General features: G+C 41.3%; 1 protein-coding gene across 1 annotated transcript; it reads left to right on the top strand.

Annotated features, from left to right (window-relative positions):
• Positions 1–38319: 38319 nt before the first annotated feature.
• On the top strand, positions 38320–45814 carry LOC112256390 (glycine receptor subunit alpha-4). Its single transcript, XM_024429617.2, has 2 exons — positions 38320–38443; positions 44903–45814. Exons 1-2 carry the CDS (start codon positions 38324–38326, stop codon positions 45188–45190), a joined length of 408 nt encoding a protein of 135 aa, XP_024285385.1. The 5' UTR covers positions 38320–38323; the 3' UTR covers positions 45191–45814.
• The last annotated feature ends 26275 nt before the right edge of the window (positions 45815–72089 follow it).

The following is a 72089-nucleotide window of genomic DNA, read 5'->3' as shown; positions in this document are numbered from 1 at the left end:
GTTCGCGCCCGGGTATGGGCGAGGGGACGGTCTAAAGTTATACTGTTACATGGGCATGCGGTTTGCTGATGTCAATGTTGTGAACCGAGTGCCCCCATGGTAGTGGTGAGATTATGGTATGGGCAGGCATAAGCTACGGACATCGAACACAATTGCATTCTATCGATGGCAATTATAATGGACAGAAATACCGTGACGATATCCTGAGATCCATTTCTTTTAAGGTGTCTGTGACCAATTCTCAGACATGTGAAATCTATTGATTAGGGCCGAATAACTGTATTATAATTGACTGATATGAACTGTAAATCAGTGAAATCTTAGAAATTGTTGCATCTTGCGTTTGTATTTTACAGTATAGATTGATGTAACATCCTGTTAGTCAAGTTAAGTCCACGTATTTAAGTTGAAGTATTACCCTAATTTCAATGTTTGAAACATTGGTTGAAGTGAGATGACAACAGTACTGGTTGATTTATTTTTTCAAATCCAATGTATTTTCCATGTTGATTCGACATCGCAATATGTTGATAAATTACGTTGAAACAACCAGTGTGTTCCCAGTGGGTAGGTTCTATTAAACACAATATGTCCCGAACATCATGAGAAATTAGATGGGTTTTCGGGGGTGGCTGTGCAAAAGTCATTTAAATCCTTGTTGTTCTCTCCCTATGTATTCCACTGATACCGGTCAAAGTTTCTTGTTTCCTAACTATTGCTTCTTCCTCCCTCGCTTTCTCTCCTCTCTTTCTTTGTCTTTGTTTTTGTCTTTCTTCAGACTGGGCTCCTGTAAAGAGGAGATAAAGTCCCCCAGTAGGACAGTCCCCTCCTCGCAGTCGCCGTCTGACTTCCTGGACAAGCTCATGGGGAAAAGGTCTGGCTATGACGCTCGCATCAGACCCAACTTCAAAGGTACGTCAAGAAGTATGTTCAGAAGTAGGCCACAGCTCCCATAAAAAATACTGAAACTTCACTAAATTAATGCAAGCAGACAGCCACCGGTAAAAAAAAAGTAAGACAGGACTTACCTGTAGAAATGGATAGGAAGCTTGGAACTGCACATTCCATGTGGTTGCCTAACTTAGAATTCCATATACCAATGTGATGCATTTTTTGTTAGCCTAGTTCTCTGTTGAAAAGTTAAACAAAGTGATTCATGCCTAGTTTTTCAACTTGTAAAGCGACAGGAGAGACACAGTATTCCGTACTAGAGAGCCACTGGAATCAGTACACACTACTACAGCAGTCGTTCCCCACCATAACCCATCTACAATAGTGTCGTACACATTTCATACTTGCTCAACATCATAGAGGTGACAACAAGACACTCTCCACTTCTTGCACATACAAAAACCAGTGTCAGTCAAATATTTAAAAAATAATCTTTCTGAAACCTTTTTACAGCAGGTCAAAACAGTGAAAGGATTTTATTTTGGTTCTTTTTCAGGTCCGCCTGTGAATGTCACCTGCAATATCTTCATCAACAGCTTTGGGTCCATCACAGAAACGACTATGGTGAGAAAACACGTCTGAGAAAAGTCAAATGAGTTCATTGAATTTCCGTAGTCAATTAACGTCCTGGAATTGGAATCCATACATTTTCAAGCTTAATAATTTAATATGTTGCCGACTACTGCTGTCCGGAACAGGTCTCTCTTGCAAAAGAGATTCATCTCAGACACAAACCTATAAAAAAGGAAGGTGAAATGAAATGTTGAAATGAATATGCACATTAAACAAAATACCATAATTATCCAGGAATCATGATAACCCTAAGCCAGTCTCGTTTTTCAGTATAATCATGAATTACCTCGATAAGGATCATATTTGAGCAGGTTTACACTAGCTAAATCCCAGAATTTACAAAAGAGAAATCTGAACGCTCTCCTCCAGTTAATATAATACCCGTTCATTCCTAACCTTTGGCCTGCTCAGCATTGGAGCAATTCCCTCACCTCTCTCCCTTTATTTCCTCGAGCCTATCAGAGCAATCTTCAGAGAACAGTGGGTCAGTGATGTTCTGATAATGAACAGTCCACTCTGCAATTAAAATGAAGAATTGGGGAAAGTGCTTGGTCAGTAGATTGTAGCAGTGAGCTGTTAAAATATATTTGGGCCCTGAGGACTTGACCCCAGGTTAGTTCAGCGTGGACAGAGAGGACACTATAATGATGTCACTGGATGCTGTGGCCCAGTGTTTGTTGTGCTGTCCTTAGTGTATTTGTGATACCTCATGGGAACGGAGACATACAGTTGAAAACTGCCAGGGAAGAACACAGCCAAAGAGTCTCTCATTACCATGAGCATTTACTAGAATTATTTACTTGAATATCTACAGTGACTAAATGAGGACATGTACTTTTTGTCGACCCAATTTCAAAATAGCTGTTAATTTAGCTTCCCACAAAGCTGATATTTGTCATTTCAACAGGCACTGAACAATACTTGGATTAAGCCAGAATCTGGTACCTCAGCCTGCACTACAGATAACTGCTAAAATAAAGGAAGCACTTGAGTAAATGAGGGGTACAACGTATATTGAAAGCAGGTGCTTCCACACAGGTGTGGTTTCTGAGATAATTAAGCAATTAACATCCCATGCTAACAAGTCTGCTACAGTACACACGTTGCCACCAGCAATGTGTCAATGTGACGTTTTACCTGCTACACCAAAAACCTATTGAAATCTACATTTTTTTCCCTCATTATTTTCATTCACAAGGTAGAATGAACACGCGAATCAGCCTTCAAGAATTGAACCTCGGCGATTCTTGAGTTTGCATGCTGCCATTGGAAGTGATGCAATGCGGGCAGTGTAGAGACTCTAATGTACTTGTCCTCTTGCTCAGTTCAAATCCAATCAAACGTATTTATATAGCCCTTTGTACATCAGCTGATATCTCAAAGTGCTGTACAGAAACCCAGCCTAAAACCCCAAACAGCAAGCAATGCAGGTGTAGAAGCACGGTGGCTAGGAAAAACGTCCTAGAAAGGCCAAAACCTAGAAAGAAACCTAGAGAGGAACCAGGCTATGTGGGGTGGCCAGTCCTCTTCTGGCTGTGCCGGGTGGAGATTATAACAGAACATGGCCAAGATGTTCAAAAGTTCATAAATGACCAGCATGGTCGTATAATAATAAGGCAGAACAGTTGAAACTGGAGCAGCAGCACGGTCAGATGGACTAGGGACAGCAAGGAGTCATCATGTCAGGTAGTCCTGGGGCATGGTCCTAGGGCTCAGGTCCTCCGAGAGAAAGAAAGAGAGAATTAGAGAGAGCATATGTGGGGTGGCCAGTCCTCTTCTGGCTGTGCCGGGTGGAGATTTTAACAGAACATGGCCAAGATGTTCAAATGTTCATAAATGACCAGCACAGTCGAATAATAATAAGGCAGAACAGTTGAAACTGGAGCAGCAGCACGGCCAGGTGTACTGGGGACAGCAAGGAGTCATCATGTCAGGTAGTCCTGGGGCATGGTCCTAGGGCTCAGGTCCTCCGAGAGAGAGAAAGAAAGAGAGAAGGAGAGAATTAGAGAACGCACACTTAGATTCACACAGGACACCGAATAGGACAGGAGAAGTACTCCAGATATAACAAACTGACCCTAGCCCCCCGACACATAAACTACTGCAGCATAAATACTGGAGGCTGAGACAGGAGGGGTCAGGAGACACTGTGGCCCCATCCGAGGACACCCCCGGACAGGGCCAAACAGGAAGGATATTAACCCCACCCACTTTGCCAAAGCACAGCCCCCACACCACTAACCCCCACACCACTAGAGGGATATCTTCAACCACCAAGGCCTCTCTCTCCTCTTTCTATTCTGGTTAGAGTCAGTTTGTGCTGTTCTGTGAAGCGAGTAGTACACAGCAGTGTACGAGAGCTTCAGTTTCTTGGCAATATCTCACATGGAATAGCCTTCATTTCTCAGAACAAGAATAGACTGACGAGTTTCAGAAGCAAGGTCTTTGTTTCTGGCCATTTTAAGCCTGTAATCGAACCCACAAATGCTGATGCTCCAACTAGTCTAAAGGCCAGTTTTATTGCTTCTTTAATCAGAACAACAGTTTTCAGCTGTGCTAACATAATTGCAAAAGGATTTTCTAATGATCAATTAGCCTTTCAAAATGATCAACTTGGATTAGCTAACACAACGTGTCATTGGAACGCAGGAGTGATGGTTGCTGATAATGGGCCTCTGCTATGTAGATATTCCATAAACAATCAGCTGTTTCCAGCTACAATAGTAATTTACAACATTAACAATGTCTACACTGTATTTCAAATCAAATCAAATTTGATTCACATGGTTAGCAGATGTTAATGCGAGCGTAGCGAAATGCTTGTGCATCTAGTTCTGTCCATGCAGTAATATCTAACAAGTAATCTAACAATTTCACAACAACTACCTTATACACACAAGTGTAAAGGAATGAATAAGAATATGTACATGTAAATATATGGATGAGCGATGGCCGAATGGCATAGGCAAGATGCAGTAGATGGTATAGTACAATATATACATATGAGATGAGTAATGTAGGGTATGTAAACATTATAAAAAGTGGCATTGTTTAAAGTGACTAGTGATATTCATTTATTACATCCAATTTTGAATTATTAAAGTGGCTAGAGATTTGAGTCAGTATGTTGGCAGCAGCCACTCAATGTTATTGATGATGGCCTTGAGATAGAAGCTGTTTTTCAGTCTCTCGGTTCCCACTTTGATGCACCTGTACTGACCTTGCCTTCTGGATGATAGCGGGGTGAACAGGCAGTGGCTCGGGTGGTTGTTGTCCTTGATGATCTTTTTGGCCTTCCTGTGACATCGGGTGGTGTAGGTGTCCTGGAAGGCAGGTAGTTTGCCCCCGGTGATGTGTTGTGCAGACTTCACTACCCTCTGGAGAGCCTTGCGGTTGTGGGCGGAGCAGTTGCCATACCAGGCGGTTATACAGCCCGACAGGATGCTCTCGATTGTGCATCTGTAAAAGTTTACGGGTGTTTTTGGTGACAAGCCAAATTTCTTCAGTCTCCTGAGGTTGAAGAGGAGCTGTTGCGGCTTCTTCACCACGCTGTCTGTGTGGGTGAAACATTTCAGTTTGTCCGTGATGTGTAAGCCGAGGAACTTAAAAATATTTCTGATCAATTTGATGTTGTTTTAATGGACAAAAAAGTTGCTTTTCTTTCAAAAACAAGGACATTTCTAAGTGACCCCAAACTTTTGAACGGTTAAGACCTTTTTTGAAAGAGCACAGTTTGAAAGATATGGCAAATAGAAATCAAACAGAATGGACATCAGAAATAGATGGGAGAGGTTGAGGGTAGAGGAAGGACAGGAGTAAAAACAAACAAAATGGAACTATTGTAAAATAGACTGTGACCATAAAATGTATATAGTATGAATAAGCTGGAAATAAAGGCCTAAGGTTTGTTGTTCACTAGTTTGCTCCAATTGGGGGAGGGGTTTTAGGGTTGGAGGGTAATAAAGGAAATATATATTTTTGAAGATATTTATTTATAAGTATTTATATGTGTACGTGTAGGTATGTATATGTATATGTATGTTTATATATACATATATATATATATATATGGCCTATATTTGCAAAGAATATATGAGGGACTGGATGTGATGCAGACAATTTCATTGACAATCTATCTGCAATATTAAAGATAACCTACCCCTAAAGGAAATACTAAAAATAAATAATTCAAATCAGTCTGATCAAGATACACATTATTTTCGAAGTATAAATACACCCTACATTTCAAAGAACTAATTGAAAATAAGCTTCCCTTTGTCGCATTGGCTTTTGTATAATTAACAACAGTAAAGGTTTTCATTTAATCAGACTTTGCACTTCTTAGACAGACTATCATGAACAAAACATGATATTTAAATAATTGAAACCTGGCAACAGTATCATGGCTCAACCTCGATGTATCTTCTGCAATTCCTCACATCCCATCACCTCGCCTACTTCTCAACGGCATTCAAGGAGAAGGCCCAAAGTTCATCCCTTCTGACATCTTCTCCTATGCGTTTTGAGGAGGAGGCGAGGAAAGAGGATGCGATGCAAAGAATCGAGAAAAGATTAATTGAGAAAGAGCCAATGAGTCAATTTCTTGGTCAATCCACAGGACTACAGGCTCAATGTGTTCCTACGGCAAAAATGGAACGATCCCCGATTGGCTTACCAGGAGTACCCGGACAACTCCTTGGACCTGGATCCCTCCATGTTGGACTCCATCTGGAAGCCTGACCTGTTCTTCGCTAACGAGAAGGGGGCTAACTTTCATGAGGTCACCACTGACAACAAACTGCTGCGGATATTCCAAGATGGGAGCGTACTATATAGCATCAGGTGAGCAGAGGCAGTTCGGTCTGTGATCCCAGAGGGAGCTAATTGAGTTATTCAATTCAATTCTGCCTATGGTCAAAGAGGGCGGCAGTGATTTATTCATTACGATAACTTTGATACAAATATACTGTATTAGCCCCTCAACCCATACACCGCTGTGAGTTGATATATCTCTCCTCCATCAACATTCATGACCCCATGAAGGGAATTGAAAAATATGCAGTTAAGCATGCCATATTGATTACAATGGCAGATGTATCCGCTAACAGTCATCACACACTAGTCCAAATAAATTTTCGTAGCTACCTCTCTGAGCTAAGGATAAATTACACACGCAGAGAAGCTTTGAAGGCTCATTCGTCATTGTATTTTTGGGCCTAGTATTGCACGTTATCGCAGCACAATAGCAATGGAGGCTCCTGCGAGTAGCATAGAGCTGGTGGCTCTCGTCGCTCCTCTGGGCAATGCATTATAGCAGGTAATTACAAAGCTTCTCTTCAAACCCAAACTCCCTAATAGCTCTGTCTCTTCCTCACAGCTCCTTGAAGACTCAATGCGTCAGCGCTGCAATAAATAAAGGGAAGGACGTGTCTACCAATTAGTTTGCTATTACAGCAAAGCCCTGTAACCAAATGGCACCGTAACTCATGGCATCCTTTGCAATTTGCCTTTTTTGATAATTGGAGAAAACGCACACAAATCATGCCATAATGTATAGTAGAGTTTATCTAGGGGGTAGGCCATAACTATTGGTACCAACATAGCATTAGTTATGTTTTCAATCAGATTTCAAAGTCCCTTTGCATCTGTATTTGTATTTATTGAGGACCCCATTAGCTGCTGCCATGGCAGTCACTTGCTAAATGTCCACATTATTTATTACATGATTCAGTTGAGGCTTAGGGTTTAGTGAATGATAAGTGAATAAAATGCTCTTAGTTTTTGAAATATTTAGGACAAATGTATTCCTTGCCACCCATTCTGAAACTAATTGCAGCTCTTTGTTAAGTGTTGCAGTGATTTCACTCGCTGTAATAGTTGACATGTAGAGTGTTAAGTCATCCACATACATAGCCAAACTGGCTTGCATGTCATTAGTAAAGATTGAAAAAAGTAAGGGGCCTAGAAAGTTGCCTTGGCGAATTTCTGATTCTACCTGTATTCCTTTGCCTCTTTGTCTTAATTTGTCCCTGTATGTTGTAATTCTCTTCTTTCACGCTCTCCTTTGCTCTTTACCTTCACCTAAAACTTCCCTTCTCTCTTTTCTCTCTCTCTTTCTATCTCAGGCTGACTCTCATCCTGTCCTGCCCTATGGACTTGAAGAATTTCCCCATGGATATTCAGACCTGTACCATGCAGCTTGAAAGCTGTGAGTCTCCTTCTTCCTAATTTTCCTTTTAATTCCCTCCCCAGCCATTTTCACACTGGCTTTTAGTTTATGAATGGAGCGTTTGTTTTTAAGTTGTGAAATTTCTTAAGAGATACAATGCATTACCAAAATGAAATAAGACACCTGTTCATCGAACATCTCATGCCAAAATCATGGGCATCAACTTGGAGTTGGTCCCCCCTTTGCTGCTATAACAGCCTTAACACTCTTCTGGGAAGACTTTCCACTAGATGTTGGAACATTGCCCACGGGGACTTGCTTCCATTCAGCCACAAGAGTATTAGTAAGGTCGGGCACTGATGTTGGGCGATTAGGCCAACAAACCATTTGACAAACCATTTCTGTATGGCCCTTCGCTTTTTACACGGGGGCATTATCATGCTGGAACAGGAAAGGGCCTTCGCTAAACTACACATAATTGTCTAGAATGTAATTTTATGCTGTAGCATTAAGATTTCCCTTCACTGGAATTAAGGTGCCTGGCCTGAACCATGAAAAACAGCCTCAGCAAATTATTCCTCCTTCACCAAACTTTACAGTTTACACTATGCATTGGGGCAGGTAGCGTTCTCTTGGCATCCACCAAATCCAGATTCATCCATCGGATTGACAAATAGTGAAGCGTGATTCATCACTCCAGAGAACGCGTTTCCACTGCTCCAGGGTCCAATGGCGGCAAGCTTTACACCACTCCAGCCGACGCCTGGCATTGCGCATGGTGATCTTAGACTTGTGTGCGGCTGCTCGGCCATGGAAACCCATTTCATGAAGCTCCCAACGAATAGTTATTGTGATGACGTTGCTTGCAGAGGCAGTTTGGAACTCGGCAGTGAGTTTTGCAACCAAGGACGGACAATTTTTATGCACTACACGCTTCAGCACTTGGCAGTCCCATTCTGTGAGCTTGTGTGGCCTACCGCGGTGCGGCTGAGCCGTTGTTGCTTCTAGACGTTTCCACTTCACAATAACAGTACTTACAGTTGACTAGGGCAGCTATAGCAGGGCAGAAATTTGACAAACTGACTTGTTGGAAAGGTGGCATCCTATGACGGTGCAACATTGAAAGTCACTAAGCTTTTCAATACGGGCAATTCTATTGCCAATTTTTGAGATTGCATGGCTGTGTGCTCGATTTTATACATCTGTCAGCAACGGGTGTGGCTGAAATAGCCAAATCCACTAATTTGAAGGGTTGTCCACATACTTTTGTAATATCACCACACATGAGTGACATTGATTGAGATTAACTTCATTGCCTAAATGTGACAGGCTAGGTTTTGAGTTGCTGCTTTTACCAAACATCCTCAGATGACGGACTTGTGCATACATAAAATGAAAGACGGACTTTCTGACACCGACTTGTGTGATTTAGCGACCCAGCAATACAAAATTACTGGTTAGCTTTGTCAGTGATGTTGTGTAAGTGTAATGCAATTCCTGTGCTGTGTATCAAATGTAGGAATCTATTCATGAAAAATATCAACAGAACAATGTCTAGTCTATAAAGTCTGTGCATAGCATGTCATTCCTTGTTAGATAAATAAAATGTAAATGTGAAAAAAAGTATATTTGCTACCCCTTGCCCCAAGCACTGATAGCATCCACAAATCCAATTTTGAAGATATCAATAATGAAACTTTCATTTTGTGTCCCCTTTTATTATATGACCCACCTCTCGTCCCCGTAGGTGGCTTAATTCCACCTCTGCCAGGCCAGACAAAATAACTAGCAAGGGGAGAACCAAATGGGAGCAAACCTGGCTCGGAAAACAAAATATTTCTTGCTGGGAGATCCAGCAGCAGGCATTTGAAATGAATTATATGTCAAGTAGTGTGGTATACTCATATTTCAATGCCATATATGGTAAAAGATTGATAAATATATTTGTTGTTTGCAATTAAACCTACCCTCCTAAAGTGTGGAGAGCAGCTGAGGAGAGAAATCTTGGCCAACATAGGAAAGCATGCCAGCCAGCAAGTTTACTACCTGACAGGACCATTACAGGAGTCCTAATAATTTTTGATTAAAAGAAGCCCTCCTCTTCGTGTCTCTGAAGGGAACAGCCAGCTCTGTTTTGACAAGTGTTAGTACACCGCCCAGGGGGTGATCACCTTGGCTGCATGGGGAGGACATGTCAGGTTTAACAGGTATAACAGGAAGGTTTAACTATCACACGCTATGCCAACTGCCAATGCTGCACATTGAGGGCGAGAGCAAGGAGGGAAAAGAGAGAGGGATATCTTCGGGGTCTGCTAATTCTGAGAATGGAAGTCCAGACCAATGCTGTTTGACAGCCTTAGTCTTGATGCCTTGAGCTCTAGTATATATAAATAGTATGTACTGTAGCAATATCCTACATCAAACGATCTTTAAAACCATCATGTGTTCTCGTGACCCAATTTGGTATCCTTAAGTCAGTACGTAGATGTACAGTATAAAGTGTAAATCCACAGGATAGAGTTAGGCAGTAAAGCTGAAGCTTGACCAATTCAGACCTCCATCTAAATGTGTTTTTTTTACAGGGACAAGACCCATAAAAACTTTGGTACCCTCAGCTAGGTCATCTCGTCAAATAAATCCAGACAGTGCATCTCATAAATTACACTTTGACCACACACTTTGAATATATTAATTTGATGTTTGACTCCTATTAGTGTGTAACTGGGAAGGAAAAGATAACATTTCGTCACTTTTGTGAAGACATTAATTAATATTCTCCTTGCTTGTTAGGGAAGGATATGTGAATGACACTGAAATCTTCTGGAGCAAGATAATTGTATTTTAGTGGTCATGTTGTTTTCAGGCTGCTGGTAAGGATCAGGGGATAATATCTTGAATAATTTCTGTCTTTGTTACACAGGCCCCAAGGGCCCAGAAAGACATCAGTAGTTTTATTCCAAAATATTAATGCATGCTACGTGCATTTTTAATGGTCTGGTAATCAGACCCCTGTGTGGGGAAATAGAGCCTTCAAAGGTGTGGGAGGATAGACAGGGTTGAGGTGTGTGTGTGCTCGTGTACGCATGCATATTATGTGTATGCATATTTGTGTATGCGCATATGTAGGGCCTTATAAAAATCTGTTTAGTTTTTTCCCAAATCCCATTTCCTCCATTTTGTTTTTCAAATTTTATTCAGGTTTTCACTCTCAAAATCAGACTGTTTTAAATAGAAAAACAACAAAATTGGCTGTTCCAAGTCCACAACAATATTTGAACCACATCAGGAGACCATTTTTTAGGTCTTGGAAAAATTACAGTTTTGGGGTGTAGTTTCCCTTTAATGTTTCAAGTTTTAATGTCACATGCACAAGTACAGTGAAATGCCTTTCTTGCTATCTCTAACCCCAACAATGCAGTAATCAATAACAATGTTATATTAAAAATAATAAGGTAGAACAAAAACACACAAGATATAAAAAATTGTAAATAAGAAAAACATGATAAAGTAAGTAAGCATACTATATACAGGGTCAGTTCCAGTACCATATTTACAATGTGCATGGACACTGGATCGATAAAGGTAGATATGTATAAGGGTAAGGTGACTAGTCATCAGGATATATGATAAACAGAGAAGCAGCAGCTTATTTGATGATTGTATGTGAGTGGGTGTGTGGAGAGTCAGCATAAATGTATGTGCATATTATGTGTACGAGAGCAAATGATTTAGTGAGTGTTTGTATGTGTGTTTGTCAGTGTGCGTAGCTTGTAGGGCCATGTGAGTGTGCATAGAAACAGTGCAAAAATAAGAATAAAATACAAAAGCTCATCTCCATGTAGCCATTTTGTTAGCTATTTAGTTAGCTATTTAGCAGTCTTTATTTGTAAATCGGGATGTGCCGGAACAAAAAGTGAGATTGAGAGGGGGGTCACCTAGGGAATTTTGAGGTACAAAAAAAACCACATTTATTATAAAGCATTGCATGTATATCATTGTGTTTGCGTCGTGACATAGAGCAGTAGAGTAGAGGCACTTAAAGAAGTTGCACACATGAGGAACATGTTTAGTAGCCTATGGTCCGGAAAAATGTGGCCTTTTATTAACACATTTCATGCAATTCTACGTCATTTTAGCTGACTAGAGACTTCAGCAGAATATTTTTTAATACTGCACAAATGATCGAAATGGCAGGCTACTTTGACACTGACAAACTGAGAATCTGAGATCAATAAAAACGACCTTGTCTTGAATCCATCAATAGTGTGTTAACACATATTGTAGTCTACAATATGAAGAGGAAATGATAGTCCTAAAAATGCTTTCCAGTTTCACGGACTCCCCCAATGATTAGCAGCTCACTTGCTGGTGATGGCCAACAGGCTCGCGTCATAAGCCTCTCTCTCTCTTGCTTAACTTTGTAAAACAATATTTGGAAGTTGGTAGCCTACAGAATACAGTCTTCTCTTTTCAGCAGGATACATTTGCTTTCCAACCTGTTTTCCCTCAAATATTTTTTAAATGTTGCGAAAGGCATATTTTGTCTGCATGCTGTTTTTTCACTGACAGATTTGTAGTGCGTTCCCGACTGTAGGCTATTCCCTGGTTATTGGGCTACAATCCACAGCTAGGCAATTTGTTTTAAGTAGCTATTGATCCTCTGTGGCTAAATTATAGGCCTTCTCATGGTGTAGTAGGCTATTCTGAATGATTTAATTTATTTCTGAACAGACAGCAGTAATTCTATAACTTTAGCTAATTTATTTCAATTTATCACGGGGTGCTGCATTTCCTTCAGAACCATTCACGCAATTCTGTAAGGAAATAAATGATGAAGTGCAACGCTGGAGAGATGAGAGTTGCAGAATCATGTTTATCAGAGCAGAGAGGGAGAGAGATCGTGGCCCCGTGAAAGGTTCAACAAATTGTGTGAGGAGTAGGATTGAGCAGATTTATCCATCCCCTTCTCCGGCCGTTGTATTGGGCAGTTCAATGGTGAAAAATGTCTCAGTCCCTGGAGCAAAAACTTTGTGCTACCCAGGAGCATGAGTACAGGACATCAAACATTTTAAACCTGCATCAGGAAATTGAGTATATCAAAGTTAATGTGGGATTCAATGACATTATGAAGGGCAGCTCAGAACAGCTGAAGATGGATTTCAAAGAACTGATTGGGTATCTGCTTGACACCAACAAATGCACCATAATATCTAGCCTTGTGCCCTCCCCCCAGTAGACTTTTAACTCCATAAACGGCTACGAGACTATTGCAGCTCTGTGGGTGTAACATTTGATGGAAATTTTGATACCTTCTGGAAACAAATCTTGTTTTATAATGAGGAGGGGATACATGAAAATCATTTGGGTTCCTGGATCCTTTCACAGCCTTATAAGGCAGTGTTGAGATAAGTACTTATCAATGACCCAAGCCCAGCCTCAATTAATCCCTACCGTTGTGTCGCTGAGTTGCCATAATGCTTCAGCAAATGTACATTATCCCAGTGGCTTTGGAAGCCACCATGTAAGTAACCTCAAGTATGTCCCTCTAACTGCCCTAAATACAGTGCCTTGCGAAAGTATTCGGCCCCCTTGAACTTTGCGACCTTTTGCCACATTTCAGGCTTCAAACATAAAGATATAAAACTGTATTTTTTGTGAAGATTCAACCACAAGTGGGACACAATCATGAAGTGGAACGACATTTATTGGATATTTCAAACTTTTTTAACAATTCAAAAACTGAAAAATTGGGCGTGCAAAATTATTCAGCCCCTTTACTTTCAGTGCAGCAAACTCTCTCCAGAAGTTCAGTGAGGATCTCTGAATGATCCAATGTTGACCTAAATGACTAATGATGATAAATACAATCCACCTGTGTGTAATCAAGTCTCCGTATAAATGCACCTGCACTGTGATAGTCTCAGAGGTCCGTTAAAAGCGCAGAGAGCATCATGAAGAACAAGGAACACACCAGGCAGGTCCGAGATACTGTTGTGAAGAAGTTTAAAGCCGGATTTGGATACAAAAAGATTTCCCAAGCTTTAAACATCCCAAGGAGCACTGTGCAAGCGATAATATTGAAATGGAAGGAGTATCAGACCACTGCAAATCTACCAAGACCTGGCCGTCCCTCTAAACTTTCAGCTCATACAAGGAGAAAACTGATCAGAGATGCAGCCAAGAGGCCCATGATCACTCTGGATGAACTGCAGAGATCTACAGCTGAGGTGGGAGACTCTGTCCATAGGACAACAATCAGTCGTATATTGCACAAATCTGGCCTTTATGGAAGAGTGGCAAGAAGAAAGCCATTTCTTAAAGATATCCATAAAAAGTGTCGTTTAAAGTTTGCCACAAGCCACCTGGGAGACACACCAAACATGTGGAAGAAGGTGCTCTGGTCAGATGAAACCAAAATTGAACTTTTTGGCAACAATGCAAAACGTTATGTTTGGCGTAAAAGCAACACAGCTCATCACCCTGAACACACCATCCCCACTGTCAAACATGGTGGTGGCAGCATCATGGTTTGGGCCTGCTTTTCTTCAGCAGGGACAGGGAAGATGGTTAAAATTGATGGGAAGATGGATGGAGCCAAATACAGGACCATTCTGGAAGAAAACCTGATGGAGTCTGCAAAAGACCTGAGACTGGGACGGAGATTTGTCTTCCAACAAGACAATGATCCAAAACATAAAGCAAAATCTACAATGGAATGGTTCAAAAATAAACATATCCAGGTGTTAGAATGGCCAAGTCAAAGTCCAGACCTGAATCCAATCGAGAATCTGTGGAAAGAACTGAAAACTGCTGTTCACAAATGCTCTCCATCCAACCTCACTGAGCTCGAGCTGTTTTGCAAGGAGGAATGGGACAAAATTTCAGTCTATCGATGTGCAAAACTGATAGAGACATACCCCAAGCGACTTACAGCTGTAATCGCAGCAAAAGGTGGCGCTACAAAGTATTAACTTAAGGGGGCTGAATAATTTTGCACGCCCAATTTTTCAGTTTTGATTTGTTAAAAAAGTTTGAAATATCCAATAAATGTCGTTCCACTTCATGATTGTGTCCCACTTGTTGTTGATTCTTCACAAAAAAATACAGTTTTATATCTTTATGTTTGAAGCCTGAAATGTGGCAAAAGGTCGCAAAGTTCAAGGGGGCCGAATACTTTCGCAAGGCACTGTACCTCTGCTGATCCTACTGTTGTAACTTGAATGTGTTACAGAGTTAATGTTTAAGTTAATTCATTGAGAGGTATCTAAAGATATTGCTTTACAGTTATTTACATATGTAATTGTATTGGTTAGTATTGAATTGCGCTTTTGACTGCAAGTTCCAGAATGCCTTGCGACAGGAATGAGAGAGATACCGCGCCAGTTATGTGCAGGTGCAAGGTGATTAACTGATTAAGCTGATTTTCCGCTAGCATCTTACCTGCATTGCTCTGTATAATCTAAAGTTGTTAAATGTAATGTGAACAAGTATTATTACTAAAAGAAGCTTTAATATCAACCCGACGTCCCGAGTCATTACTTTGAAGACAGTTAATCTAAAACCTACAGCTATTGTATGCAGTAATCATGTGCCTGATATCTCAAAGTGCTGTACAGAAACCCAGCCTAAAACCCCAAACAGCAAGCAATGCAGGTGTAGAAGCACGGTGGCTAGGAAAAACTCCCTAGAAAGGCCAAAACCTAGGAAGAAACTTAGAGAGGAACCAGGCTATGAGGGGTGGCCAGTCCTCTTCTGGCTGTGCCGGGTGGAGATTATAACGTAACATGGCCAAGATGTTCAAATGTTCATAAATGACCAGCATGGTCAAATAATAATAAACACAGTAGTTGTCGAGGGTGCAACAGGTCAGCACCTCAGAAGTAAATGTCAGTTGGCTTTTCATAGCCAATCATTGAGAGTATCTCTACCGCTCCTGCTGCCTCTGGAGAGTTGAAAACAGCAGGTCTGGGACAGGTAGCACGTCTGGTGAACAGGTCAGGGTTCCATAGCCGCTGGCAGAACAGTTGAAACTAGAGCAGCAGCATGGCCAGGTGGACTGGGGACAGCAAGGAGTCATCATGCCAGGTAGTCCTGAGGCATGATCCTAGGGCTCTGGTCCTCCGAGAGAGAGAAAGAAAGAGAGAATTAGAGAGAACATACTTAAATTCACACGGGACACTGGATAAGACAGGAGAAATACTCCAGATATAACAGACAGACCCTAGCCCCCCGACACATAAACTACTGCAGCATAAATACTAGAGGCTGAGTCAGGAGGGGTCAGGAGACACTGTGGCCCCATCCGATGACACCCCCAGAAAGGGCAAAACAGGCAGGATATAACCCCACATAGCCCCCACACCACTAGAGGGATATCTTCAACCACCAATTTACCATCCTGAGACAAGGCAGAGTATAGCCCACAAAGATCTCCGCCACGGCACAACCCAAGGGGGGGGCGCCAACCCAGACATGAAGACCACATCAGTGACTCAACCCACTCAAGTGACGCACCCCTCCTTGGGACGGCATGGAAGAACACCAGTAAGCAGTGACTCCCAGTGGAGAGAGGGGAACCGGTCAGGCAGAGACAGCAAGTGCGGTACGCTGCTCCAGTGCCTTTCCGTTCACCTTCACACTCCTGGGCCAGACTACACTCAATCATAGGACCTACCGAAGAGATGAATCTTCAATAGAGACTTAAAGGTTGAGACTCTCAAATGGGTAGGCAGACCATTCCATGGTTTTGGGGCTTCACCATGTTTCATCAATGTACAGCTGTGTGTCATCCGCATAGCAGTGAAAGTTAACATTATGTTCTCGAATGACATCCCCAAGAGGTCAAATATATATATAGTGAAAACAATAGTGGTCCTAAAATGGAACCTTGAGGAACAACAACATTTACAGTTGATTTGTCTGAGGACAAACCATCCACAGAGACAAACTGATATCTTTCTGACAGATAAGCTCTAAACCAGGCCAGAACTTGTCCGTGTAGACCAATTTGGGTTTCCAATCTCTCCAAAAGAATGTGGTGATCGATGGTATCAAAAGCAGCACTAAGGTCTAGGAGCACGAGGACAGATGCAGAGCCTCGGTCTGATGCCATTAAAAGGTCATTTCCCACCTTCACAAGTGCAGTTTCAGCGCTATGATGGGGTCTAAAACCAGACTGAAGCATTTCATATACATTGTTCGTCTTCAGGAAGGCAGTGAGTTGTTTTTCTAAACATTTTGAGAGGAATGGGAAATTCGATATAGGCCAATAGTTTTTTATATTTTCTGGGTCAACGTTTGGCTTTTTCAAGAGAGACATTATTACTGCCTCTTTTAGTGAGTTTGGTACACATCCGGTGGATAGAGAGCCGTTTATTACGTTCAACATAGGAGGGCGAAGTGCAGGAAGCAGCACTTTCAGTAGGTAGTTGGAATTAGGGTACAGTATGCAGCTTGACGGTTTAGCGGCCATGATTATTTTCATCATTGTGTCAAGAGATATAGTACTAAAACACTTGAGTGTCACCCTTGACCCTTGGTCTTGGCAGAGTTGTGCAGATTCAGGACAACTGAGCGTTGGAGGAATATGCAGATTTAAAGAGGAGCCCGTAATTTGCTTTCTAATGATCATGATCTTTTCCTCAAAGAAGTTCATGATTTTATCATTGCTGAAGTGAAAACCATCCTCTCTTGGGGAATGCTGCTTTTTAGTCAGCTTTGCGACAGTATCAAAAAGATATTTTGGGTTGTTCTTATTTTCCTCAATTAAGTTGGAAAAATAGGATGATCGAGTAGCAGTGAGGGCTCTTCGATGCTGCACGGTACTGTGTTTCCAAGCTAGTCGGAAGACTTCCAGTTTGATGTGGCGTCATTTCCATTCCAATATTCTGGAAGCTTTCTTCAGAGCTCGGGTATTCCAGGGAGCTAGTTTCTTATGACAAATGTTTTTAGTTCTCTAGGGTATTGCACAAGGTTAAATTAAGTTCCTCAGTTAGGTGGTTAGCTGATTTTTGTCCTCTGACATCCTTGGGTAGGCAGAGGGAGTCTGGAAGGGCATCAAGGAATCTTTGGGTTGTCTGAGAATTTATAGCACAACTTTTGATGATCCTTGGTTGGGGTCTGAGCAGATTATTTGTTGCAACTGCAAACGTAATAAAATGGTGGTCCGATATTCCAGGATTATGAGGGAAAACATTAAGATCTACAACATTTATTCAATGGGACAAAACTAGGTCCAGAGTGTGACTGTGGCGGTGAGTAGGTCCGGAGACATGTTGGACAAACCCCACTGAGTCAATGATGGCCCCGAAAGCCTTTTGGAGTGGGTCTGTGGACTTTTCATGTGAATATTAAAGTCACAAAAAAAATGAATATTATCTGCTATGACGACAAGGTCTGATAGCAATTCAGGGAACTCAGTGAGGAACTCTGTATATGGCCCAGGAGGCCTGTAAAAACAGTAGCTATAAAAAGTGAGTAGGCTGCAAAGATTTCATGACTAGAAGCTCAAAAGACGAAAACATATATTTTTTTGTTGTAAATTTAAATTTGCTATCGTAAATGTTAGCAACACCTCCGCCTTTGCGGGATGAGCGAGGGATTTGGTCACTAGTGTAACCAGGAGGTTAGGCCTCGTTAAACACAGTAAATTCATCAGGCTTAATTAAGCCATGTTTCAGTCAAGCCAATCACATCAAGATTATGATCAGTGATTAGTTCATTGACTATAACTGCCTTGGAAGTGAGGGATCTAACATTAAAACCTGTTACGGATGTGGTTCCTGCACAGGAACCAAATCAGCGGAAGTTTCAGAGCGCCACCTATAGTACTCGATAAAACTCAAACTTTCATTAAAACACACACGCAAGATACTCAATTAAAAGCTACACTTGTTGTGAATCTAGCCAACATGTCAGATTTGTAAAATGCTTTTCGGCGAAAGCATGAGAAGCTATTATCCGATAGCATGCACCCCCCAAAATACCTGAACGAGACCTAAACAAAAGATTTTGCGGTAGCCGGCGCTACACAAAACGCAGAAATAAAATATAAAACATTCATTACCTTTGACGAGATTCTTTGTTGGCACTCCTATATGTCCCATAAACATCACAATTGGGTCTTTTTCCCGATTAAATCCGTCATTGTATCCCCAAAATGTCATTTTATGAAGACCGGTCTGATCCAGGAAAATGCACCTTTACAAGACGCAACGTCACTTTTTAAAATTAAAAAAGTTGCCTATAAACTTTTACAAATCACTTCAAACTACTTTTGTAAACCAACTTTAGGTATTAATAAACGTTAATAATCGATCAAATTGATTACGGGGCGATCTGTATTCGATAGCAGCAAGTCTTGAAATCATCGTCCATTTTTCCACTTTCATAACTTCCTCCGGTGCGCCCCAAGACAGGAAGTGCCTATACGTCATCTCACCAAGGATAAACCAGCCATGAAATGCCAGTACTGGCGACATCGTGTGGAAGCTGTAGGCATTGTAATCGGAACCTCATCGCGTCATCCCTAACAGGTTTTAAGTAGCCCTATTTTGAGATGTGACGTATCACAATCTCTTTCAATAATGGCAGGAATGGAGGAGGTTTTATTCCAGTGAGATTGCTAAGGGAAACACCGCCATGTTTAGTTTTGCCCAACCTAGGTCGAGGCACAGGGATAGCTGAGCTGACTACACTGACTGTGCTTGTGTCAGGCTCCACTAAGCTGGCAGGCTGGCTAACCCTGCTGCCTGGCCTGCACCCTATCTCATTGTGGAGCTAGGGGAGTTAGATCCCTATCTATATTCATAGATAAGATGAGAGCACCCCTCCAGCTAGGATGTAATCCGTCACTCCTCAACACTCCTTTGTCCCGTTTGTGGGTGAGTTCCAAAAAGAGGGCCAATTATCTACAAATTCCATCTTTTGGGAGGGGCAGAAAACAGTTTTCAACCAGCGATTGAGTTGTGAGACTCTGCTGTAGAGCTCATCACTCCCCCTAACTGGGAGGCGGTCAGAGACAATTACTTGATGCCGACACATCTTTCTAGCTGATTTACACTCTGAAGCTATGTTCGAGTGCCCGGAGACCTCTGACTGTTTCATCCTAACATTGTTGGTGCCGACGTGGATAACAATATCGGTAGCCCTGCCCCCTGGTAAACAGTGTATGATGGCACAGACGCTGTTTCATCCTTTCCTACACTGAAATTACCCTTGCCTAATGATTGCATCTGAAGCTGGGCTTGTAGCACAGCTATCCTCGCCGTAAGGCAATTGTTCTCCTGTATATTATGAGTACAGCGACTGCAATTAGAAGGCATCATGTTAATGTTACTACTTAGCTTCGGATGATGGAGGTCTTGACGAACCACGTTCAGATAAAGTGAGTGAAAAAGTTGAATGAAAAAAAAGTTGAGTGAGGGAAAAACTAAAAATATTAACGGTAATTAAAAAGTAAAACCGTAAAGTTGTCAGGTAGCAAAGTAAGGTTAGCAACAAAACACACAGCAGCACGTAAACAAGTCTGCAAGTTGTGATCTTCCCCATTATCTCCAGTGTATTTATACATGTTTGTCTGTTGCCAGTTCATTTTGTCCTTCAAGCCTACCAGTGTTTTCCCCCTTGCTCCTGTCTTTTTATATAGTTCCTGTTTTCTAGTTTTTCCGGTTTTGACCATTCTACCTTCCCTGACCTTGTGCCTACCTGCCTTGTCACACCACCCTGGATTATTGACCTCTGCCTGCCCTGAACCTGAAACTGCCTGCCGTTCTGTACATTTTGACTCTGATCTGGATTACTGACCTCTACCTGCTCTTGACCTATCGTTTTGCCTGCCGCTGTTCTAATAATAAACCTTTGTTACTTTGACACGGTCTGCATCTCGGTCTTCCTTAAAATGTGAGAGTACAAACTGGCCATGACTGACCCAGCAGACTCGGACCAGCTCCGCGACACCATCTCCTCCCAGGGAGCCACCATCGGAAGGCACAAGGAGTTGCTACATGGTCTTATGGAAGAGTTCCAGACCTTGGCAGAACGCCCTGACCGAGTGCTGAACACATTGCTGGAGCAAATTCCGCAGGCTGTTAGGCAGCCTACCATGATGGTAACCTCCCAGCTCCTCAGTAACCTGGCTGGTAGCAGCGTGTTCTCCCCAGCCACCCCGGTTTCCTGGGAACCCCGCTTACCTCCCCTGGAATGCTTCGATGGAGAGTCCTCTCCCCTTACTCGCACCCCTTTTCATGTCATTTTGCTATGGGGGAACCAGTCAATCTCTCCAGGTGCTCATCGATTCTGGGGCCGATAAGAGCTTTATGGACGCTACCCTAGCGTCCAAGCTAGGCATCCCCACTCAGCCCCCCTCCGTGTTAGGGGACTCTCGCCCTTTGAGTGTTCCCTGGGCTATAAGCCCCCGCTCTTCCCTGAGCAAGAGGAAGAGGTCGGCATAACTTCTGTCCAGATGTTTGTCCACCCCTGTCATCATACCTGAAAGAGAGCCCGGTCGGCCCTTTTCAAGACCACCTCCAGGTATCAACGACAAGCGGACCCTGGCACCCCGGTATCGTCTCGGGCAGAAGGTATGGCTGTCCACCCAGGATCTGCCACTCTTGGTTGGGTCCCGCAAACTTTCCCCATGGTTTATTGGCCCTTTCCCCATCTCCAAGGTCATTAGCCCCTCTGCTGTTCGTCTTCTGTTGCCCCATACCCTTTGTTTACATCCCACTGTCATGTGTCTAAAATCCAACCCATGTCTCACAGACCTTTGTCTCCTGTTTCCAGATCTGGTTTATTGACCTCTGCCTGCCCTTAACCTGTCATTGTGCCTGCCCCTGTTCTTGTAATAAACGTTTGTTACTTCGACACTGTCTGCATCTGTGTCTTCCCTAAAACGTGAGAGTTAGCACTGAGGCGTTGTGCCCTAGTAGGAAGTCCACTGTGTGCAGCTCACTCTGCACTAACATAAATAACATGAGCATGTCTACTTCTGCTACGCTTCCCAGTAGAGCAATGAAAGCATCCCAGAAAAGTGTTAAAATAACCCACGTTAACATATGTAGTTTAAGAGACAAGGTTCATGAAACAATCATTTGCTCGTAACAGATGACATTCTCACAATCTCTGAAACTCACTTAGGTAATACCTTTGATGATACAGTGGTAACAATACATGGTTATAACATCTACAGAATTGACGGAAATGCTAGAGGTGGGGGTGTTTCCGTTTATATTCAGAACCACATACAGTACCTGTAAAGCTTAGAGAGGATCTCATGTTAAATACTGTTGAAGTAATAAGGCTAAAGGTACAGCTACCTCACCTAAAGCCTATTCTGGTGGAAAGCTGCTATAGACCACCGAGCGCTAACAGTCAGTATCTGGATAACGTGTGAAATGCTTGATAATGAATGTGATATCGACAGAGGTATATTTTCTGGGTGATTTAAATGTTGACAAGCTTCCATCAAGCTGCCTACGCAAGAAAAAGCTTCAAACTGTAACTAGTGCCTACAACCTGTTCAGATTATCAGCTTACCTACCAGATTTGTTACAAACAGCACAGGAATGAAAGCATCAACATGTATTGATCACATCTTTTACTAATGCTGCAGAAATTTGCTTTAAAGCAGTATCCAAATCCATCAGATGTAGTGATCACAATATACAAGCCATATCTAGGAACACCAACGTTCCAAAGGCTGGGCCTAATATAGTGTATAAGAGGTCATAGAATAAGTTTTGTAGTGATTTATATGTTCTTGATGTAAATAATATTTGTTGCTATGTGCTGTGTAATGAGTAGCAACAAAACACTGCACTTGATACATTTAGGAAATTGCTTATTCCAGTTCCTAATAAGCATGTACCCATTAAGAAAATTACTGTAAAAACTATTACATCCCTGTGGATTGATGAAGGACAAGAGGGAAGAGACAAAAGGAATAGCAAATAAGTCTGGCTGCACAACCAAACTGAGTTAAAAGACGAATAAATTATACTGTGAAACAAAGATAAATGACATAATGAATGACAGTAAAAAGCTTTGGAGCACCTTAAATTAAATTTCTGGCATTCATTGAATCAGATGGCTCACTCATCACAAAACCCACCGATATTGCCAATTTACTTTAATGATTTTTTTCATTGGCAAGATTAGGAAATTTAGGCATGAAATGCCAGTAACAAACACTGACACTGCACATCCAAATATAACTGATCAAAATATGAAAGACAAGCATTGTAATTTTGAATTATGTAAAGTGAATGTGGAACAGTGGTGCAAAGTACTTAAGTAAAAAATACTTTAAAGTACTACTTAAGTAGTTTTTGCGGGTATCTGTACATTACTTTATATTTTATATTTTTGACTAATTTTACATTTACTTCACTACATTCCTTAAGACTAGATTGTACTTTTTACTCCATACATTTTCCTTCACACCCAAAAGTACAAGAAAATAGTCAAATTCACGGACTTATCAATCGAACATCCCTGGTCATCCCTACCGCCACTGATATGGCGGACTCACTAAACACGCATGCTTTGTTTGTAAATTATATCTGAATGTTGGAGTATGCCCCTTGCTTTCTGAAAAAAAAGAGAAAAAAAATAATATGGTATCAGCTGGTTTGCTTAATATACGGAATTTGTAATGATTTATGCTTTTACTTATGATACGTATGTTTTAGCAATTACATTTACTTTTGATACTTAAGTATATTTTAAACAAAATACTTTTAGAATTTTACTCAAGTAGGGTTTTACTGGGTGACTTTTACTCAAGTATGACAGTTGGGTACTTTTTCCACCACTGGTGTGGAAGAAGTAAAAAATGATTGTTCTCTATTAACCATAACAAGCCACCAAGGTCTGACAACTTGGATGGAAAATTACTGAGGATAAGAGCAGACGATATTGCCACTCATATAAGCCATATCTTCAATCTAAGCCTACTAGAAAGTATGTGCCTTCAGGCCTGGAATGAAGCAAAAGTAATTCCGCTACCCAAGAATTAGTAGCCTTTACTGGCTAAAATAGCCGACCAATCAGCCTGTTACCAACCCTTAGTAAACTTTTGGAAAAAATTATGTTTGACCATTTACAATGCCGTAGGGAAGGACAACAATCACAGCACTTACACAAATGACTGATGATAGGCTGAGAGAAATTGATGATAAAAAGATTGTGGGAGCTGTTTTGTTAGACTTCAGTGTGGCTTTTAACAATATCGATCATAGTCTGCTGATGGAAAAAGTTGTGTTACACCCCCTGTTATATTATGGATAAAGAGTTACCTGTCTAACAGAACACAGAGGGTGTTATTTAATGGAAGCCTCTCCAACGTAATCCAGTTACAATCAGAAATTCTCCAGGGCATCTGGCTCCAGGCCCCTTACGTTTTAAAAATCTTTACTAATGACATGCCACTGGCCTTGACTAAAGCCAGTGTGTCTTTGGATACTCTACATGTCATCTATTACAGTGAGTGAAATCACTGCAATACTTAACAAAGAGCTGCAGTTATTTTCAGAATGGGTGGCAAGTAATAAGTTAGTCCTAAATATTTCAAAAGCTTAAAGCATTGTATTTGGGACAAATCATTCACTAAACAATAAACCTCAACTAAATCTTTTAATAAATAATATGTAAATTGAGAAGGTTGAGGTGACTAAACTGCTTGGAGTAACCCTGGATTGTAAAACTGTCATGGTCAAAACATGTTGATTCAACAGTAGTTAAGATGGGGAGAAGTCTGTCCATAATAAAGCGCTTCTCAGCCTTTTTAACAACACTATCAACAGGGCAGGTCCTACAGGCTCTAACTTTGTTGAACCTGGACTACTATTGAAACTTGTTTTTCAACCACTCCACAAATTTCTTGTTAACTATAGTTTTGGAAAGATGGTTAGGACATCTACTTTGTGCATGACACAAGTAATTTTTCGAACAATTGTTTACAGACAGATTATTTCACTTATAATTCACAGTATCACAATTCCAGTGGGTCAGAAGTTGATATACTCTAAGTTGACTGTGCTGTTAAAGAGCTTGGAAAATTCCAGAAAATGATGTCATGGCTTTAGAAGCTTCTGATATGCTAATTGACATAACTTGAGTCAATTAGAAGAGTACCTGTGGATTTATTTCAAGGCCTACCTTCAAACTCAGTGCCTCTTTGCTTAACATCATGGGAAAATCAAACGAAATCAGACCTCAGCAAAAAATTGTAGACCTCCACAAGTCTGGCTCATCATTTCCAAACGCCTGAAGGTAACCCGTTCATCTGTACAAACAATAGTACGCAAGTATAAACACAATGGGACCACGCAGCCGTCATACCGCTCAGGAAGGAGATTCTGTCTCCTAGAGATGAACGTACTTTGGTGTGAAAAGTGTGAATCAATCCCAGAACAACAGCAAAGGACCTTGTGAAGATGCTGGAGGAAACAGGTACAAAAGTATCTATATCCACAGTAGAAAGAGTCCTATATCGGCACAACCTGAAAGGCCGCTCAGCAAGGAAGAAGCCACTGCTCCAAAACTGCCATAAAAAATGCCAGACTACGGTTTGCAGCGGCACATGGGGACAAAGATCATACTTTTTGGAGAAATGACCTCTGGTCGGATGAAACAAAAATTTAACTGTTTGGCCATAATGACCATCATTATGTTTGGAGGAAAAAGGGGAGGCTTGCAAGCCGAAGAACACCATCCCAACCATGAAGCACGGGGGTGGCAGCATCATGTTGTGGGGGGTGCTTTGCTGCAGGAGGGACTGGAGCACTACACAAAATAGATGGCATCATGAGGGAGGGAAATTATGTGGATATATTGAAGCAACATCTCAAGACACCAGAGGAAGTTAAAGCTTGGTCACAAATGTGTCTTGTGTCAAATGTGTCAAAATGGACAATGACCCCAAGCATGCTTCCAAATTTGAGGCAAAATGGCTTAAGGACAAAAAGTCAAGCTATTGGAGTGGCCATCACAAAGCCCTGACCTCAATCCTATAGAACATTTGTGGGCAGAACTGAAAAAGCATGTGCGAGCAAGGGGGCCTACAAACCTGACTCAGTTACACCAGCTCTGTCAGGAGGAATGGGCCAAAATTCACCCAACTTATTGTGGGAAGCTTGTGGAAGACTGACTACACAAAACAATTGACCCAAGTTAAGCAATTTAAAGGTAAACTACCAAATACTAATTGAGTGTATGTACACTTCTGACCCACTGAGCATGTAATGAAAGAAATAAAACCTGAAATAAATCATTCTCTCTACTATTATTCTGACATTTCACATTCTTAAAATAAAGAGGATCACCAAACTGACCTAAGACAGGACATATTTGCTAGGATTAAATGTCAGGAATTGTGAAACTGAGTTTAAATGTATTTGGCTAAGGTGTATGTAAACTCCCAACTTCAACTGTATCTCACAAGACATGCCACCAAAGTTCTCTTCACGATCCCCAAGTCAAAAACAGACTATGGGAGGTGCAGAGTACTACATAGAGCCATGGCTACATGACACTCTATTCCACGTCAGGTAACTGATGCAAGCAGTAGAATCAGATTTTAAAAACAGATAAAATATACACCTTATGGAACAGCTGGAGACTGAAGAGACACTCACATAGGAAAAGTCACATACACATGATAAGACATGAACTCTACAGATGTACACATGAATGTTGTATTGTAAATATGTAATAATGGAGTAATGGCCTGAGTGAACATACTAAATGTATTGGGTAAAGTTTTATGAACTATAATATCATGTAATATTTTAAATTGTATATTCAGTGCATTCGGAAAACATTCAGACCCCTTGACTTTTTCCACATTTGTGACCCATTTCAGGAAGCTAGGTGTGGGTCACTACTTCACAGGCGAGCCGTTTGAACGTGAACTTATTTTTAATCAAAATGTGTTTTTTGGGGGGCAGAAATAAAATAGAATAACATTTTATTGGTCACATACACGTGTTTAGCAGATGTTACTGCAGGTGTAATGAAATGCTTGTTGCAAAGTTTCCTAAGAACTAGAAACAAGGCAGCCCTCTCTGTTGGCGCTATCTTTGTGATAAATGGCTTCTCGAACATGTGAACTATCATAATAATAACAAACTTGTATGCCATCTGTAAACAAGAATACAGTTGTTAAATTACGAGCCTGTTGGTTTAGCCTCTGAAAAAGCCAGCAGCCTTCCCGCTAGCCATGATTGTCTGAGATAATGAGTGTGCTGGACATGCCGAGATAAGTTTTGATTGGTCTGCCATATAGCAACCTTCTGTCTATTTCAGCTGGTCAGTATGTCTAGGTAATCCTGTCTAACATGATTTTTTTAATGTATCGTGTAGTAAAACTGCATAAGTGTTGAAAATCAGTGGAATTCAAGTATGATAGCTAAGGAGATGGAGAAAACACCTGCCTCCGGATTACTTCTTCAAACTAAGGTCAACCCTGGCATCCGACAGGAGACGCACCCATCCATGAATGATGGTACATTTTCAGATATTTTACATTTCTAATTTTGAAGTGGTTTCATTTCAATATAAATTGTACTGTTAGTTAGCTAATGTTAGCTGGCTGGCTTGCTAGCTAATGTATGATCTTATTTGTATCTCAGAGTCATTTGCATGGCTAGATACAGCCTAATGTTAGCTAGCACCATTGTTCCTGTTCCCAAGAAAGCTAAGGTAACTGAGCTAAACGACTACCGCCCCGTAGCACTCACATCCGTCATCATGAAGTGCTTTGAGAGACTAGTCAAGGACCATATCACCTCCACCCTACCTGACACCCTTGACCCACTCCAATTTGCTTACCGCCCAAATAGGTCCACAGACGATGCAATCTCAACCACACTGCACACTGCCCTAACCCATCTGGACAAGAGGAATACCTATGTGAGAATGCTGTTCATCGACTACAGCTCGGCATTCAACACCATAGTACCCTCCAAGCTCGTCATCAAGCTCGAGACCCTGGGTCTCGACCCCGCCCTGTGCAACTGGGTACTGGACTTCCTGACGGGCCGCCCCCAGGTGGTGAGGGTAGGCAACAACATCTCCTCCCCGCTGATCCTCAACACTGGGGCCCCACAAGGGTGCGTTCTGAGCCCCCTCCTGTACTCCCTGTTCACCCACGAAGTACTCAATCATCAAGTTTGCGGACGACACAACAGTGGTAGGCTTGATTACCAACAACGACGAGACGGCCTACAGGGAGGAGGTGAGGGCCCTCGGAGTGTGGTGTCAGGAAAATAACCTCACACTCAACGTCAACAAAACTAAGGAGATGATTGTGGACTTCAGGAAACAGCAGAGGGAACACCCCCCCATCCACATCGATGGAACAGTAGTGGAGAGGGTAGCAAGTTTTAAGTTCCTCGGCATACACATCACAGACAAACTGAATTGGTCCACTCACACAGACAGCATCGTGAGGAAGGCGCAGCAGCGCCTCTTCAACCTCAGGAGGCTGAAGAAATTCGGCTTGTCACCAAAAGCACTCACAAACTTCTACAGATGCACAATCGAGAGCATCCTGGCGGGCTGTATCACCGCCTGGTATGGCAACTGCACCGCCCTCAACCGTAAGGCTCTCCAGAGGGTAGTGAGGTCTGCACAACGCATCACCGGGGGCAAACTACCTGCCCTCCAGGACACCTACACCACCCGATGCTACAGGAAGGCCATAAAGATCATCAAGGACATCAACCACCCGAGCCACTGCCTGTTCACCCCGCTGTCATCCAGAAGGCGAGGTCAGTACAGGTGCATCAAAGCTGGGACCGAGAGACTGAAAAACAGCTTCTATCTCAAGGCCATCAGACTGTTAAACAGCCACCACTAACATTGAGTGGCTACTGCCAACACACTGTCAATGACACTGACTCTACTCCAGCCACTTTAATCATGGGAATTGATGGGAAATTATGTAAATATATCACTAGCCACTTTAAACAATGCTACCTTATATAATGTTACTTACCCTACATTGTTCATCTCATATGCATACGTTGATACTGTACTCTATATCATCGACTGCATCCTTATGTAATACATGTATCACTAGCCACTTTAACTATGCCACTTGGTTTACATACTTATCTCATATGTATATACTGTACTCGATATCATCTACTGTATCTTGCCTATGCTGCTCTGTACCATCACTCATTCATATATCCTTATGTACATATTCTTTATCCCCTTACACTGTGTATAAGACAGTAGTTTTTTTTTTTTTAGAATTGTTAGTTAGATTACTTGCTCGTTATTACTGCATTGTCGGAACTAGAAGCACAAGCATTTCGCTACACTCGCATTAACATCTGCTAACCATGTGTATGTGACAAATAAAATTTGATTTGATTTGATTTGATTTGAACCTGGTTGGTTAGCTACCTGCAGATTCATGCAAGGCAGTAACATCATGAGTTGGGATTATGGGTCATTGTTTACCTAGCCAGCTAGCTAACGTTAGCTGGCTTGCTATCTAGCTAATGTTACGTGTATGATCTTATTATTTATATCTCAGTCATTAGCTTGGCTAGCTGTAGCCTAATGTTAGCTAGCTAACATTGAACCTGGTTGGTTAGCTACCTGCAGAATCATGCAGGGTAGTAACGTCATGAGTTGGGACTTTGCTTCATTGTTTACCTAGCTAGCTGGCTACATTTCTTAGCAAAAGACTCCACTTTGCAAGTAACCTTTTCGGGTGCGTTCGTAAATTCAGGCTGGCTATCTACTCCGATTTCAGAGCACTCTCGTCTGATTGTACCAGAGAGTGCAGAATAACTGATGAATTTACGAACGCTCAACACCCATTGAATATGTCCGGTGTCAGTAAACGTCGGCAAAAAAAACATAATTCTATTGTTATAGTTACAGTCACCAACATTCTTATAGAAAAAAAGACAATACAATTACATAAGTACATAAGTTTCTATCTCACATAGCTCATTAGTACACCCATGTGGTTGACTATATATGTACATATTATAGGTCCCAGGATGCAACAAAAATGTTGAACTAACAAATACCATCAAGGGATACGTTACAATTTACAGCAATGAACACCTTGTGAAACAGATGGCAATATTTGCGATTTAAATATACACACTTATCTTTTTGTGTTACAGGCGTCATTAATTTATTTTCAGACTCTTTTGAATACTCACATGGAAATCAGACTGAAATACTTAATTGGAATAGAGGTGGGTGCTGTGTTGTTGGGAGGTTCTGCCTGCCACTTGTTCTCAATAGGAAGGGGAACTTGAAGAGGGAGACAGCGAAGTCCATGCACTGCTGCTCTCTTTGTTCTGTGTGTTTGTAGTGTTAGTGTTTTAGTTAATCTGTGTATCTCACATATTATGATATGGCTAGCAAACGTTATTAGAAGATAATGACAACATTAACAGTAGGTTTAAATTATGTGATAAGATGGAGGAGGGGATGAATGGGCAGATTGTTGGGCTGACGTCACCAGATGCAGAATTTCGTCTGGAGGGTGAGGAGAGAAAGAGTTAAAGGATGAAGAGAGAGGGAAGAGGGAGAATCAAGAGACAGGCGCTGCGTGCGGTTAGTTCTTCCTATCACTTGTCCTCGACAGGCAGCCAGTCTCAGTCAGGGGTGATGGAATGGAAAAGCAAACAAAGGATACTTAATTTTCAATAACATGGGCCTGGTTAAGTTGGAAGCCCTACAGGCTGAGAAGTTTTTTATTTTTTTTTATTTTTCTACCCAGGTTAATTAAGGCCTTTAACCCATACTCTATCTTTGTAGTGTTTGACCTGATGGGGCTTGAATAGGTCTAGCAATATGGTGATGACTCAACCCTGCTGTGTAATGGGCTCTGGGACACTTCTGCTGTATTACATACACAAATCTAGAACCTCCAGATATGCAAACACTAACTAGAAATCAATGTCCAATTCCATACCAACGCTGGCCCAAACTTTGATTTTGAATTGGGCACAAAATATTACTGGCTCGGGAAGGACCAGTAGTAAGGAACTGGGCAACTGAACAGTCAATTTCAGTCAGTTGTAAATGGAACTTGCAATGAATACATTTAGTATGCAAATGTCTACACTTACAGCCAATTTGAGCAGGTTTCAAATATTTACCAGCAAACAAATGGAAGAATATACAAATATTTACATGCCTGTGAACATTATTGTAAGTAAGATACAGTTGAAGTCGGAAGTTTACATACACTTAGGTTGGATTCATTAAAACTCGTTTTTCAACCACTCCACAAATTTCTTGTTAACAAACTATAGCCTTGGCAAGTAAGTTAGGACATCAAAAATTTGTAATTTTTCCAACAATTGTTTACAGACGGATTATTTCACTTATAATTCACTGTATCACAATTCCAGTGGGTCAGAAGTTGGCTGTGCCTTTAAACAGCTTGGAAAATTCCAGAAAATTATATAATGGCTTTAGAAGCTTCTGATAGGCTTATTGATATCATTTGAGTTAATTAGACGTGTACCTGTGGATATATTTCAAGGCCTACCGTCAAACCTGACTCAGTTACACCAGCTCTGTCAGGAGGAATGGGTCAAAATTCACCCAACTTATTGTGGGAAGCTTGTGGAAGGCTACCCAAAACATTTTACCCAAGTTAAACAATTTAAAGACAATGCTACCAAATACTAATTGTATGTAAACTTCTGACCAAACGGAATGTGATGAAAGAAAAAAAAGCTGAAATAAATCGTTCTCTCTACTATTATTCTCACATTTCACATTCTTAAAGTACAGTAACATTTTTACTAGAGTTAAATCAGGAATTGTGAAACTGAGTATAAATGTATTTGGCTAAGGTGTATGTCAACTTTCGACTTCAACTGTATATGTGCAATATACTTACAGTACCAACCAACTTACCATCTTCACAGCCAATGTCTGCAAGTAAACATATCCTTCTACTAATTAAAAACAATATTACAACATGATAAAGGTTATTTACAATAACATACAATTTACAACAAGATAATGTAATAAAATACCAACTGTCTTAAGGTGGAGAACCGGCCAAGCAGTGAAAACAAGGGTGGGGAAAACATGAGACAAAACATGATGGAGGATGTCGATGGACAGACAAATTCATGCACATTGACGACATGAAACAAACAAGACACATGAAAATGCTTCCTACACCAGGCCACCACCTTACCTTCTCCCACGTATTTCCAGCAGAAGCAGTGGACGCTGACCTCTGTTGTGTAGGGCGTGGACACCTTGGGAGTCCTGGACCCAGGACAGGGTCTGGAATCGGGACTGGGAAATGGTTCCAGGCACCCAGCCTGAAAACAAGAGAATATATGATTTGTAATGGATTTCTCATGGGATCGTGCCATGGAACGATCTCTGCAGAGAGTAAGACTGTTTGCAATAGCAAACAGCCCACAATCTGTGCCCCCTTTCTGCTGCTGGACTGCCGGCCACTCCACAGTCACAGAAGTCCCTGGAAAAGATAATAGAGGTGAGTTGTGAGAGAAAGTCTGGGGTAGTGTCATGACCACTAGAGTCATACACCTTAACAGTACCTACCTGGCAGCGGAGGTTACGTACCGTGACCCAGTGGTTAGCCTTGAGATGGACTATCTGGACAAACCCCTGGGCCAGTGTTGGTACTGCTGACAGCATGGCAATGTTTTTTTTTCTCCCAATTTCATGGTATCCAATTGGAGGTAGTTAGTAGTTAGTCTTGTCTCATCGCTGCAACTCCCGTACTCAGGAGAGGCAAAGGTCAAGAGCCATGCGTCCTCCAAAACACAACCCAACCTAGCCGCACTGCTTCTTGATACAACGCACATCCAACCCGGAAGCCAGCCGCACCAATGTGTCGGAGGAAACACCGTACACCTGGCGACTTGGTCAGCGTCCACTGCACCCGGCCTGCCACAGGAGTCGCTAGTGCGCAATGAGACAAGGATATCCCTGCCGGCCAAACCATCCCTAACCCGGACGATGCTGGGCCAATTGTGCGTCGCCCCATGGACCTCCCGGTTGCGGCCGGCTGCGACAGAGCCTGGGCTCAAACCCAGAATCTCTGGTGGCACAGCTAGCACTGCGATGTGCCACCCAGGAGGTCCTAGCATGGCAATGTCGCCCACCACGAGTAGGCCTCCTACTTCTGGATGTTGCACCTGCAAAAGAGCTTGAGCATGATCAATTGGAAAATTGTCTAACCAGGAGTATGACGGAAGAATGACCCCCCCGAAGGTCCTCCATCTGGCCACAGAGAGCAGCTGGCCTTACCTGCCCCTGTTAGACACTAGTGATGAGAACCTCACTAGTGTCTTCTAGTCCAGTGACTGGACTTACCTGCCCCTGTTCCTCCAGTCCGACGCAAGCCACAAGTGAGAAAATGTGATGGATTAGTGCGAAGGGGAGAAATTAACTTTTCAACAGTTTTTTAAAGTATAGCCTACCTCAAGCCTTACGACTCAGAGCACAGAGAATCAGACTGATCCGAACTCACTGGCTCTGGTGGATGGGATAATTCCTGGGTGGCTCGGACAGTCGATGATCGAGTTAATGAAATACTAAAGTCTAAGTAAATTTGCACTGCTGTGTTTCTGTTGCTCTGTCTCCCCATCTCTCTCTGTCTTTCACTCTCTTCCTCTCTCTCTCTCTCTGTCTTGTGAAGACACCTAGTTAAGGGCAGTTTGAGTTACCATAATTGCTTACACCTATCCATTTGATTGACCAGGGTTAACTTATAGCTAGATACCTCAATATGACAGACATATAACTAAATGTATAGCTAGCGACATGTAGATGACCAACTAGATAGATGGGAAAGGGTTATAAATGGTTGGTTGTACATAAATCCTTCCATTTATCTAATAGCCTTCCAGTTATCTAATAGCAATTAACCTTACACTGAATTGTGAATTTCTCTGCCCCCATACGAGTGTTGCGCCTGTTGAGATTAGGGTTGCCTTCATAGGACTTCGCCTGGTTGGAAAGATAAAAGAAAATCTCCTCGAGGGATGCATTAAAGTGCAAGCTACATACAAACAGAAAGCTACAACAACAGTTAACGTAAACTCACTCACTCACTTTTGTACATTGCCTTGGTCCGTACAATTGCCCTTATTTTAGCGCCCAGATCAACTTTAATACTTCCAGATCAACTGTAATGTCGATACCATTGTAAAGCACAATTTCTCCACTTTCCAACAGAATCAATTACATGACCTAAACGCTACCCGTTTCTGCATGTTTCAAGAAGGCAATGAGCCCCGTCGGGTCATTTTAAAAATGGCGGGTGGGGAAGCGAAACTAATGCGTGATAGTGAGAAGGAGAGATGTTGTGTGGGAAAATTGCTTTTTTCTCTCGATCTGTCCAACTTATCACCTTATCGCCTCTAAAATGTAAATAAAACACTGCAAAGAGTTTATATAATGTGTCAATACATACCTATTTGAGGGTTTGTGTCGAATTTGAATTGGGTTTTTAGGGAGGTGCTAAAGTGATCTTAGAAGTAAAACAGCGGCTTTGAGAAAGATGATCGCATGCAATGATGACGCAAAAAATTACTAGGTATCCCCCTTGAAGCTGGATGAGACAATACCAAGAGTGTGCAAAGCTGTCATCAAGTCAACGGATGGCTACTTTGAAGAATCTCAAAAATAAAATATATTATGATTTGTTTAACACTTTTTTGGTTACTACATGATTCCATATTTTATAGTTTTGTTGTCTTCACTATTATTCTACAATGAAGAAAATAGTAAAACTAAGAGAAAAACTCCAGAATGAAGTGTGTTCAGACTTTTTGACTGGTACTGTATGTACAGTGGGGAGAACAAGTTTGGAGGTTTTCCTACTTACAAAGCATGTAGAGGTCTGTAATTTGTATCATATGTACACTTCAACTGTGAGAGACGGAATCTTCAACAAAAATCCAGAAAATCACATTGTATGATTTTTAAGTAATTAATTAGCATTTATTGTGTGACATAAGTATTTGATACATCAAAAAAGCAGAACTTAATATTTGGTACAGAAACCTTTGCAATTACAGAGATCATACGTTTCCTGTAGTTCTTGAACAGGTTTGCACACACTGCAGCAGGGATTTTGACCCACTTCCTCTATACAGACCTTCTCCAGATCCTTCAGGTTTCTGACAATATAAACTTTCAGCTCCCTCCAAAGATTTTCTACTGGGTTCAGGTCTGGAGACTGGCTAGGCCACTCCAGGACCTTGAGATGCTTCTTACGGAGCCACTCCTTATTTGCCCTGGCTGTGTGTTTCGGGTCGTTGTCATGCTGGAAGACCCAGCCACGACCCATCTTCAATGCTCTTACTGAGGGAAGGAGGTTGTTGGCCAAGATCTCGCGATACATGGCCCCATCCATCCTCCCCTCAATACGGTGCATTCGTCCTGTCCCCTTTGCAGAAAAGCATCCCCAAAGAGTGATGTTTCCACCTCCATGCTTCACGGTTGGGATGGTGTTCTTGGGGTTGTACTCATCCTTCTTCTTCCTCCAAACACGGCGAGTGGAGTTCAGACCAAAAAGCTCTATTTTTGTCTCATCAGACCACATGACCTTCTCCCATTCCTCCTCTGGATCATCCAGATGGTCATTGTCAGACTTCAGACAGGCCTGGACATGCGCTGGCTTGAGCAGGGGGGCCTTGCGTGCGCTGCAGTATTTTAATCCATGACGGCGTAGTGTGTTACTAATGGTTTTCTTTGAGACTGTGGTCCCAGCTCTCTTCAATTCATTGACCAGGTCCTGCCGTGAAGTTCTGGGATGATCCCTCACCTTCCTCATGATCATTGATGCCCCACGAGGTGAGATCTTGCATGGAGCCCCAGACCGAGGGTGATTGACCGTCATCTTGAACTTCTTCTATTTTCTAATAATTGCGGCAACAGTTGTTGCCTTCTCACCAAGCTGCTTGCCTATTGTCCTGTAGCCCATCCCAGCCTTGTGCAGGTCTACAATTTTATCCCTGATGTCCTTACACAGCTCTCTGGTCTTGGCGATTGTGGAGAGGTTGGAGTCTGTTTGATTGAGTGTGTGGACAGGTGTCTTTTATACAGGTAAAGAGTTCAAACAGGTGCAGTTAATACAGGTAATGAGTGGAGAACAGGAGGGCTTCTTAAAGAAAAACTAACAGGTCTGTGAGAGCCGGAATTCTTACTGGTTGGTAGGTGATCAAATACTTATGTCATGCAATAAAATGCTAATTAATTACTTAAAAATCATACAATGTGATTTTCTGGATTTTTGTTTTAGATTCCGTCTCTCAGCGTTGAAGTGTACCTATGATAAAAATTACAGACCACTACATGCTTTGTAAGTAGGGAAACCTGCAAAATTGGCAGTGTATCAAATACTTGTTCTCCCCACTGTATGTGTGTGCTCAAAGCAATTACAGTCTAGTCTTCAGTAGTCACATATGGCTGCTTGGTCTACTGTGATGTATGTTTGCTTACACATCTGACAGGCTTTGCGGTTCTTTGGTGGCGCAAACACGTGTAAGTGAATGCAAGGGCAACCCTGCAGCCATTAAGCCATCAGCTACTGCTGCTGTTGAGGCATGCATCTCACATTGACCCTTCATGTTTGATCTTCAAGCCACTGGTCTGCCACTTTGGCTTACCTTTATCATGACAAACAGGCGGGGAGGGAGATGGGAATGGCAACTGGACTGAGGGATGTCACCCTGTTTACTCCCCATCACTCACTCTCTCCTTCGCCATCTCTCACCCTCTCTTCCTTTACACCTGTCTTTCTCTCTCCAACACTCCCTGTCTCTCCCTTTCTCAACTCTATACCTTTCTCCATATGTTTCCCTTTGGACCTCTCTCTCAGTTTCTCATCTTCTCTCCCCCACTCTATCACTCTCTTTCTCTTTCACCCTCCCTCCCGTGTCTCTCCCACCCTAATCTTATCTCTTTCTCTCTCTGTAGTTGGGTATACCATGAATGATCTGATCTTCGAGTGGTTGGCAGAGAACCCGGTGCAGGTGGCTGATGATCTGACACTCCCTCAGTTTGTGCTGAAAGATGAGCAGGATCTGGGCTACTGTACCAAGCACTACAACACAGGTGGGACCTTGGTGGAACTTCAGTGGAAGAGCACATTGTTAAGATTGTTTTTCTGAAAGGAACATAAATGGCAGAATGGAGCTTTGGGGGTTGGGGATTGTGTTTAATTGATGTTTAAGAAAAGAGTTCAGAGCATAAGTTGTTGAGAGAGCTGGCGCTTTCTGCAGAATGATTAAAAGTGCTAGATGCTGCAGAATCATTGATAAATGTACATGAGAAAAAAGCAAATTAAGTGCTCAATGGAGTAGCACAACTTCCTTCTCAACATATGATCTGAACTCCATGGACCAGTGGCAACTTTTCCAACCAACAAAAAACACGTAAATTCTACAGAATTTGCCAAAATACTTAAGTATTTGCCAATTCTATCGGTTATGGTGGCAGGTAAATTCACCTGCATCGAGGTTAAGTTTCACCTGGAGAGACAGATGGGCTACTACCTGATCCAGATGTACATCCCCAGCCTGCTCATCGTCATCCTGTCCTGGGTCTCCTTCTGGATCAACATGGATGCTGCCCCGGCTAGAGTGGGCCTGGGCATCACCACCGTGCTCACCATGACCACCCAGAGCTCTGGGTCCCGGGCCTCTTTACCCAAGGTGAGCATAGATAACGCTCTACCAACACCAGGGATGTAGTGTTAAAAAGTAAGGCAAGTAAGCAGGATGATGGATAGTGAGTCTAGTAAGTGCTATCAGTGCTAATTCTGCAAGGTGTGGAAACACTATTCACATGAAGGGTCACTGTCAACGCAAAGCTTGTAGGAACTGGTAGCATATGTATCAGAATGTTTCAAATGGTTTCAATTTAATCATATGACTCCTCTCCCAATGCTGATTGTCTATTTCAGATGTCACTTTAATGGGCTGGCACCTGGTTATTGTCACCTGCCAGATCAACGGAATGCAATGTTAATGGTCCAGTTCATAACCAATTACTTCTAGCATCTGCGATGCTAGGCCTCTAGGTTTGTTAGACTGGAATATCCCATTTGGATACAGTAGTTAGGCCATGTCTAGACAGGTAGCTGGCAAAATATTACTATGGAGTGAACTCAACTGGAATTTCAAACCTGAGTTTGACATGTTTTGACGTTAACGTGTTCATGAACAGAGCAGAGTTGACATTCCCTGGCTGATGTATGAGTCTATGTGAATCTGATGCATCTGCCTGCATCTTATTTTCTCCCGTTACAATTTTGGGCCATTCTGAAGACAAGGCTCATTAGTCTCACTAGTCCTGTGTTGCTCAGTTGGTAGAGCAGCTCCAGGGTTGTGAGTTTGATTCCCACAGGGGACCAGTATGAAAAAAGTATTAAAAAATATGCACTCACTGTTATAAGTCTCTCTGGATAAGAGCGTCTGCAAAATGACTAAAATGTAGTCTGCATGTTTAGGGCAGTGTCAGTATGCCATTTCCCCTTTAATTACGCCCACCAACGCCTCCATTGATTCACTATTGATGACCCGGTTGGTTACCTTGTGTGCCTCTCCCCGCCAGGTGTCCTACGTGAAGGCCATTGACATCTGGATGGCCGTGTGCTTGCTGTTCGTGTTCGCTGCGCTGCTCGAGTATGCAGCAGTCAACTTCGTCTCACGGCAACACAAGGAGTTTATCAGGCTGAGGAAGAAGCGGCGGCGGCAAAGAATAGTGAGTGTAAATCGCCAGACACACACACTGGACAAACACACCTGTCACTTTCTACCACACTGACTTACAGACCTTGTTATTGTGCGCTGCTGTATATTCAGAGACTGACAACAGCAACACACTACAGCTGGCCGTCACTTTACATGAGGAAGATACAGCTCATTTCAGGCTCAGCTCATTTCCACGGTGAGGACTGACCTGCACAGATGTCCATGTGCTCCCTGCTCCCCTCGTCACACCATTAACCTGGTCTGTAACACAGGCTAAACCTGTCCTCCAGCCTCGCATCACTGGAACTCTGGGAGAGTAAATAGGGAGTTTTATGGCTGAATAAGAGCTTAGGAGGAGAGGAGTAAAATATTGCTGATCTGAAGTATTACTATCCAGCCAAACGAACCAATCCACCATGTAGCCACTTGTAGAGAATGGAGAGCTGTAATGCTACTGAGCACAAATTACAAGATGGGAGACCCTTTAGCGAAACAGAAAATTGACTCTCAAGAGCAGAGACAACAGAGTCTGAAAAAACGCATTAAACGGTGGTCCAAAATGGGTGGGCTGTTTTCCTAGAATATTAAAGCTCCCACTGTCCAGGGCAGACAAATCTCACAGATTTAGTGGGCTGTCTACTGGACTCGAATACAATAAAAGGAGCGAAAATGATTTTCCATGAGAGCAAGAAGTAACTCCACTTCAGTAGGGCAATTACTCCCATCAAGACATTTGGCTTCTGAATTATCCATCTAGGGTGGTATTGAAGCATGGCCTTGGGCTGATGGAGCACACCTAGCTACCATCACTGACTGACCAGGGTTAATCAGTACCTACTGTACCTCCATGGTCTTCAGCTTGGCATTGAAAAACAACAGAGGGCAGTGACACCCAAGCTCCCATGTACGTGTACTGTATACACTACAGCTTACGTCATGAAGGAAATAAAACTACTTTATATCTACTGTATAAGAAAATGAGTTGCAGTGTTTGCAAAGCCAACTTACTTTAGTTCCTCAAGGATATTTTCCTCAGCCTCCTGAGCTACAGTAATTCCCTTGGTTAAAGCCATTTGTTGATGAATCATACTTTTAACGTTTTCCTTGAGTGCTTCACTGATTTAAAGGCTAAATTGCATAGCTTGTTTTCCGTTTAGTTCCGTACCACCATGTTTGATATATTATACAGTAGCAGTCAAAAGGTTGGACACACCTACTCATTCAAGGGTTTTTCTTTATTTTTACTATTTTCTACATTGTAGAATAATAGTGAAGACATCAAAACTATGAAATAACACATATGGAATCATGTATGTCCAAAAAAGTGTTTTATATTTGTCACGTTCTGACCTTTATTGCCTTTGTTTTGTCATTATTTAGTATGGTCAGGGCGTGAGTTGGGGTGGGCAGTCTATGTTTGTTTTTCTATGATTTGGGTATTTCTATGTTTCGGCCTAGTATGGTTCTCAATCAGAGGCAGGTGTCATTAGTTGTCTCTGATTGAGAATCATACTTAGGTAGCCTGGGTGTCACTGTGTGTTTGTGGGTGATTGTTCCTGTCTCTGTGTTTGCACCAGATAGGACTGTCTAGGTTTTCACACGGTTCTTGTTTTTGTAGTCAGTTGTTCATGTGTACATTTACGTATTAAAAGAACCATGGACACTTACCACGCCGCATATTGGTCCTCTGATCCTTTTCGCCTCTCCTCTTCGAAAGAAGAGGAGGAAATCCCTGACAATATTTTATATTTGAGATTCTTCAAAGTTGATACCCTTTGCCTTGATGACAGCTTTGCACATTATTGGCATTCTCTCAACCAGCTTCATGAGGTAGTCATCTTGAATGTATTTCAATTAACAGGTGCGCCTTGTTAATTTGTGGAATTTCTTACCATCTTAATGTGTTTGAGCCAGTCAATTGTGTTGTGACAGGGTAGGGGTGGTATACAAAAGATAGCTCTATTTGGTAAAAGACCAAGTCTATATTATGGCAAGAACAGCTCAAATAAGGAAAGAGAAATATCCATCGTTACTTTAAGACATGAAGGTCAGTCAATGTGGAACATTTCAAGAACTTTGAAAGTTTCTTCAAGTGCAGTGGCAAAAACCATCAAGCGATATGATGAAACTGGCTCTCATGAGGACCGCCACAGGTTAGGAAGACTCAGAGTTACCTCTGCTGCAGAGGATAAATTCATTAGATTTAACTGCACCTCAGAGTGCAGCCCAAATAAATGCTTCACAGAGTTCAAGTAACAGACACATCTCAACATCAACTGTTCAGAGGAGACTGGGTGAATCAGGCCTTCATAGTTGAATTTCTGCAAAGAAACCACTGCTAATAGACACCAATAAGAAGAAGATACTTGTTTCGGCCAAGAAACACGAGCAATGGACATTAGACTGGGTGAAATTTGTCCTTTGGTCTGATGAGTCCAAATTTAAGATTTTTGGTTCCAACCTCTGTGTCTTTGTGAGACGCAGAGTAGGTCAACGGATGATCTCCGCATGTGTGGTTCCAACCGTGAATCACAGAGGAGGAGGTGTGATGGTGTGGGTGTGCTTTGCTGGTTACACTGTCAGTGATTTATTTACAATTCAAGTCATACTTAACCAGCATGCCTACCACAGAATTCTGCAGTGATACGCCATCACATCTGGTTTGCGCTTAGTGGGACTATCATTTAATTTTCAACAGGACAGTGACCCAAAACACACCTCCAGGCTGTGTAAGGGCTATTTGACCAAGGATAGTTATGGAATGCTGCATCAGATGACCTGGCCTCCACAATCACCAAAGCTGTTATCAAGGCAAAGGGTGGCTAATTTGAAGAATCTCAAATACAAATATTCCATGTGTTATTTCATCGTTTTTATGTCTTCACTATTATTCTGCAATGTAGAAAATAGTACAAATAAAGAAAAACCCTTGAATGAGTAGGTGTGTCCAAACTTTTGACTGTTACTCTATGTTCACATCTTTTGTCTATTTTTGGCTCAAAGAAAGTAATGTACTTTTGCTTAATTTGGAATGAAGCATATAGCATTTCCTGCACTCAGCAAAATTATTAGATTAGCATTTCTTAGGAATTAAGTTTTGCAGCACCTGAGCACATCATTCTTTCAGGACCCTTGTATTATAGACAAAAGCTGAGAAAAAAAGTACACAATCCAATGTGCAGGTCATTTCTAATTGGTATTAAAAGAGAGAATAGCATGGTTTCAAATGACATTTTTCCAATCTATGTATTGCTCCTTTCTCTGCGGAGGACATGGCCTTGGCCAATCAACCGCCGAGTGTAGAGTCAGAGAGGAAAGTGAACGACCTGCCTGGCAACAACACCATCAGCACCAGCTACCACGGAAACCTGAATCAGCACTGCAGGGCCTATGCCAGGGTAAAACTGACCCCTGTATCACCTCTGACCCCAAAGTGAATGTTCCATCACCTCTGTCCACTCAAACTGAATCTGTTGAACCCCAAAACCGAATGTCTTCCACCACATCTGATCCCCAAAGCGAATATGTTCTACCCCTGCCCCACCAAGTGCAAGTTTTGCACTGAAACAAGCCCCTTTTGACCCCCCGGTCTGCTCCTGCCCTTTACGCCATCCTAATTCTAAACATTAAATTAAAGTCTGATGTAATTCTGTGTCATCGGCTCCAGGTGGGTACTCTTCGGGGGGGGGTTCACCTTCGCTGTCTTCTCAAGAAAGCACAAAGACATGACACAGGACATCCTCTGCTCTGAGGGTGTTGGCATGTACTGATCGCTTAGTACTTGGAGATCTTTTTTATTGAGTAAAAAATGTGCCTTCAGAAAGTATCCATACCCCTTGACATATTCCACATATTGTTGTGTTACAGCCTGAATTCAAAATTGATTTTTTTAAAATACATTCTCACCCAATGACATAGTGAAAACTAATTTGATCAAATTCACTGAAAATAAAATACTGAAATATCTCATTTAAATAAGTATTCATAACTCTGTAGGAAAAAACGGTTGTTGATCATTGCTAGACAACCATTTTCAGGTCTTGCCATTGATTTCCAAGTAGATTTAAGTCAAAACTGTAACTCGGACAGTCAGGAACATTCACTTTCTTCTTGGTAATGTGTTGTACTGGATTTTACTGGGTTTATTGATAAACCATCAAAAGTGTAATTAATAACTTCACCATAATCAAAAGGGATATTCAATGTCTGTTTATTTATTTTTTATCCATCTACTAATAGGTGCCCTTATTTGTGATGCATTGGAAAACCTCCCTGGTCTTTGTGGTTGAATCTGTGTTTGAAATACACTGCTCGCCTGAGGGACCTTTATAAACAATTGTTTGTGAGGTAGTCATTAAAAATAATGTTAAATACTATTATTGCACATATAGTGAGTCCATTCAACTTATATTATGTGACTTGTTAAGCAAATGTTTACTCATGTAGGCGTGCCATAACAAATCAGTTGAATACTTTTTGACTGAAGACATTTCAGCTTTTAATTTTGAATTCATTTGCGAACATTTCGAAAAACATCATTCCATTTTGATATTATGAGGTAATATGTATAGGCCAGTGACAAAACAAAATCCAAATTTAATCCATTTTCAATTCAGGCTGTAACACAAAAAAAAGACCTGCCAAGGGTCAGGGAGAAAGACACCCGGGGGGGTCAATTCACTCACTGCCTTAACACTGACTACTAATAACCCAATTTAGATCCCACATTCCACCTTTCCCTGCCAAAGCGCATCTCTCAAGGTGTGAGAGGACTGTCAACCTTAAGCTACATGTCTATTAATATTCTCCACAAAGATAGGGAATATGGCATCTCACTCTGCATGGAAAGAGTGCCCCGCCATCCATCATTGGTAATGCCCATTGTGAGTTTTTTTCGGGACCCTGACTTTTCACTCCGGCACCTTGATAGGTCTATTATTTTAGAAGTTTAGATTTTTTTAAAGTCTGTGTCCTTAGCCTACAAAGAGAAATGGAGGTTTTTACTTTGGTAATTAAAATGGCCCTTTCACGTTAATGATACTGTTCCTCTCCAGTATCATTAAGTATCGTTAAGAAACACTAGTGGCTATGATTTAATTGAAATAGGTGTTGGTTTCAGGGTGTGGTTTGATGTGGATGTCTCTTGTGTGTTCGCAGGTGGGAAGAGTTAGACAAATTATTTTGCCAATTAGCTTCACCCGGCTGGCAAAATTAGTTGGACTTTGGATATCCTATCTCCGGGGCTAGTTAGGAACCGTCAATAAATTACACAATGTAAATGAGACATATTGTACACCTTTTAGTTTTCTCATGAAATGGTTTCAATATTTGTATATTAATTTCTACTATTTATAGTTGGTTTGAGGTTTTTAAGTCATTGAGATGTGGAGCCAATTTTAACGTATTGTCCCATGTAGCTTAACCCTCAACAAGACAAAGCTGCACTTCCTTCCGGGTAAGGCCTGTCCACTCCAAGACCTCTCCATCAAGGTGGACAACTCAGGTTCATGATCTACAATATCCGTGGAGTACAACGTTTCCTCACACAAGAAACGGCACACCTCCTAATCCAGGCACTTGTCACCTCCCGTCTGGACTACTGCAGCTGGCTCTGTTGGCTGGGCTCCCCGCTTGTGCCATCAAACCCTGGAATTTATCCAGAACGCAGCAGCCAACCTGGTGTTCAACCTTCCCAAGTTCTCTCATGCCACCCCACTCCTCCGCACACTCCACTGACTTCCAGTCGAAGCTCGCATCCACTACAAGACCATGATGCTTGCCCAGGTGCTTGCGTCTGCCACCTCTGGTCTGTTGGGCATCCTGACCCTACGGGAGGTCAGCTCCCGCTCAGCCCAGTCAAAACTGTTCTTTCTACGACTGTAATATGTGGTTGACTCACATAGCTTAAGATCTTAAGATAAATGCGCTAACTGTAAGTCGCTCTGGATAAGAGCATCTGCTAAAATATATCTTTTTTTTTACAAATTACATTGTGTAATTTAACAACGGTCCCTAACAAGCCCCACAGGGATATCCAAAGTCAATGCAAATTTACCACGGGCAATACGATTGGGTCGCATGCAGCTGCCAAGCTGTTGGCATGTGGGCAGGATTGAAAAAAAATACAACTTCACTTAGGTTGTGATTTCTCACAAAACTCGGTTTTGGACGAGACTGACTTTATGACCAAAATTACACTTTGTAGTAAACTTTGACAGTAGAATACATGATTAGGACTCATATCGATGCCACAACCCGGCTGTTTTCTAAATGAGAAGTTGTTTTTAGGGGCAGTTGCAATTTAAGTCCAGACATGCTTGGTGTTTTTCATTTTAAGTTGAGTAAGTAATGTCCTCACCCTGTTGCCCTTTTGCCTGCATCTGAGAATTACCCACTGGGAAGAAATATGAGTTAATGCCAGTTGACAGTGAAGAGCCAATTTGTGCTTTCTTTTTGCTTCATTCCCCAGGAAGAGGAACTGGTGAGAGACAGCCGTGGGTTTTACTTCCGCGGCTACGGACTGGGTCACTGCCTGCAGACCAAGGACGGAACGGCGGTGGGAGGGGCCACAATCTTCAACCCGCCGGTGTCCACCATGTATGATGGAGAGGCAGTCCGCAAGCGCTTCGTGGACCGGGCCAAGCGCATCGACACGATATCCCGCGCAGTCTTCCCTCTGAGCTTCCTCTTCTTCAACATTTTCTACTGGATTACCTACAAAGTGCTGCGACATGAGGACATCCACGCAAATTTGTAATTCCCAGCGACCCCTAATTGTTACATGCTAATTTTTTTTCAACCAAAACTGCCTATCAGATATACATTAAAAGTGTTTCAGGGGCATATGCTTCGCAACAGTTGCCATTGATGCTAAAAAACTCTGTGCTCAGGTGCGTCTTCAGGATTTCAGAGAGAGAGAGAGAGAAAGTGTGTATGAAAAGAAAGTGAAGATGTGAATTTAAACTGGTGTTAGAGTGCTATTTGTTATTGCATTCTCTTTTATCTTAGTCATCTTGTTTTGACTGGATTACAGCAGAAACATAATAATGCTAGTCTTTGAACTTCTGCCTGAACTCTGAACTATGGCTAAAGGCAGATACCACAAGGGAATATTAGTCATGGCTGGATGGATACTAATGACTTGAATTTTACCAATCAACGCATCTTTAAATGAATGTAAAAAAAAATAAGGAAAAAAGGCTTTTTTTACAACTTTACAATGCCAAACAAATGGATGTGAGGGAGGGATTGGGGTCTTTGATATTTCTGGATTTAAATGAGGTGATGATGATATGTTGTTTTAACTACATATGACAATAGATTATATACAGTGCATTCAGAAAGCATTCAGACCCCTTGAGTTTTTCCTCATTTTATTATGTTACAGCCTTATTCTAAAATGTATTAAATCGTTTTTTCCCTAATCAATCTACACACAATACCATATAATGACAAACCAAAAACAGATTTTTACAAAAACATTTTTTTAAATAAAAAACAAAACAATGGAAAAAATATATTTACATAAGTATTCAGACCCTTTACTTTGTTGAAGCACCTATGGCGGCAATTACAGCCTCGAGTCTTCTTGGTATGACGCTACAAGCTTGACACACCTGTTTTTGTGGAGTTTCTCCCATTCTTCTCTGCAGATCCTCTCAAGCTCTATCAGGTTGGATGGGGAGTGTCACTGCACAGCTATTTTCAGGACTCGCCAGAGATGTTCGATCGGGTTCAAGTCCAGGCTCTGGCTGAGCCACACAAGGTCATTCAGAAACTTGTCCCGAAGCCACTCCTGCATTGTCTTGGCTGTGTGCTTAGGGTTGTTGTCCTGTTGGAGTGGGAACCTTTGCCCAGTCTGAGGTCCTGAGCGCTCTGGTTTTCATCAAGGATCTCTCTGTACTTTGCTCAGTTCATCTTTGCCTCGATCCTGACTAGTCTCCCAGTCCTTGCCGCTGAAAAACATCCTCACAGCATGATGCTGCCACCACCATGCTTCACTGTAGGAATGGTGCAAGGTTTCCTCCAGACATGACGCTTGGCATTCAGGCCAAAGAGTTCAATCTTGGTTTCATCAGGCCCGAGAATCTTGAGCACAACTGCATCCTGTTTCCGCTGATTCTACAACTTAATTGGAGTAAATTAAATTGATTGGACATGATTTGTGAAGGCACACACCTGTCTATATGCCTCTGTCATGTGGCTTCCATATGGCCACTACCCGATGGTTGTCCTTCTGGAAGATTCTCCCATCTCCACAGAGGAACTCTGGAGCTGTCAGAGTGACCATTGGGTTGTTGGTCACCTCCCTGACCAAGGCCCTTCTCAACGGATTGCTCAGTTTGCGCCAGGAGGCCAGCTCTATGAAGAGTCTTGGTGGTTCCAAACTTCTTCCATTTAAGAATGATGGAGGCCACTGTGTTCTTGGGAACCATTAATACTGCATAAATGTTTTGATACCCGTCTTCAGATCTGTGCCTCGACACAATCCTGTCTCGGAGCTCTACAGACAATTCCTTTGACCTCATGGCTTGGTTTTTGCTCTGACATGCACTGTCAAGTGTGGGACCTTATGTAGAAAGGTGCGTGCCTTTCCAAATCATGTCTAATCAATTGATTTTACCACCGGTGGAAACAGGATGCAGCTGAGCTAAATTTCGAGTCTCATAGCAAAGGGTCTGAATAGTTATGAAAAAGTATTTCTGTTTTTCATTATCAATAAATTTACAATTCTAAAAACCAGTTTTCACTTTGTTATTATGGGGTATAGTTTGTAGAGTAATGGGTAAAAACAATTCTTTAAATCAATTTTAGAAGGTTGTAATGTAACAAAATGTGAAAAAAGTTAAGCGGTCTGAATGCTTTCCGAAAGCACTGTATGTGTGTTTATATATACATACAGTACCCGTCGAAAGTTTGGACAAACCTACTCATTCAAGGGTTTTTCTTTATTTTTACTATTTTCTACATCAAAACTAGGAAATAACACATATGGAATCATGTTAAACAAAACAAAATATATTTTATATTTGAGATTCTTCTTTGCCTTGATGACAGCTATGCACACTCTTGGCATTTCTCAACCAGCTTCATGAGTTAGCCACCTGGAATGCATTTCAATTAACAGGTGTGCCTTGTTAAAAGTTCATTTGTGAAATTTCCTTCCTTCTTAATGCGTTTGAGCCAATACAGAAGAGAAGCCCAATTTGAATTGAATAAAGAACAAGTCCTTATTATGGCAAGAACAACAACAAAAAAGCAAAGAGAAACAATAATCCATCATTACTTTAAGACACAAATGGTTAGAACTTGTTCTCAACTTGCCTAACTGGTTAAATAAAAGTTCAATAAAAGAATACGGAACATTTCAAGAACTTTGAAAGTTTCTTCAAGTGCAGTTGCAAAAACCATCAAGCTCTATGATGAAACTGGCTTTCATGACTACCGGCACAGGAAAGGAACGTCTGCAGCAGAGGATAAGTTCTTTAGAGTTACCAACCTCAGAAATCGGCAATTAACTGCATCTTAGATTGAAGCCCAAATAAATGCTTCAGAGTTCAACTAACAGAGACATCTCAACATCAACTGTTCAAAGGAGACTGTGTGAATCAGGCTTTCATGGTTGAATGGCTGAAAATAAACCACTACTAAAGGACACAATAAGAAGAAGAGATTTGCTTGTGCCAAGAAACACAAGCAATAGACATCAGACCAGTGGAAATCTGTCCTTTGGTTTGATGATTCCAAACTTGAGATTTTTGGTTCAAACCGCTGTGTCTTCGTGAGATGCAGAATAGGTGAAAGGGTGATCTCCACATGTGTGGTTCCCACCGTGAAGCAATGAGGAGGAGGTGTGATGGTGTGGTGGTGCATTGCTGGTGACACTGCCTGTGATTTATTTAGAATTCAAGGCACACTTAACCTGCATAACTAACGCAGCATTCTGCAGCGATACGCCATCACATCTGGTTTGTGCTTAGTGGGACTATCATTTGTTTTTCAACAGAACAATGACCCAACACACTTCGAGTCTGTGTAAGGGCTATTTGACCAAGACGGAGTGTGTTTGAGTGCTGCATCAGATGACCTGGCCTCCACAATCACCCGACCTCAACAAAATTGAGATGATTTGGGATGAGTTGGACCACAGAGTGAAGGAAAAACAGCTAACAAGTGCTCAGCATATGTGGGAACACCTCCAAGACTGTTGGAAAATCATTTCATTCCAGGGCATTCCAAAGCTAGTTGACAGAATACCAAAAGTGTGCAAAGCTGTCATTAATGCAAAGGGTGGCTACTTTGAAAAATCTAAAATCTATTTATTGGTTACAACATGATTCCAAATGTGTTATTTCATAGTTTTGACGTCTTCACTATTATTCTAAAATGTAGATATTTGCAAGAACAAAGAAAAACACTTGAATGTGTAGGTGTGTCCAAACTATTACAAGTTCTGTATATATAGAGTTGAAGTCAGAAGTTTACACACACTTAGGTTGGAGTCTTAAAAATCGTTTTGGTCCACTCCACAAACTATAGTCTTGGCAAGTCGGTTAGGACATCTACTTTGAGCATGACACAAGTAATTTTTCCAACAATTGTTTACAGACAGATTATTTCACTTATAATTCACAGTATCATAATTTTAGTGGGTCAGAAGTTTACATACACTAAATTGACTGTGCCTTTAAACAGCTTGGAAAATTCCAGAAAAATATGTCATGGCTTTAGAAGATAGTCTAATTGACATAATTTGAGTCAATTGGAGGTGTACCTGTGGATGTAATTCAACGACTACCTTCAAACTCAGTGCCTCTTTGCTTGACATCATGTGAAAATCAAAAGAAATCAGCCAAGACCTCAGAAGAAATGGTAGACCTCCACAAGTCTGGTTCATCCTTGTGGGGGCAATAACCAAACGCCTGAAGGTCCACGTTCATCTGCACAAACAATAGTACGCAAGTATAAACACCATGGGACCACGCAGCCTTCATATACCGTTCAGGAAGGAGACGTGTTCTGGTGTGAAAAGTGCAAAACAATCCCAGAACAACAGCAAAGGACCTTGTGAAGATGCTGGAGGAAACAGGTAGAAAATTATCTATATTCACAGTAAAACGAGCCCATATATCGACATAACCTGAAAGGCCGCTCAGCTCAGCAAGGAAGAAGCCAGTGCTCCAAAACCACCATAAAAAAGCAAGACTACGGTTTGCAACTGAACATGGGGACAAAGATCGTACTTTTTGGAGAAATGTCCTCTGGTCTGATGAAACAAAAATAGAAGTGTGTTTGGCCATAATGACTATCTTTATGTTTGGAGGAAAAGGGGGGAGGATTTTAAGCCCGAAGAATACCATCCCAACCGTGAAGCACAGGGGTGGCAGCATCATATTGTGGGGGTGCTTTGCTGCATTTGTTCTTGACTGACTTGCCTAGTTAAATAAAGGTTTTTAAAAAGTCAGGAAGTTAAAGCTTGTTCGCAAATGGGTCCTCCAAATGGATAATGACCCCAAGCATACCTCCAAAGTTGTGGCAAAATGGCTTAAGGACAACAAAGTCAAGGTATTGGAGTGGCCATCACAAAACACTGACCTCAATCCTATAGAAAATTTGTGGGCAGAACTGAAAAAGTGTGTGCGAGCAGGGAGACCTACAAACCTAACTCAGTTACACCAGCTCTGTCAGGAGGAATGGGCCACCCGAAACGTTTGACCTAAGTTACACATTTTAAAGGCAATGCTATACTAATTGAGTGTATGTAATCTTCAGACCCACTGGGAATGTGATGAATGAAATTAAAGCTAAAATAAATAATTCTCTAATATTGTTCTGACATTTCACATTCTTAAAATAAAGTGGTGATCCTAACTGACCTAAAACAGGGAATTTTTACTCTGATTAAATGTCAAGAATTGTGAAAACCTGAGTTTAAATGTATTTGGCTAAGGTGTATGTATATTTCAGACTTCAACTATATATATACTCCGTTCAAAAGTTTGGCGTCATTTAGAAATGTCCTTGTTTTTCTTGATAAGTACTTTTTTGTCTTTTTTTGTAAAGGTTTTGTCCTTCAAATAACATTAACTTGATCAGGAATACAGTATAGACATTGTTAATGTTGTAAATGACTATTGTAGCTGGAAACGGCTGTTTTTTTGATGAAATATCTATGTAGGCGTACAGAGGCCCATTATCAGCAACCATTACTCCTGTGTTCCAATTGCACGTTGTGTTAACTAATCCAAGTTGATCATTTTAAAAGGCTAATTTATCATTAGAAAACCCTTTTGCAATTATATTAGAACAGCTGAAAACTGTTGTTCTGATTAAAGATACAAAATAAAACTGGCCTTCTTTAGACTAGCTGAGTATCTGGAGCATCAGCATTTGCGGGTTCAATTTACAGGCTCAAAATGGCCAGAAACAAAGCCCTTTATTCTGAAACTGATAATGGGCCTCTGTACGCCTATGTAGATATTCCGTGAGAAATCGGACGTTTCCAGCTCCAATAGTCATTTACAACATGAACAATGTCTACACTGTATTTCTGATCAATTTGATGTTATTTCAATGGACCAAAAAATTGCTTTTCTTTCAAAAACAAGGACATTTCTAAGTGACCAAAATACTTTTGAACGGTAGTGTGTATATATATATATATAAATATATATGTATGTACAAATGTATAAACTGTATATAAACAGAGTTGTTCGTCGATTGCACAGCACAGTATTTCTTTTTGTCTAACATTTGAATAAATGGATATTCTGCCAGGAAATAGTGATTCCTTTTGTTCCTCTGTCCCTGAATCTTTTTTTGGCAGAAGATAAAATATCTATACTTACACCAAAGATTCAAGTCTGATTCAAGTCAAAACACATAGTTAGGAAATTCCTCAACAGATTTACAGCATCATAGACAATTGCTTCTGTTATAGTCTTCCATTAGTTTCCATTTGTGAACACCAACGGCTGGCCAAATTCCATTAAGCAAGTGCAAAATAGAAAAGTGACTCCACTATTTCGTTAAATTGTACAACAATTCCTCCTTGCAAATTCAACAAATTATGTCAAACAGCGCACATCAACTTTTTTCAAAGAAACATCACTGACCATTCATTTTTCAGTCCCCAGAGTGGCTATGGAGGTTTGGAGAAATGGAAAAAGAATTTGGGCATCGCTGACATGGGAGGATGAATTCATATTTTAAATAGGTAATCAGAATGTGTTTGAGTTTGAGTTTGAAAAGGACTCGACGTTACACCGTTAATGAAAATCAATTTAGACTTGCAGCTTCAGTTACTGTCCTTTGTCTTAGGTGAGGCATTCCTAATCAACACCTCTGGATGCTGTGCTACTGGTGGGAGAAGGCTGTTTGTGATATGTGCCTAGATGTCTATATTAATGGAAGGTTACCCTCTGAGTGGGAGGCTGTGAACCCTTGATGAACCCATTTGTTAATCGATGCATGTGGGCAGACCCATTAGCACCAACTCTGTCAACTGCTGGACATTTTGAAAACCAGTACGCAAACCAATCTACTTGGGGGATAGCTGCATACAATCTCCATACAAGCTGATTTTGAAGGGTTATTTTCCCCTCTGATAGAGCTTATGGTTCTGAAATGACATATACACTTCCACATGCCCACTGCAGATTTAATCCAAGATTGTCCAAAACTCCATTAAAAAACACTGTCCTTACACATTGTGACAAGTTATGGACGAGAACTCAAATCCCCTTGGTCTAGATGTAAAGACTGTAAAGAAACATTGCAAATGGGGGAAGGCGAGGCACATCGGCTCAAAGAGTTTAAGGGTTTCTGGACATGAGAATGAATATAGTGGGTTGACACATTTGTTTAAGCCCTGTATATTTGTCTCGGACAGTATATTTCTCAAAAGGAAATCTGAGGGTGATAGGCAAATGTCAAAAATATTGGTTATTGTGCATCACTGGGAATAAATTTGCCAGATCAGAGCTCCAAAATGAAGATTGCTGTCATTTAGTATTGTGTGTAACAGTGATAACACCAAGTAAAAGTGAAATGATAACTTAAAAACACAAAATATAAATATTAATTAACAAACGTATAGCTTATTAGACACATTTCCACTTCCGGAACACATATTACTTCAATAAAAATCATACAGCTTTTTGCAGCAATAATGTTTCCATTTTTTATTGTAGCTCTGTATAACATGAGAAGGTATTGTCTTATTGTGTGGAGAAAAACAATGCTTTTGTATCAGTTTAAGAGGCTTTTCTCAATCTGCAATCCATGACTGACACGCACAAAATATGTTTTTTGGCGCATCACTCCCATTACGCTCCCTCGCCACCTCCTGAAGGGAACATTTCTCCTCAGGTTCCCTTTACACAGGGAAATGGAGAGAGATTGAGGGATGGGGATTTCAATAAAGCAGAATCTCACGGATGCCCCTGTTCGACAGCTCAGCGGGCCTTCCTCTTGACAAGCAGCCGGGATTCATAAACTCACTCTCATTACACACTAAATCCCTAGGAGCAAGGACTTTTACAAATGCCGCTCTCGATGAGAGAAGAATGATTGATCTTGGCGAGGTGACCTCCCAGATTCTTCAGATTGGCATCACGGTGGTGGAACCACAGAACACTCTAATGGTCTAATCAATAACCTAATCTTCCATTGTAATGATGGGTTCAAATTAGAATATTCATTCATTCACTCGTCTGACAGTAAAAGCCGCTTGACGATGTCACGTTGTTCGATGACTTCTGTAGCGAGGTGTTTAAAAAAAAAACTCTTCAGTCTATGAAAGCGGATTTGGCTCGACGAGGCACTTGAGTAAAGGATATGGGCTGTGTGTTCGTTCATGGCAGGCTTTCTCATTTCCTGGTTGTCCATGAGCATTCAACAACACAGGTAAACAGAGGACTGAGCTGTTGTTTTGATGGAGGCGTTAGTCAGCCATATCCCTCCTTTGGGGATGTTAGGTTCTAAATAAACAGAGTAAAAACTCACAGACGATTATTAAAGCCCAAACCAAGTTTATTCCCCCAATGGGTCAGACAGCTGAACAGACAAAGACATATTGACACAAGCATTGGTATTTAACCCTTCTTCCTATGTTGAGTCTCCTCCTTACACATCTGAACAGCCAATCCAGCTCTGTTGCTAGACAGGACTTTAGTGATATGTTCTTCCTCACTTCAACTGACCTAACCTCGGCCCAAATTCCTCACTCCTCCCCAACTAATGGCTGTCCTGTTGACTTTTACCAGACTGTGGCCCTTCCCCTTTCCATTGGATACCTGATGTCTAACAATAACATGTTCTGACAGAATGTAAACGTTCTACATTCCCCTCTCTCCCTCAGTGACATGAATAAGGATATTTCATATTTTCAAGTTAAGAAGTCAGAACCCATCAGGGATAATCAACATTCTTTCTTCACTTTATCTGAGTAGAATGTCAATAGGAGCCACTGGTAAAAACAGATGTGTGAGCCACAATGGAGCATCCTGAGACTGTTTTAATCAATACCTTTATCCTTTCGTCTTTCTTTACTATTTCTTTCACACGCACAAACCCAAACACATGAATATGCACTTATCAAACCACTCCCTCCCTCTATCAAAATATGATAAAATAGTGTGTACAGAGAGAATGTACAGAGAGAATTACTCCAAGCAGGGTTTTTAATGCAGACCTTGAAAAAGTCACCAGTTCGTCAAATACAGATATCCATGCATGGTGAATATACTTTATATGTGGTCACTTCAATGGCTCCCTTTATCTAGGGGCCAGGAGAGAGAAGTGATCCTATTTAGCGGTTTCTCTTCCTTTAGAAGTACCCTGACAACCTTATGAAGGTCTGTCTCCCCAACAATATCACATTTACATGAAACAAAATACTCAGGACTTGACACCTCCTGCAGGAAAATCACAGAAAATTCTGTGCTGAGAAAAATGGCGCAAACTCACAACCCTCTGCACTGTCGTGACTTCGCTTTCATTAATCTGATGACTGTTATTTATTTAAATCAACTAACTATGTTAAATTGTTACCCAATGAAATTAATCATGGAACAATTAACTCATTGGATTTGGGGCACCACGAAAGCGGTTCTTTAAAGAGTTACCATCTCCCGAATTAAACTCTATTTCATCCATAAATAGTCAACTTACTAATCATAACCTCATATCATCATTCTGAACAGTTGCATTGTCCTTGCATCTACAAAAACCCCAGCTTTACTTATGATTCAGTACTACGCAAATTGGTTTAATTATTTATTTACTAGTTAACTAGACGGTAACACAGGATAAACATATATAATACATTAGAAACAGGTCCCTAGCAGACTGACAACAATATGGCGGCTTGTTACAAAAGACATGGAGAGTGCGAGAGAGAGCCAGAGAGGGACAGAGACATTTTCTATTTTCTACTGTTGCTCTCCTCTGCAGTCATCCGGTATCCGGTGACTTGTCATGTAGTCCTGATCAGAACTACAGAGTTTATACTTCTTCCATTCGATCTGGAAGACGCTTATTTGAAGGTAGGCTAGCCAGCCGTGTCAATGGTTATCAGTGGGGTGATGAGAGTAGCGTACTACAGTGATTTGAGAAGAGTAGTAGACTGGTCCCACTTCAATTCACTTTTCTGGATACTTTATTTAGGACAGCTAATCAGCCGTACTAGTCATTGTCCGGGAGGGGACTTTATTGTCTCTACCTTAAGATTCAGAGTTCGAACTACTTTGGATGTGAGCTGGAGCTTCACGTCTCTCTAATCTGACATGTTAATTCTTAACCCATAATAAGAATATGTACAGTGCCTTGCAAAAGTATTCGGCCCCCTTGAACTTTGCGACCTTTTGCCACATTTCAGGCTTCAAACATAAAGATATAAAACTGTATTTTTTTGTGAAGAATCAACAACAAGTGGGACACAATCATGAAGTGGAATGACATTTATTGGATATTTCAAACTTTTTTAACAAATCAAAAACTGAAAAATTGGGCGTGCAAAATTATTCAGCCCCTTTAAGTTAATACTTTGTAGCGCCACCTTTTGCTGCGATTACAGCTGTAAGTCGCTTTGGGTATGTCTCTATCAGTTTTGCACATCGAGAGACTGAAATTTTTTCCCATTCCTCCTTGCAAAACAGCTCGAGCTCAGTGAGGTTGGATGGAGAGCATTTGTGAACAGCAGTTTTCAGTTCTTTCCACAGATTCTCGATTGGATTCAGGTCTGGACTTTGACTTGGCCATTCTAACACCTGGATATGTTTATTTTTGAACCATTCCATTGTAGATTTTGCTTTATGTTTTGGATCATTGTCTTGTTGGAAGACAAATCTCCATCCCAGTCTCAGGTCTTTTGCAGACTCCATCAGGTTTTCTTCCAGAATGGTCCTGTATTTGGCTCCATCAATCTTCCCATCAATTTTAACCATCTTCCCTGTCCCTGCTGAAGAAAAGCAGGCCCAAACCATGATGCTGCCACCACCATGTTTGACAGTGGGGATGGTGTGTTCAGGGTGATGGGCTGTGTTGCTTTTACGCCAAACATAACGTTTTGCATTGTTGCCAAAAAGTTCAATTTTGGTTTCATCTGACCAGAGCACCTTCTTCCACATGTTTGGTGTGTCTCCCAGGTGGCTTGTGGCAAACTTTAAACAACACTTTCTATGGATATCTTTAAGAAATGGCTTTCTTCTTGCCACTCTTCCATAAAGGCCAGATTTGTGCAATATACGACTGATTGTTGTCCTATGGACAGAGTCTCCCACCTCAGCTGTAGATCTCTGCAGTTCATCCAGAGTGATCATGGACCTCTTGGCTGCATCTCTGATCAGTCTTCTCCTTGTATGAGCTGAAAGTTTAGAAGGACGGCCAGGTCTTGGTAGATTTGCAGTGGTCTGATACTCCTTCCATTTCAATATTATCACTTGCACAGTGCTCCTTGGGATGTTTAAAGCTTGGGAAATCTTTTTGTATCCAAATCCGGCTTTAAACTTCTTCACAACAGTATCTCGGACCTGCCTGGTGTGTTCCTTGTTCTTCATGATGCTCTCTGCGCTTTTAACGGACCTCTGAGACTATCACAGTGCAGGTGCATTTATACGGAAACTTGATTACACACAGGTGGATTGTATTTATCATCATTAGTCATTTAGGTCAACATTGGATCATTCAGAGATCCTCACTGAACTTCTGGAGAGAGTTTGCTGCACTGAAAGTAAAGGGGCTGAATAATTTTGCACGCCCAATTTTTCAGTTTTTGATTTGTTAAAAAAGTTTGAAATATCCAATAAATGTCGTTCCACTTCATGATTGTGTCCCACTTGTTGTTGATTCTTCACAAAAAAATACAGTTTTATATCTTTATGTTTGAAGCCTGAAATGTGGCAAAAGGTCGCAAAGTTCAAGGGGGCCGAATACTTTCGCATGTCATGTTCTTTTAGGTCGCCTATGATCCTTCCCCATGTTCGAAGTTAGAAGTATTGTTCCAGTATTCGCTTTAGAACGTGTTAGAGTTTCGGCGGGAAAAGTGTGCTGAAACAAAGGCAAGGCATGATTTATATTTTTATTTCTACGTTTTGTGTCGCGCCTGCAGGGTTGAAATATGTTTTCTCTCTTTTGTTTACGGAGGTGCTATCCTCAGATAATAGCATGGTTGGCTTTCACCAAAAAGCCTTTTTGAGAACTGACATGTTGGCTGGATTCACAACACGTGTAGCTTTAATTTGGTATCTTACATGTGTGATTTAATGAAAGTTTTATTTTTATAGGAATTTATTTGAATTTGGCGCTCTGCATTTTCTCTGGCTTTTGGCCAAGTGGGACGCTACCGTTCCACATATCCCAGAGAGGTTAATAACACACAACACTCACGCAAAACATTATTACATTTCTTCCCCAAATGAGCTGCGTTGTGGCACTAACTGGTGGTTGTATGGGGAACTTGTTTGTGGCAGTATCACTTCCTATGTGTCAAAGAAAATGAAATAAAATCAATAAAAACAAACAAAGAAATATACAAAATATAGTTACCACACATTAATTATCTAATTGGACTCTATTCTATATACGTCCACCGTCTTGGCTAAATTACTCTATTAACTTGTTATGGCTGCAATCCCGCTATCAGGATAAGTGTCATCAACAACCGCTGAATAGCATAGCGCTACATTCAATAAATATTACTACAAATATTTATATTCATGAAATCACAAGTGCAATATAGGAAACACAGCTTAGCCTTTTGTTAATCCACCTGTCGTGTCAGATTTTGAAATTATGCTTTACAGCGAAGGCAATCCAAGCATTTGTGTAAGTTTATCGATCGCACGACAAAACATTAAGTACACTTAGCATCAGGAAGCTTGGTCACGAAAATCATAAAAGCAATCAAATTAATAATTTACCTTTGATGATCTTCGGATGTTTTCACTCACGAGACTCCCAGTTACAAAACAAATGTTCCTTTTGTTCCATAAAGATTATTTTTATATCCAAAATACCTCCGTTTGTTTGTCGCGTTATGTTCAGAAATCCACAGGAAAGAGCGGTCACGACAACGCAGATGAAAATTCCAAATAGTTTCCATAATGTCCACAGAAACATGTCAAACGTTTTTTATAATCAATCCTCGGGTTGTTTTTAAAATATATAATCGATAATATATCAACGGCAAATGTCTTTCACAGTAGGAGAGGGAAAAACAATAGCTGTCCAAATTCTGTTGCGTGAGCAAAACTCATGTGACCACTTGACGCGATGTTATCGTTCTGGCTCATTTTTTTTTTTTAAAGCCTGAAACTATGTCTGAGAACTGTTGACACCTTGAGGAAGCAATAGGAAAGGGAATCTGGTTCATATCCCTTTAAATCCAGCAAAGGGAGGCTATGGAACATGGAGTTTTCAAAATAGAAGCCACTTCCTGGTTTGATTTTCTCAGGGTTTCGCCTGCAATATCAGTACTGTTATACTCACAGACAATATTTTGACAGTTTTGCAAACTTTAGAGTGTTTTCTATCCAATACTACTAATAATATGCATATATTAGCAACTGAGACTGAGGTGCTGGCCGTTTACAATGGACACCTTTTCATCCAAGCTACTCAATACTGCCCCTGCAGCCATAAAATGTTCAAGCATTTTGTCTAATGCCACATCTAGGCTGATCCTATCCTATTTTGCTCTGACCCTTAAGTGATCATAATATAAATCCGCATTAAATGTTCCGTTGTGCATATGTGCGTTTATGCTTGCACAAGCGCACATGCCAAGGGCAAGAAAACCCAGTATCCTGGTAGGCTGCAACCTGGGCAGAATGAGTCTGCCATCATCAGATCATTTCCATGTCAATGACCATGTGTCAGTAAGAATCGGTGCCGACCTCAAGCCGTATGCCATGGGGACCTGTAGTGGTTTTACTACAAATCAATGTGTCTTACACCATTTTAGTAGCGATAGGTATGAAGGAGTCTATTTCATAGCTATGGTATCCACGGACGAGCTAACTTCACGATGGAAGTAGTCTATGAGCACTGAACCAGTCGTACGCGGTGTGATAATGGTTCATGACTTCTAATAAGTTTCCTCCTGAATGGAGGGTTCTATTTATTAGCGGCATGTGTGTTAACCATCAGAAGAAATATTCCCTTCCACATGGTGCAATCTGAGTGACTACTACCTCTGTCACTGTTGTCAAGTGCAATTCAACTTGTTAGGTCTCTAACCTTCTTACTGACTGTGGCTGGACTGACTGTTTCTGGCATCGGTACTGGTACCCAAGGGAACCAGCTATCCTACCAATTTATTCTGTAATGTTATCCTACCATAACACATGATTGGAGCATTTTACTAGTTGCATTGAGTTGAGACTACGCATGGCAAGGAGTGACTATTGTTTTTTTTTTTAATTACGACCAGTGTGGGACACCTCTGTGATATCTGAGATGTATTCTAAGGTTATCCCGTTGAGGGGCTTGTCCGCTCCTTTGTTTGTCATGGGGAAGTTTACAATTTGATTTGTATTCTAATCGGGCAGCCTCGACAGTGTTGCATGAAGCCACGCCCCACCAACTGGCATCGACGAGGCTCGTCATGGGTCTGGGCTAGTATACCCCCTCTTTGTGTCTCGGGATCCCCCCTCCCACCAGTGATTGGTGTTGCTGTCCAAAGGCAACAAGCAAAAAGGTTGGACCCTATGAATGAGTTGTCAGCAGCCGCATTGTTAGTAAAGTGGCTGTAACCTTTCAACCAAATCTCATGGTATTTGTGCTTCAAAACGCTCAGTGGCTGTCGAAGCCTGCCATTCACCATAGCTTACACGTGTGGCAAACGTTCCAGTACCTGCGAACTGAGACAAGGATATCTTTCGCCGTTATCGCACAGTGTTTCACCAGTGGTAGTCACCGGGTCAGTGGCGGGACTGACACCGTTAGTTTTATTGTAGGGGGTTTCAGTTGTCCCTCAAAGCAGAAAATGTATCATCAGAAGCAGAGTCCACTCTGAACATTTATGCTTTGATTTCTGACGGCTACGGTGCTTGCGGAAGTGTCTGAAGGACAAGAGAAGTTAGTCATAGCTACAGTATCGCATGACTCCAAGGAGGAGGGAAGGTGCTCACTCACAGAGACTGCTGGCTCAAAATCATGAAAATAATAGTCTATCAGGTTTGCTGATTGAATGTGAGGAGATATCGTAATATCTGCTTGAGTCAGATTCTGCACCAAGAGATGTCGAAACGAGCTGTCGACAGACATTCCTTGTTGATGACTGTGTTACTACAGCCAGAATTAGAATAACAGTTAGTTAATAACTTAGTTTTGTCAGTTGAGATGGCACGGTTACCTGTGACCACAATTGGTTGTTTTTCCAATCCATCAGTGGGAACAAACGATTAATCAAGTCTGCTCCGAGTAGCAGGTGTTCAGTTGAGGCTGGTAACATTCACAGGGTGAACAAGCGATATGTTTTGGAAGTGTAGTTTCTGTATGAGTCGCATTGTGAGAGATCAGGTAGTCTGAGTGAAACCTCCAAGTTTAGTGTCGCATCAATCTGTTTTTAACCAATGTTTAGCTGGGTTCACAGCCCTTTAGAGATCATTGAACAATGTTTGAAAGATTAGCCATATTGTCGAGCCCGAATCAATTAGCACATCACAGGTTAAGCAGGCCTCAAGGACTGTTTCCAGGTAGCAACTTGGCGTCGAGGTAGCGTTTTGTGGTCATATTCCCAGATCAGATCAGATCGACTTATCGGAGTTTGACTGGAATGCTATTGGATGTTGTTTACCTTGTGTGTCACAACTTTTGTATCTGAGTCTATAGTCGAAGCTCGTGGGCTTGTTCCTTGATAGAGCGTGCCCTGGATATGTTTTCGAGTGAGAGCGGGAGTAGTTCAATTGTTTACATCTTCGCAAATGGTGTTCATTTTGGCGGACCTGTTCTCCGGCAATTCCACGCCTAGTCATGGTGACTTATCTTTTTTTTTTGTGCTTTTGTACTTCTCTTAGCAGAGCTTCCAGAGAATATTAGTCTACGTTTTGATCGTCATTGAACCCATTCTTACCCTTGTGCCCTGACACTTTGTGTGGGTTGGGTGCAGGAACGCAGTGATCAGGTTGATTGCAGCGGTAGTCATTTCGCTGGCGACGTTGTTTATAGTTATTTTGACCTTGGCAGTTATTGGTATCGTGGTTTCGTGGTAGATACTGTTGTTGTGCGTCATCTCTTAATGCTCCTTTCCCTGATAATGCACCCTCTAACTGGAGTGAGCGCACCTGTTCGATATTGAAAACCGAGATGTCAGGGCTCTTGGCCCAATTTTGATTCCTCAAAAGCTGTGCTCGCTAGCTTTCTGAGTTCTGAGATTTGTAAACCAACGTGGGCTGTAAGGGCCCAAGTAGTTAATGAAGTGGGGATACATGTTTGACAAACATTTGTTTGAATGGTAATAGTAAAGACGAAAATTAGCTTATCAAGGTGTCAAGCTCATTGAGGAACTCTCTAAGGGCATCTGGTGGGCAATAGATGACAACAATGTTAAGCTTGAATGGATAAGTGACAGTGACTGCATGGAATTAAAATGAGGAAATGGACAGGAGAGAGAGTGAGAAAAGAGAAAATCTCCATTTAGGAGAAATGAGTAGCCCTGTACCACCACTGCGACGACAAGATGCTCTTGGACTATGAGATAAATTGTAGTCAGGTGAAGAGAGAGCTACTAGAGGGAAGGCAGTTAGCGTAGTGGTTAGAGCATTGGGCTAGTAACCGAAAGGTTGCTGGATTGAATCCCTGAGCTGACAAGGTAAAAATCTGTCGTTCTGCCCCTGAACAAGGCAGTTAACCCACTGTTCCCTGGTAGGCCGTCATTGTAAATAAGAATTTGTTCTTAAATGAGTTTCCTAGTTAAATAGAAAGAGTAGAATTGTCCTCTGGGGTGATGTCTCAGTCAGGCCCAAAAAGACAAGGGACTGAAGGGCAGCATAGGCTGAGATGTATTCGGTGTTCTTGACCACAGATCGGCAGTCCCAAATGCTACCAGAGACCAGGAATTCCACATGGGTTGTGCGTGCAGGGTGCACTAAATTAGAAGGGTTGCAGCCAAGGGGTGGGGAGTGTCTGTAAAGCCTACAGGAAGAGGAGTGAACTGAGATAGAAAACACACACATAGTTGCCAAAGCTACAAAAGAGCAAAATGAGAATCTGAAAAAACTCAAGTGAGAGTGTGGTGTGGAGCCTTCTCTTTCCTTCCTCGAATAACTCGGCAGAACCGTCTTAGTTTTGCAATGAGCTGCCGCTGAGAAAACAGGGGAGACTGAAGTACTAATACTAATTGAATTGCAAAAGGTGAAGAGCACACCTCCCGGTACTAATTTCTTATTGTCTAGGAGAAGAGAAACCACTCCTCCAACACAGCCACTGATTACGAAAACAACAAGTCACAAATTGCCCTGCCACTTAATCCTGGTTGATGTGTCAACAATCATCTGAAAATTAACAGCAGTCAGCAGTTCACACACCAAGTAGGCTACTGGGAAGACAGGCAGCACTTAAAGTAGATGGACCAAGCTAACAACAACAGATAAAGACAAAACATATAGTTCACTCCTGGAGATAACAGGAGTCCTCTGGCTATAGAATGAAGCACACAACAGAAAAAATCTGAAAAAGAATTGAAGAACTAAACAGAGCTTTTGACTGTTGTTGAAAGGCAAAATAAAGCTAATCCCAAGAAGAGACTAAATCTATTCTAATCTCATTAAAGCTCAAACGGAACTGGTAGATTTCCTGAACAAAAAAGTAGAATTTTCTTTAAACTCAGATCCAAGAACTGTCATATTTAGGAGACAAAGCTGGTAAACAATTAGCTCACAGACTCCCTGCTATTTCATCCACTGATATGAATATACTCACAGATCCAAGCGTGATAGTAGATTTAAGGACTACCATGCAGACCTATTCAAAGCTGAATACAGTCCATCACATGTAGATTTAGATGATTTAAAAAAGAAAATCACCAAACTGCCATTAGATGATAGAGACACAGAGGGAGATAAATAGATTGAGGAGGTTACCAAAGTAATTAAATTACTCACTAATAATAAAGTCCGGGTGATGACGGTTTCTCTGTTCATTTTTATAAAACCCTTATTGATACTGTAATTCCAGATAAACTATTCAAGGTATACCACAAGACTAAAAAGAGAGGCTCTTTTCCAAAACCATTGAACTCCTATATAATAGCCCTATTGCCCAAAACAAATAACAACCTGTTAGAATGCAGCAGTTACAAACCAATTAAACTTTTAAACATGAATAATAATATATTTGGGAAGATATTAGCTGGAAGATTAGATGTTACAATAATTAATCCGATTAGTGTTCTTCAGGTCACTGCACCTGACCAAGGATCAGACTTTCCAAAAACCAGCCTGAAAGGCTCCCTGTTAACTAGCTATACTTTTGATTCAAGTTAGTATTGAACGCCTTTTCACCTTTTCATCTGCCTTCATGAAACTGATCTCAGGCAAAGGTCGACCCTCGCTTTCAATTCGCACATTTTCCTTGTACACCAGAGAATGAAAGGGGTTCTACAACACATATCACCCCCACAATGCTCTGTGGCACAATCCCAATATAACTCACTATGTTCGTTTTCTGATCCTAATTCTATGACTGGATGGACAACATGTCAGTTCATAATGCAAAAGCTTTGATTGGTTGGAGGACGTCCTCCTGAAGGTCATAATTACCATGTACACTAGCGTTCAAAAGTTTGGGGTCACTTAGACATGTCCTTGTTTTGGAAAGAAAAGCACATTTTTTGTCCATTAAAATAACAGGAAATTGATCAGAAATACAGTGTAGACATTGTTAATGTTGTAAATGACTGTTGTACCTGGAAATGGCAGATTTTTTAAATGGAATATCTACATAGGCGTACAGAGGCTCATTATCAGCAACCTATGTTCGAATGGCACGTTGTGTTCGCTAATCCAAGTTGATCATTTAAAATTGATCTTTAGAAAACCCTTTTGCAATTATGTTAGCATAGCTGAAAATTGTTGGTCTGATTAAAGAAGCAATAAAACTGGCCTTCTTTAGACTAGTTGAGTATTTGGAGCCTCAGCATTTGTGTGTTTGATTACAGGCTCAAAATGGCCAGAAACAAATAACTTTCTTCTGAAACTCGTCAGTCTATTCTTGTTCTGAGACATGAATGCTATTCCATACAATAAATTGCCAAGAAACTGAAGAACAGCGCTAACTGGCCCTAACCAGAATATAATAGAAAGAGGAGTGGGAGGCCCCGGTGCACAACTGAGCAAGAGGACAAGTACATTAGTGTATCTAGTTTGAAGTCCACAACTGGCAGCTTCATTAAATAGTACCAGCAAAACACCAGTCTCAACGTCAACAGTGAAGAGGCGACTCCGGGATGCTGGCCTTTCCTCTCCACCTTTCCACCGTTCCTCTGTCCAGTGTCTGTGTTCTTTTGCCCATCTTAATCTTTTCTATTTTATTGGCCAGTCTGAGATATGGCTTTTTCTTTGCAACTCTGCCTAGAAGGCCAGCATCCCGGAGTCGCCTCTTCGTTGAGACATGTTTTGCGGGTACTATTTAATGAAGCTGTCAGTTGAGGACTTGTGAGGTGTCTGTTTCTCAAACCAGACATTTTTAACTGACCCCAAACTATGGAAGGGGGTGAGACCTATGAGCCTCTTAGGTTTTGTGTTGAAGTCAATGTAGCGAGAGGAGGACGGATTATAGATGTTGTCCGGCTACACCATAGTGCTACCCCAGACAGTGCTGTTGAAGTTACTGTAGACCTTCATTGCAAAATATTGTATTTTAATCAATTATTTGGTGACATATGAATATGTTTAGTCTAAAAAGGATAACTTTTTTAATGTTTCACTATTTTTATGAAATTTCACTGAGGAGGATGGTCCTCCCCTTCCTCCTCTGAGGAGCCTCCACTGGATGACAAGCATGCAGATGAGCATCCCTGAGACAGTTTCTGACAGTTTGTGCAGAAATCCTTTGGTTGTGCAAACCCACAGTTTCATCAACTGTCTGGGTGGCTGGTCTCAGACAATCCCGCAGGTGAATAAGCCTGTTGTGGAGGTCCTGGGCTGGCGTGGTTGCAGTTATTAGGCCGGTTGGATGTACTGCCAAATTCTCTATAATGACGTGTATGGTAGAAAAATGAAAATTTTCTGTCAAAAGCTCTGATGGACTTTCTTGTAGTCAGCATGCTAATTGCATGCTCCCTCAAAACTTGGCGCTGTGTGACAAAACTGCCCATTTTAGAGTGGCCTTTTATTGTCCCCAGCACAAGGTGCACCTGTGTAATGATTGTGCTGTTTAATCAGATTCTTGATATTCAATCAGATTCTTGGATTATCTTGGCAAAAGAAAAATTCTCACTAACATGGATGTAAACAAATGTGTGAACAAAATTTGAAAAAAGTAAGCTTTTTGTGCGTATGGAGCACTTATGTGATCTTTTATTTCAGCTCTTTTATCATGGGACTAGCACTTTACATTTTGCGTCAACAAAATATGTTGATCTCCCTTGCCTGCATGTGTGTTAAACATCTTCTTGCATTAAATTAGAAGAACATTGATGTTGTTACAGAGGAAATTTGGTTCAGAATTTACCTCGACACGGTTACAGTTGAAGTCGGAAGTTTACATACACTTAGGTTGGAGTCATTAAAACTTGTTTTTCAACCACTCCACAAATGTCTTGTTAGAAACTATAGTCTTGGTCAGTAAGTCGGTAAGGACATCTACTTTGTGCATGACACAAATCATTTTTCCAACAATTGTTTACAGACAGATTATTTCACTTATAATTCACTGTTTCACAATTCCAGTGGTCAGAGGTTTACATACACTAAATTGACTGTGCCTTTAAACAGCTTTGAAAATTCCAGAAAATGATGTCATGGCTTTAGAAGCTTCTGATAGTCTAATTGACATTTGGGTCAATTGGAGGTGTACCTGTGGATGTATTTGAAGGCCTACCTTCAAAATCAGTGTCCCTTTGCTTGACATCATGGGAAAATCAAAAGAAATCAGCCAAAACCTCAGGTTTTTTTGTTGTTGTCCTCCACAAGTCTGGTTCATCCTTGGGAGCAATTTCAAAACGCCTGAAGGTACCATGTTCATCTGCACATACAATAGTACGCAAGTATAAACACAATGGGACCACGCAGCCATCATACCGCTCAGGAAGGAGATGTGTTCTGTCTTCTAGAGATGAACGTAATTTGGTGCGAAAAGTGCAAATCAATCCGAGAACAGCAAAGGACCTTGTGAAGATGCTGGAGGAAACAGGTACAAAAGTATCTACAGTATATCCACAGTAAAACGAGTCCTATATCGACATAACCAGAAAGGCCGCTCAGCAAGGAAGAGGCCACTGCTCCAAAACCACCATAAAAAAGACAGACTATGGTTTGCAACTGCACATGGGGACGAAGATCGTACTTTTGGAGAAATGTCCTCTGGTCTGATGAAACAAGAATAGAACTGCTTGGCCATAATGGCCATCGTTATGTTTGGAGGAAAAAGGGTAATGCTTGCAAGTCGAAGAACACCATTCAAACCGTGAAGATCGGGGATGGCAGCATCATATTGTGGGGGTGCTTTGCTGCAGGAGTGACTGTTGCACTTCACAAAATAGAATGCATCATGAGGGAGGAAAATTATGTGGATATATTGAAGCAACATCTCAAAACATCAGTCAGGCAGGAAGTTAAAGCTTGGTTGCAAATGGGCCTTCCAAATGGACAATGATCCCAAGCATACTTCCAAAGTTGTGGCAAAATGGCTTAAGGACAACAAAGTCAATGTATTGGAGTGGCCATCACAAAGCCCTGACATCAATCCTATAGATAATTTGTGGGCAGAACTGAAAAAGTTACACCAGCTCTGTCAGGAGGAATGGGCCAAAATTCACCCAACTTATTGTGGGAAGCTTTGTGGAAGGCTACCCGAAATGTTTGACCCAAGTGAAACAATTTAAAGGCAATGCTACCAAATTCTAATTGAGTGTATGTAAACTTCTGGTCCACTGGGAATGTGATGAAAGAAATAAAAGCTGAAATAAATCTTTCTCTCTACTATTATTCGGACATTTCACATTCTTAAAATAAAGTGGTGATCCTAACTGACCTAAAACAGGGAATTTTTACTTTGATTAAATGTAATTAATTGTGCTAAACTGAGTTTGAATGTATTTGACTAAGGTGTATGTAATCTTCCGACTTCAACTGTATGTTGGAAAAACTTTTCTGTAATTTGAATGCCGTTTATTCACGTGGTAATGAGACTTGGTATGCAATTTCAGGCCTGATTTATGATGCCCACCTCTTCTAATAACTGAGTGGGTTGAAGTGTTGATGCCTGAGGGAAGGATTCCTGGACATGAATTGGTCCTGGTCTGAGAAGCACGCTCACTGGAAACCTTCTTTGGATGTTCTTTCTCGCCCTTGGGCTACTCCTGGCCTGTGTCTGTTGGGACCGGCCCTGGATGTTTCTGTATTTATATGGGTATTTATGTGCATGTATGTGTGAGCAGTCCTGTAGATGCTTTGAGTGTTTATGTCAGTCTTAGGAAAAATCACCCATTCACCCCTTCCTTCTGTTGTGACATATTACTGTTAAAGTGACATGCTATTTATTGAATAATGAACTATGTTTATAATTAAGTGATTAAATTAATCAGGTAACCATTAACGCTGTAACCTGGGGCTCCATGGGAAAAGTTTGTTTAATGAGTTACCGTTTTCCGATTTAACTCAAAGAATATTGACTTCATAGCAGTCACCAATTCCTTACTTTACTCATCAGTCTCATTCTGAACGTTGCATAATTCGTAAGTATGCACAAACCTGGGTCTCACTAATCATTCCGTACCACACAAATTGAGTTGATTATTTTTTCACTAACAAGCTAAATAAATGATAACATAAGATACACATACACAAACAGTCTAGGTTATTGGCTAGAACTTAATACAATGGCAACAGGTCCCTAGAGGACCAACACAATATGACATGTGTTACACAAGATGGAGATTTAAAGAGAGAGAGAGAGAGAAGAGAGAGAGAGAGAGAGAGAGAGAGAGAGAGAGAGAGAGAGAGAAAGTGCAAGAGAGAAAAGCCCACTTGGATATATTTGTAAACTATGCTTAGTCTAGCCCTAACACCTTGCCCGAACTGCCGCTCTTATTTGTCAGAATTATAATGCATGTATTTACATGTTGAAGGTCTCCGTTGGGTATCTCTTTATCTGTGTAAGTCTCTGAATGTCCACACGATTTCACAATGTCCTTTCTCTTGGTTGTCTGTTTCCTTGCATTCGTTCTGTGAGAGGGGTCTTCTTAGGAGGCTAATCAGCCGTGTTGACGCTCCCAGCTTGGGTAGGAGGGCCGTGTAAGACAACCAATGATTTGAAGAGAATAACCGGTTGGTCCTTCTTGAATTCACCTTCTTACTTCTTAGATACAGATACAGAATAGCTACTCCACCATAAACTTAATTGTTCAGAGATTTTCTTTGTCTTCAACCTTGTGTTGCGTTTCGTGGTCAAGACTAGTCGTAAAACCTTGGCTACAGTGTGTGGTAAACTTAGTCTGATATGTAAATTCTAAACTCATGTTTTATACCCTAGAGTAGAAAGGGGTGTTTCCGTCTTTATGATACGCTCTCTGGGGCATAGCTAGTAGGATATTCGGATTTACTACGATCTCATTTAGACAACTAAAATCACAATCTTATCGTCAGCAAAACATTCTCTTTCATCTGGATATTTTCTACACAACATAAAGTATGTAAACATCACATATACACTTACCGGTCAAAAACACCTACTCATTCAAGGTTTTTCTTTATTTTTTCTATTTTCTACATTGTACGAAATAACACATATGGAATCATGTAGTAACCGAAAAAAGTGTTTTAAAAAATCCAAATGTATTTTATATTTGAGATTCTTCAAATAGCTACCCTTTGCCTTGATGACACTTTGCATACTCTTGGCATTCTCTCAACCAGCTTCATTGAGGTAGTCATCTGGAATGCATTTCAGTTAACAGGTGTGCCTTCCTAAAAGTTAATTTGTAGAATTTCTTTCCTCCTTAAGGCGTTTGAGCAAATTAGTTGTGTTGTGACAAGGTGGGTGAGATATACAGAAGACAGCTCTATATAGTAAAAAACTAAGTCCATATTATAGCAAGAACAGCTCAAATAAGCAAAGGGAAACAACAGTCCATCATTACTTTAAGACATGAAGGTCAGTCTATACGGAACATATCAAGAACTTTGAAAGTTTCTTCAAGTGCAGTCGCAAAAACCATTAAGCGCTACAATGAAACTGGCACTCATGAGGACCGCCACAGGAATGGAAGACTCAGAGTTACCTTTGCTGCAGATAAGTTCATTAGTGTAACCAGCCTCAGAAATTGCAGCCCAAATAAATGCTTCAGAGTTCAAGTAACAGACATCTCAACATCAACTGTTCAGAGGAGACTGTGTGAATCAGGCCTTCATGGTCAAATTGCTACAAATTGCTACAAAGAGGACACCAATAAAGGACACCAATAAGAAGAAGAGACTTGCTTGGGCCAAGAAACACAATCATTGGACAATAGACATTAATACAATGGAAATTTGTCCTTTGGTCTGAGTCCAAATTTGAGATTTTTGGTTCCAACCTCTGTGTCTTTGTGAGATGCGGTGTGGGTGAATGGATGATCATTTGGCTGATGAAATATGTCCCAATGTCCATTTATTGCATGTTACAGTTCTGAGGTAGATTCTCCATGAGGCCCAAACAGACATTCCAGTCCCAAACACTAAAGGACAAAGGATTTGTCTGCTGCCTCAAGTTTTACAATCTTAAGGCTGGAGGGAGTGATATCGCTGTAGAACCTTGATCCACTGTAACCTGATCCCCACAGGCCAGTTATGACAATTCCCTTTCCCATATTCTAGGATGTTAACAATATATGATGATATATGAGAACGTATGAAAAGCTTTTCTTTTGTAAAGTGACACATTTATTGAATTTGTTGAGAAAACAAGATGGACAGATTGGTTTAAATGTGTATATGATCTTTTTAATGGAATGTCATGCCAAAGAAAAATGTTCCTCCTGGATGGACAATAACATTTTTTTATTCTATTAGGCCCATACAAAATGTTGGTGCGCACATGCACATATAGGATGTCCCTTACCGGGCAGAAATACATTTTACTTTAACCCCTGCATTGGAGAGTTACAATGTTGCAATCACTACAATGCAGCCAGCGGCCTATAGTAGGAAACAGAGTTTCTTACTAGTAATATGACACCTGTTATCACACATGGCATGACCCCTTAATTCAACATCAGTTTCAACATTTCATGGCCTGCCTAGTGGCCTCTTTCCCCTGCTGTGGTGCTGCTTTGCAGTCAGCGATGAGATAAAGAGAATTCCAGTAAAACAATTACAGAGTAAACAGGTGATAGATAATTGGGTTGTAGTACAGTGGGGCAAAAAAGTATTTAGTCAGCCACCAATTGTACAAGTTCTCCCACTTAAAAAGATGAGAGAGGCATGTAATTTTCATCATAGGTACACTTCAACTATGACAGACAAAATGAGAAAAAAAAATCCAGAAAATCACATTGTAGGATTTTTAAGGAATTTATTTGCAAATTATGGTGGAAAAAAGTATTTTCTCACCTACAAACAAGCAAGATTTCTGGCTCTCACAGACCTGTAACTTCTTCTTTAAGAGGCTCCTCTGTCCTCCACTCGTTACCTGTATTAATGGCACCTGTTTGAACTTGTTATCAGTATAAAAGACACCTGTCCACAACCTCAAACAGTCACACTCCAAACTCCACTATGGCCAAGACCAAAGAGCTGTCAAAGGACACCAGAAACAAAATTGTAGACCTGTACCAGGCTGGGAAGACTGAATCTGCAATAGGTAAGCAGCTTGGTTTGAAGAAATCAACTGTGGGAGCAATTATTTGGAAATGGAAGACATACAAGACCACTGATAATCTCCCTCGATCTGGGGCTCCATGCAAGATCTCACCCCGTGGGGTCAAAATGATCACAAGAACGGTGAGCAAAAATCCCAGAACCACACGGGGGGATCGAGTGAATGACCTGCAGAGAGCTGGGACCAAAGTAACCTAAGTAAGCCTACCATCAGTAACACACTACGCCGCCAGGGACTCAAATCCTGCAGTGCCAGATGTGTCCCCCTGCTTAACTTCTTGGATATAGGGGGCGCTATTTAAATTTTTGGATGAAAAACGTTCCCGTTTTAAACAAGATATTTTGTCACAAAAAGATGCTCGACTATGCATATAATTGACAGCTTTGGAGAGAAAACACTCTGACGTTTCCAAAACTGCAAAGATTGTCTGTGAGTGCCACAGAACTGATGTTACATAAAAAACCCAGATAAAAATACAATCAGGAAGTGCCACATTTTTTGAAACCGCCTCATGGCAATGACTCCTTATATGGCTGTGGATGAGCTAGGAGTCAGCTTACCTTTTCCACGTTTTTCCCAAGGTGTCTGCAGCATTGTGACGTATTTGTAGGCATATCATTGAAAGATTGACCATAAGACACTACATCTACCAGGTGGTCGCTTGGTGTCCTCTGTCGCAATTATTGCGTAATCTCCAGCTGCAGAATTTTTCCGTTTGCCTCGGATGAGAAAACGACTGCCAGGAATGATTTTTCATCTAATAGAATTGTGAAAAACACCTTGAGGATTGATTCTAAACAACGTTTGCCATGTTTCTGTCGATATTAATGGAGCTAATTTTGAAAAAAGTTTGGCGTTGTGTTGACTGCATTTTCGTTTTTTTTTTAAATCTGAGATGACAGTGTTGTTAACAAAAGGCTAAACTTGTGTTTCAATGTATTTATTTCATTTCATTTGCGATTTTCATGAATAGGAAACGTTGCGTTATGGTAATGAGCTTGAGGCTATGATTACGCTCCCGGATACGGGATTGCTCGACGCTAGAGGTTAAGCCAGTACATGTCCAGGCCAGTCTGAAGTTTGCTAGATAGCATTTGGATGATCCAGAAGAAGATTGGGAGAATGTCGTATGGTCA

The sequence above is a fragment of the Oncorhynchus tshawytscha genome, linkage group LG08 (assembly GCF_018296145.1).
Source record: "Oncorhynchus tshawytscha isolate Ot180627B linkage group LG08, Otsh_v2.0, whole genome shotgun sequence".
In the NCBI taxonomy this organism is placed as follows: domain Eukaryota; kingdom Metazoa; phylum Chordata; class Actinopteri; order Salmoniformes; family Salmonidae; genus Oncorhynchus; species Oncorhynchus tshawytscha.
The sequence above is the reverse complement of the archived record's forward strand: the minus strand, read 5'-3'. Positions and strand labels throughout refer to the sequence as shown.

Excerpts from the sequence above, each read along its gene's own strand:
- LOC112256390 (XM_024429617.2), top strand. The coding sequence starts at position 38,324 with ATGGCCGTGTGCTTGCTGTTCGTGTTCGCTGCGCTGCTCGAGTATGCA. Across the intron at positions 38,444-44,902 it reads AGCGGCGGCGGCAAAGAATA|GAAGAGGAACTGGTGAGAGA; the intron begins GTGAGTGTAAAT and ends TTCATTCCCCAG.